Genomic DNA, 72089 nt, shown 5'->3' with positions numbered 1-72089 from the left:
AGGGCAGGGACACCAGGACTTTGCCAAATACCGTTCCTGGACACAAGAGCGACAGGATGTCTCAGCGGTCCGGCAACCAGCGTGTGGAGGGTCTCGTTTCGGGGACCGCCGACTTGATTGAGGAGCAGACGGAGAAGATGTGCCAATGAATCCAGGCGGCCCAGGCTCATTTCATCCTGACAAGGTGGACGACCGAGATGAAGGGCCTGGCTGCAGCTGTCCGGGCACGCAAGATGGAGATGGCCTCGGAGGAGCGGGTAAGCAGTGACCCACGCCCCTATGTTCCAGAGGAACCGGCCGCCCCGGCTCAGGGGTCCGGCCTTCCCCCGTCCGCCACATCGCCTCCCTCGCCACCCGTGTCCGCAGCCAGTGCCCCGATCAACCCGCCACCCCAAGCTGCAGCAGCGGAACCCGTCCCATCTAAAGAGGAGGACCCGGCAATGGGGACCTCGGGCCTCGCCTGCACCACTGATCCGGCACCCGTCTTGGCCCCAAGCCAGGCCGCAACCCTGATGACATTCCATCCGGCTCCAGCAGTCCGCCCGGCCACAACAGAGATGACAACAGCTCCGGCAGTCCGCTCGGCCGCAACGGAGATGATGACGGCTCCGGCAGTCTGCCCGGCCACAACAAAGGCGGAACCCGACCGACAGTCTACCCCAGATGCAGCGCCAGCCGCTCTCAAATACCTCGTCCCGGCTGTGGAGTGCACCTGCAGAAAGGCGGAGCAGGCCACTGATCGGTGGGGCCCACGGCAGTATGAGAGGCCGGTCGTAGCCGGCGCAGAGGGCATCCGAGTGGGCCTGGCTCCTGAGCAGGAGGCGGAGCACGGAACCCGGGCCCCGCACCGGGAGCGGCAGCGGCAGCAGTAGTAGCTGACCATGGACGGCTACCCGCAAGTTAAAAGTTTAAATGTTTAAAGAATGACTGTTGAAGGACTGCACCCTTGTTAGACGTCCTCATGTTCCGTGGAGGAGGCCATCTGAACCCCAGGTGGAGGGTGGCAGGACAGTTAAAAGTTAAACAGTTTGAGATGCCCCATTTTTGTTGAACTTCTTCTTCCCTGCCTGCTAAAGATGAAGAGGCCATCAGGGGTTGGAGCCCTTGGTGGAGGATGGAGCCGGACCAGGAAAAGTAAAAGCAGCTGCACCTGCACCGCAAGCAACTGGAGAAGGGGTCTCAGGACAGTGCAGCACTGTGAGTGAAGGTGGCACTGGGGATCCATGTTGTTTGGGTGGCGGGTTGTTGTGGAGAGAAGCTGCAGCAGGAGGCTGCCTCGGCAGCGGTGTTAAAACGTTTTTGTTTCTATATACCTTCTTGTTACCTCACCACCAGGACTGCAACGCTTCTGGAGAGGTTGGTTGGAGAAGGGCCTGCGGAGGAGTCGGCCGAGGCCCAGTCACTAACGAAACCGGTGGCTACCCTCCAGGCCAAGGGTTCCCGGACTATGGAACATTTGGGGTGGACTGGCGGGTGAGGGACTTTTACCCAAACATTGCGAACGTCCCCAGGAACCCGGGACGGTGTGCACTTGGGATTAGCGGTGGCACTGAGGGTGGGTTCAGGTGTTTTGGGTAGTGGGTGAAAATGGGAAAAGTAGATGCATGTTTTTGTTTATTGCAACGTTCAAGTAATGTGCCTCCCGTAAGGGATGAACGTTTTTATAATGTTTTATATATACACTTGTAATTCTTTTCCTATTTTCAGTTGCTGAAAAAATAAACGTCAGTGGTCGGACAGCCCGTGGACCGGCTGTATTCAACCAAAGGGGAGTGTCACGCCCTGGCAAAACCAGGTAGTCACAAAAGAGTACATCCTCCTTGTTACCACCAAAACCCCACACTTAAGCGGGCTTTACACACAGCGACATCGCTAACGATGTCGCTGGTGAAAGCACCCGTCCCCGTCGGTTGTGCGTCACGGGCAAATCGCTGCCCGTGGAGCACAACATCGCTAGGAACAGTCACACATACTTACCTGCCTAGCGACGTAGCTGTGGCCGGCGAACCGCCTCCTTTCTAAGGGGGTGGTTCATTCGGCGTCACAGCGACGTCACTAAGCGGCCGCCCAATAGAAGCGGAGGGGCGGAGATGAGCGGGCCGAACATCCCGCCCACCTCCTTCCCTCCTCATTGCGGGCGGCCGCAGATAAGGTGTTGTTCCTTGTTCCTGCGGTGTCACACATAGCGATGTGAACGACGAACAACCTGCATCCTGCAGCAGCAACGATAATCGGGATAGGAACGACTGTACAACGATCAACGATTTGGTAAGTAATTTTGATCGTTAACAGGTCGTTCCTGCGTTTCACACGCAACGACATCGCTAACGAGGCCGGATGTGCGTAACGAATTCCGTGACTCCCAACGACATCTCGTTAGCGATGTCGTTGCGTGTAAAGCCAGCTTTAGGCAAACACACAGCCATTAAACCCTAGCCACCCCCTCCTGACAATAAGGACACACCAGTGGGTGGGATCAGGTGGTTGAGAACGCCCACCTAGGGGGCCTGAGGTGTCAGAGGCGGGAACACAACAGTTCAAGTTGAAGTCTGAGTGAGACAAGAGTGGACAGTTGAAGCTGACAGTGGTAGTGGAGTGGAAGTCAAGTGCAGACTGTGCAGTGTAGTCAGGGGTAGGAGCCCTTGGACTACCCGGCTAGGTAGCAGACGGTGAACAGGGCCACAGGCGACGGAGATCCGGTCGCGGGAAACCTTAAGTGGATCGGGGCAGGGTTGTAGCCCGCCGGTGCCGACAGCGGGAATCCGGTCCGGAGGCCGTGCACAGTCGGGGTGCCTGAACCCTAGGGCGAGGAAGGTTCCAAGACCCTCTCCAATTAACCAGCCGGGGACAAGGTTCCAGACTTTGTCCCATTAACTGCCCAGATACAGCGAAACGGAAGCCCAACACGGGGGATAGGGTGTCCGCCAGAACCCACTGAGATCCCAAGGGTCAGCTTTCGCTGGCCACAGCTCCCAACACACACAAAACCGGAGTGGACTTTTCCATTACAAGTGAAGTCGTCCAATAGGAAAGACAAACACAAAGTGCAGGAAGAAGGGAAACCTTTTCACTAACCTGGGTGCGAGACCCGAATGCACCCTCCAAATGCAGCCGGCCACTGACAACTTGGTTTACTACTGGACTTGTGTGAAATTACTGAACTGCGAGTACACCATTGTCCCCCGGTCCAGCAGCCATCACTCCCGTGTTCCGACCGCGGGCCCCGGGACTACACCTCCCCTACCCGTGGAGGGGATCCCACCTTTCTGCCCCGCTCCATCAGCCCCGGGCGCCACATCACCAGGCAGCGGCGGTGCCACCATCCCTCACTGCAACCCACAGGTGGCGTCACAGACACAACACCTCCCTTGTAAATATCCCCCCTTTCCGATGCTTGTGAGGACAGGCGGCTGCTCGAGCCCGGGTCCGGTCACCACTCGAGCCGTAGCAGCGAACCCGGATCCAAGAAGGCCCCCGAGAAGGAGCGTCAGTGGCCCCCGCCTGCAACATTGTCGCCATCTTTAATTCTGAAAAACTGGCTGCGCCATCACTGTGCCCAAAAGAGAGCGAAACTGCAAAAGCGCGCAAATAGAAGCACCGCCCACGAGTCCTGAGAGTGTGGGCGGAAGTCGGCAGTAACCGGACCCGGAAGCTCCCAGTGTGCCCCAGTCCCCGCGAGAGTGGTGAGAAATGACCGAGTGGGAACAAAGGATGCAGGCACCGGACGACGGGAACGCTGCGGGGCCTTCCAAGGCTGTGCAAGGCAATGACAACGAGGTGGGACCTGCTCCGGTAGAACAAGAACAACAACAACAGAAAAGTGACTACAGCTCTGGAGGTGACTGGAGCATAAGAAAGGATGTAACAGCAGAATAGTGACTACAGCTCTGGAGGTAACTGGAGGATAAGATCTGATGTAGCAGCAGAAAAGTGATTGCAGCTCTGTAAGTGGCTCAGCAGAATAGTGACTGCAGCTTTGGAGGTAACAGAAGGCTAAGGCATGATGTAACATCAGAATAGTGACTGCAGCTCTAGAGGTGACTGGAGGATAACACCCAATGTAACAGTAGAATAGTAACTGCAACTTTAAAGGTGACTGGAGGATGAGACATGATGTAACGGTAGAATAGTGACTGCAGCTCTAGAGGTGACTGGAGGATAAGACATGATGGAACATAAGAATAGTGACTGCAGCTCTGGAGGTGACTAGAGGATAGGTCATAACATAAATGTAGAATAGTGTCTGCAGCTCTGGAAGTGATTAGAGGTTAAGACAAAATGTAAGCGTAGAATAGTAACTATAGCTCTTGAGGTGACTGGAGGTTTATACTTTATTTAACAGCAGAATAGTGACTAAAGCTCTGAAGGACACTGGAAGATAAGTCATGACATAACTGGAGAGTAGTGCCTGCAGCTCTGGAAGTGACTAAAGATAAGATATGATTCAACAGCAGAATAGTGACTACAGCTCTGGAGGTAACAGAAAGCTAACACATGATGTAACATCAGAACAGTGACTGCAGCTTTGGAGGTGACTGGAGGATAAGACACAATGTAACAGTAGAATAGTGACGGCAGCTTTAAAGGTGACTGGAGGATGAGACATGATATTACGGTAGAATAGTGACTGCAGCTCTGAAGGTGACAGGAGGATAAGACACAATGTAACAGCAGAATAATGACTGCAGCTATGGAAGTGACTGGAGGATAAAAGACGATTTAACAGCAGAATAGTGACTGCAGCTCTGGAGGTGACTGGAGGATAAGAAAAGATGTAACAGCACAACATTGACTGCAGCTTTGGAGGTGACAGAAGGCTAAGAAATGATGTAATACCAGAATAGTGACTGCAGCTCTGGAGGTGACTGGGGGATAAGTCATAAAATAGTGTCTGCAGCTCTAAAAGTGACTGGAGGATAAAACACGATGTCAAAGCAGAATAGTCAGTGCAGTTCTGGAAGTGACTGGAGGATAAGACACAATGTAACAGTAGAATAGTGACTGCAGCTGTGGAGGTGACTGGAGATTAATAATTTATGTAACAGTAGAAAAGTGTCTGCAGCTCTGGAAGTCACTGGAGGATAAGACACGAAGTAACAGCAGAATAGTGACTGCAGCTTTGGAGGTGACTGGAGGATAAGACACGATGTAACAGCTGAATAGTGACTGCAGCTCTGGAGGTGACTTGAGGGTAAGACAAGATGTAACAGCAGAAAAGTGACTGCAGCTCTGAAGGTGACTTCAGCATAAGACACAATGTAAGAGCACAATAGTAACTGAATCTCTGGAGAAGACTGGAGGATAATATAAGAAGTAACAGCAGACTAGTGAGTACAGCTCTGGAGGTGACTGGAGGATAAGTCATAACATAACTGTAGAATACTGTCTGCAGCTGTGGAGGTGACTGGAGAATAAGATATGAAGTAGCAGCAGAATAGTGATTGCAGCTCTGGAGGTGACTGTAGGATAAAGTATGATATAACAGCAAAATAGCGACTACATCTCTGGAGGTGACTGGAGGATAAGTCATAACATAAGTAAGTGTAGAATAGTGTCTGTACCTCTGGAGGATACGATGAGATGTAATAGCAGAATAGTATCTGCAACTCTGGAGGTGACTGGAGGATAAGATCTGATGTATTAGCAGAATAGTAACTGCAGCTCTGGAGGTAAATGGAGGATAAGACAAGATATTACAGAAGAATAGTGTCAGCAGCTTTAGAGGTGACTGAAGGATGAGACAGAATGTAACAGCAGAATAGTAAATGCAGCTCTGGAGGTTCAAGCTTTATGTAATAGTTGAATAGTGACTGCATTTCTGGAGGTGACTGGATGATAAGACACAATGTAACAGTAGAGTAGTGACTGCAGCTGTGGAGGTGACTGGAGATGAATATGTTATGCAACAGGAGAAAAGTGACTGCAGCTATGGAGGTCACTGGAGGATAAGAGATGAAGTAACAGCAGAATAGTGACTGCAGGTCTGGAGGTGACTGGAGGATAAGATGTGATATAACAGCAAAATAGTGACTACAGCTGTGGAGGTGACTGGAGGATAAGATCTGATGTATTAGCAGAATAGTAACTGCAGCTCTGGAGGTAAATGGAGGATAAGACAAGATATTACAGAAGAATAGTGTCAGCAGCTTTAGAGGTGACTGAAGGATGAGACAGAATGTAACAGCAGAATAGTAAATGCAGCTCTGGAGGTTCAAGCTTTATGTAATAGTTGAATAGTGACTGCATTTCTGGAGGTGACTGGATGATAAGACACAATGTAACAGTAGAGTAGTGACTGCAGCTGTGGAGGTGACTGGAGATGAATATGTTATGCAACAGGAGAAAAGTGACTGCAGCTATGGAGGTCACTGGAGGATAAGAGATGAAGTAACAGCAGAATAGTGACTGCAGGTCTGGAGGTGACTGGAGGATAAGATGTGATATAACAGCAAAATAGTGACTACAGCTGTGGAGGTGACTGGAGGATAAGTCATAAGTTAACTGTAGAATAGTGTCTGTGGCACTGGAGGATAAAATCTGACGTAATAACAGAATAGTGTCTGCAGCTCTGGAGATGACTGGAGGATAAAACACGATGTAACAGCAGAATAGGGACTGCAGCCCTGGAGGTAACAGAAGGCTAAAGGGTGCTTTACACGCTGCGATATCGGTAATGATATATCGTCGGGGTCACGTCGTTAGTGACGAACATCCTGCGCCGTTAGCGACATCGCAGCGTGTGACACCAAGGAGCAACGATCAACGAGCACAAAAACGTGAAAAATCGTTGCTCGTTGACACGTCGTTTCCTTAATATTGTTGCTGCTGCAGGTATGATGTTGTTCGTCGCTCCTGCGGCAGCACACATCGCTATGTGTGACACCGCAGGAACGACGAACATCTCCTTACCTGCCTCCACCGGCAATGAGGAAGGAAGGTAATGGGCGGCATTTTCCGGCCGCTCATCTCCGCCCTTCCTCTGCTATTGGGCGGCCGCTTAGTAACGACGCAGTAATGTCGCTATGACGCCGAACGCACCTCCCCCTTGAAGGAGGGATTGTTTGGCGGTCACAGCGACGTCGCTGACAAGGTATGTGCGTGTGACGCTGCCATAGCGATGATGTTCGCTATCATAGTATCATAGTATCATAGTTTTAAGGTTGAAGGGAGACTCTAAGTCCATCTAGTTCAACCCGTAGCCTAACATGTTGATCCAGAGGAAGGCAAAAAACCCCAATGTGGCAAACAAGTTCCAATGGGGAAAAAATTTCATTCCTGACTCCACATCCGGCAATCAGACTAGTTCCCTGGATCAATACCCTGTCATAAAATCTAATATACATAACTGGTTATATTAAATTTTTCAAGAAAGGCATCCAGGCTCTGCTTAAATGTTAGTAGTGAATCACTCATTACAACATCATGCGGCAGAGAATTCCATAGTCTCACTGCTCGTACAGTAAAGAATCCTCGTCTGTGATTATGATTAAACCTTCTTTCCTCAAGACGTAGCGGATGCCCCCGTGTTCCAGTCGCAGGCCTAGGTGTAAATAGATCTTTGGAAAGGTCTCTGTACTGTCCCCTCATATATTTATACATTGTGATTAGATCTCCCCTAAGCCTTCGTTTTTCCAGACTAAATAACCCCAAGTTTAATAACCTGTCTTCGTATTGCAGCCCCCCCATTCCTCTAATAATCTTGGTCGCTCTTCTTTGCACCCTCTCCAGTTCAGCTATGTCCTTCTTATATATCGGTGACCAGAATTGTACACAGTATTCTACGTGCGGTCGCACTAGTGACTTGTACAGAGGTAGAACTATATTTTTTTCATGAACACTTATACCTCTTTTAATACATCCCATTATTTTATTAGCCCTGGCAGCAGCTGCCTGACACTGTCCACTAAAGTGAAGTTTACCATCCACCCATACACCCAAGTCTTTTTCTGTGTCTGTTTTACCCAGTGTTCTACAATTAAGTACATAATCATAAATGTTATTTCCTCTACCCAAGTGCATGACCTTACATTTATCTACATTAAACTTCAATTGCCACTTCTCAGCCCAATCCTCCAATTTACATAAATCTCCCTGTAATATAAAATTATCCTCCTCTGTATTGATTACCCTGCAGAGTTTAGTATCATCTGCAAATATTGAAATTCTACTCCGCATGCCCCCAACAAGGTCATTTATAAATATGTTGAAAAGAAGCGGGCCCAATACTGACCCCTGTGGTACCCCACTATGAACTGAGACCCAGTCCGAGTACGTACCATTAATAACCACCCTTTGTTTCCTATCACTGAGCCAGTTTTTAACCCAGTTACACATATTTTCCCCTATCCCCATTATTCTCATTTTATGTACCAACCTTTTGTGTGGCACCGTATCAAAAGCTTTTGAAAAGTCCATATACACAACATCCACTGCATTTCCCTGGTCCAGGCTTGAACTTACCTCTTCATAGAAGCTGATCAAATTAGTTTGACAGGATCGATCCCTCATAAACCCATGTTGATACTCTGTCATAAGGTTATTTTTCTTGAGATACTCCAGTATAGCATCTCTCAAGAAACCCTCAAGGATTTTACCAACCGTAGAGGTTAAACTTACCGGCCTATAATTTCCCGGCTCAGTTTTTGTCCCCTTTTTGAATATTGGCACCACATTTGCTATGCGCCAGTCCTGCGGTACCGACCCTGTTATTAAGGAATCTGAGAAGATTAAAAATAATGGTCTATCTATCACAGAACTCAATTCCTGTAGTACTCTGGGGTGTATGCCATCCGGGCCCGGAGATTTGTCAACCTTAGTGATTTCGAGGCGGCGGCGTACTTCCTGCTGGGTTAAGCAGGTAATATTCAAGGGTGAATTTATGGCATCACTGGTCATGTCATCTGCCATGGCATTTTCTTGTATAAAAACCGTAGAAAAAAAGTCATTCAGCAGGTTGGCTTTACCCTCATCCCCTTCCACCATTTCACCAAGACTATTTTTAAGGGGGCCAACACTATCGCTTTTCAGTTTTTTACTGTTTATGTAGTTAAAGAATATTTTAGGATTATTTTTACTTTCTCTCGCAATGAGTCTCTCTGTCTCAAACTTAGCTAACTTAATTTGCTTTTTACATATTTTATTTAATTTTCTATAATTATATAATGCCTCATCACTACCTACCCTCTTTAATTCTTTTAAGGCTTTCTGTTTTTCTTTTATTGCTTCCCTTACAGCTCTATTTAGCCATAGGGGTTTCCTCCTATTTCTAGCATGTTTGTTCCCATAGGGTATATTTTCTGCACAAGCCCTATTCAGGATGCTCATAAAAGTCTCCCATTTGCTTTGTGTACTTTTATTACTTAGTACATCATCCCAGTTTATTGCACTAAGATCATCTCTCAACCGTTTAAAATTTGCTTTCCTGAAGTTTAGTGTCCTTGTAGCCCCTCTACTATACATCTTACTAAAGAATACATGAAAACTTATTATTTTGTGATCACTATTCCCCAAGTAACCCCCAACTTGTATATTTGATATGCGGTCTGGCCTATTGGTTAGTACAAGGTCTAGTAGTGCTCCCCCTCTTGTGGGGTCCTGTACCATTGCTATGGCAGCGAACACTAAATGTCGCACGTACAACGGGGGCGGGTGCTATCGCTAGCGATGTCGCAGCGTGTAAAGCACCCTTTAGACATGATGTAACATGAGAACAGTGACTGCAGCTCTGGAGGTGACTGGAGGATAAGACACAATGTAACAGTAGGATAGTGACCGCAGCTTTAAAGGTGACTGGCGGATGAGACAGGATGTAACGGTAGACGCAGCTCTGGAGGTGACTTGAACATAAGACAAGATGTAACAGCACAATGGTGACTGAAGCGCTGGAGATATTTAGCTATTGAATTAATCTATGCAACAGAGCCCCAACACCTCGTCACGGTATTTTCTTACGTTGGGGTCCCTAGCTAATGTGTGTCCTCACTTGCAGTTAAAAAACTTACCGTGTATGGGAAGTATCAGCAGAATAGAGAGTGCAGCTCTGGAAGTGACTGGAGGATAAGACACGATGTAACAGCAGAATAGTGACTGCTCCTCTGGAGGGGACTGGAAAAAAAGATATGATGTAGCAGCAGAAAAGTGATTGCAGCTCTGGAGGTGACTGGAGCATAACACAAGATGTAACAGCAGACTAGTGACTACAGCTCTGGAGGTGACTGGAGCATGAGACAGGATGTAACAGCAGAATAGTGACTACAGCTCTGGAGGTGACTGGAGCATAAGTCATAATATAATTGTAGAAGAGTGTCTGTAGCTCTGGAGGTGACTGGATGATAAGATCTGATGCAATAGCATAATTGTGACTGCAGCTCTGGAGGTGACTGGAGGATAAAATATATCATAACAGTAGAATAGTGACTACAGCAGCTGTGGAGGTGACTGGGGGTTAATACTTTATGTAACTGTAGAAACGTGACTGCAGCTCTGGAGATGACTAGAGGATTAGACATAATGGAACAGCAGAATTTAGAGGTGACTGAAGGATAAGACAGGATGTCACAGCAGAATAGTGACTACAGCTCTGGAGGTGACTAGAGGTTCATGTTTTACGTAATAGTAGAATAGTCACTGCAGCTCTGAAGCTGACTGGAGGATAAAATATAACATAACAGCAGAATAGTGGCTGCAGGTCTGGAGGTGACTGGAGGATAAGACGTAATGTAACAGCAGAATAGTGACTACAGCTCTGGAGTTGACTGGAGGATAAGTCATGTGTCTGCAGCTCTGAAAGTTACTGAAGGATAAGATCTGATTCAACAGCAGAATAGTGACTGAAGCTCTAGAGGTTAGTTGAGGGTAGGGTAATACAAGATGTAACAGCAGTGACTGAAACTCTGCAGATGACTGCAGGAAAAGACATTACAAAAAAGCAGAATAGTGTTTGCAGCTCTGGAGGTGACAGGAGGATTATAGACAATGTAACAGCAGAATAGTGAGTGCAACTCTGGAGGTGACTGAAGGAGAACATATGATTTAACAGCAGAATAGTGTCCGCAGCTTTAGAGGTGACTGGAGGATGAGACATGATGTAACAGCAAAATAGTGACCACAGCTCTGGAGGTAACAAAAGAATAATACACAATGTTACATCAGAATAGGGACTGCAGCTCTGCAGGTGACTGGAGGATAAAATTTAACATAACAGTAGAATAGTGACTGCAGGTCTGGAAGTGACTGGAGGATGAGGCTATGTCAGCACGCTGCGTTCCTGGTTTGACAAAAAAATGCACCCTCTGGCAGGCTTTGACAACTGTAAACACTGCGTTTCACAAAATTAACGCATGCGTTTTTGATGCGTTTTTGTCAGTGCGTTTTTTAAAGAAGTGAAATATGATAGGATAGGATAATTTATAGCTAGCTAGCATAGATAGATAGAAAAAATAGATAGATAGATAGAAAGAACATATAGAATAGATAGAAAGAACAGGTTGAATAGATAGCAAGAAATAACAGAAAAGCTTGATAGAGGGATAGCTAGCTTAGCCAGCTGTTTTTTTAATTTTTTGGGAAAATAAAATGACGTGGGGTTCCATCCATTTTTCTAAAACCAGCCAAGGTGCAGCAGACAACTGGGAGCTAATATTATTAGGGTGGGAAGGGCCATCGTTACGTGGCCCCTTCCAGTCTAAAAATAGGAGCCCACAGCCACCCCAGAAGTGGCGCTTCCATAAGGTGTGCCAATTCTGGCGCTGGACCTGACTCTTCCCGTTGCCCTGGTGCGGTGGCAATCGGGGCAAGAAGGAGTTAATGGCAGCCCACAGAGGCCACTAAGTCCTAGATTAGTGATAGCAGTCATCTATGAGACCCCGTCCCCATCACTAATCTGTAAGTGAAAGTAAAGTTAACAAGCATGGTGGAGGAGTTGGTTTGCTCCTGTCCGACCAATGCTACTTTGCACCAATTCCACTGCCACCCACTGTTACTCTCCCCTCTTTCGAGGTGCACTTTGTTCGCATCATCCCCCTCCAACCTTCAACTGGCTGTCATTTACCGCCCTCCAGGGCCAGCCACCGCCTTTTTGGACCATTTCACCACCTGGCTACTACATTTCCTTTCCACCAATATCCACACCATCATTATGGGTGACTTTAACATCCCCATTGACACTTCCCACTCATCTGTCTCTAAACTTCTAACACTTACTTCCTCCTTCGGCCTCACCCAACGTTCCTCTGCAGCTACTCACAAAGATGGCCACACACTCGACCTAATCTTCACTCGCCTCTGTTCCCTATCTAACCTCTCTAAGGGGTACTTTACACGCTGCGACATCGCTGCCGATATATCGTCGGGTCCCATCGTTAGTGACGCACATCCGGCGCCGGTAGCGATATCGCAGCATGTAAAACAAATGAGCGACGATCAACGAATGCAAAAAGTGCAAAATCGTTGCTCGTTGACACGTCGTTCATTTCCATAATATCAGTGCTGCTGCAGGTACGATGTTCTTTGTTGTTCTTGCGGCAGCACACATCGCTATGTGTGACGCCGCTGGAACGGCAAACATCTCCTTACCTCCGTCCACCGGAAAAGGAGGAAGGAAGGAGGTGGGCGGCATGTTCCGGCCGCTCATCTCCTCCCCTCCTTTTCTATTGGGCGGCGGTTCAGTGACGCTGCTGTGACGTCGCTGTGACGCTGAACGAACCGCCCCCTTAGAAAGGAGGCAGTTCGCCGGTCACAGTGACATCGTAGAGCAGGTATGTGCGTGTGACGCTGCTGTAGCGATAATGTCCTCTACGGCAGCTATCACCACATATTGGCCGTGCGACGGGGGCGGGTGCTAGCGCGCTGGACATCGCTAGCAAATGCTCCAAGTACGCAACCCCCCTCCACAAACTTTCACACCCTCGTAGAAATATCAAACACTTTGACGGTGGCTCAGTGGCTAGCACTGCAGTCTTGCAGCGCTGGGGTCCTGGGTTCAAATCCCACCAAGGGCACCAACTGCAAGGAGTTTGTATGTTCTCCCCGTGTTTGCGTGGGTTTCCTCCGGGTACTCCGGTTTCCTCCCACATTCTAAAGACATACAGATAGGGACTCTAGATTGTGAGCCCCAATGGGGACAGTGTTGCCAATGTATGTAAAGTGCTATGGAATTAATGGCGCTATATAAATGAATAAAATTATTATTATTATTTACACTCCCTTTCTCAGTCCCTTCTCCCTCTTGCAGACATTGCTTCTCTACAAGATGCAGATGCTGCTGCCACTTTATATAACACCACCATCTCTGCAGCTCTTGAATTGGCCGCCCCCTCACACACACCAAAACCTGTACAATCAACAGGCAACCGTGGCACACGAGTCAGACAAAAGAATTGAGACGGGCTTCCAGAATCGCTGAGCACAGATGGAAGAGGTCTCATTCCGCTGAGCACTTTGTCACATACAAACAGCCCTCACCACTTTCAAGTCTGCACTCACTACTGCAAAACAAACCTACTTCTCATCTCTCATATCCTCTCTATCTCACAACCCTTTTAACTCTCTCCTCCATCCCCCGCCACAACCTCCCTCTCCTCTCATCTCAGCTGAAAACTTTGCCTCTTTCTTCAAGCATATTGACAATTATCAGAGAAAGCTTTGGCCCACCACAGCCCCTCCTCACAACTACTCTGCCTTCTTCCTCCAAATCCAGCTTCTCCACCATGACAGAAGATCATCTTTCCACTAGACTCTGAAGATCACATCTCACCACCTGTCCGCTTGATCCACTCCCATCCCACCTCATCCCCAATCTCATCACAGTCTCCATCCCAACCCTAACCCATCTCTTCAACCTATCACTAACAACTGGTGTATTCCCTTCATGCTTTAAACATGCCTCCATTACACCCATCCTCAAAAAGCCCTCCCTTGACCCTTCCTCTGTGTCAAACTATAGCCCCATATCACTTCTCCCCTATGCCTCAAAACTACTGGAACAGCAGGTCCATCTTGAATTTACCTCATACCTCGCTTCCTGCTCCCTCTTTGATCAGCTACAATCTGGCTTCCGACCGCATCATTCCACTAAAACTGCCCTAACTAAAGTCACTAATGACCAAAGCCAAGTGACACTCCTCTGTCCTCCTCCTCCTGGACCTGTCCTCTACCTTTGACACAGTAGACTATTCCCTTCTACTACAAATTCTCTCATCTCTGGGCATCACAGACTTGGCCCTATCCTGGATCTCCTCATACTTAACCGACTGAACTTTCAGCATCTCCCACTCTCATACCACTTCCTCATCCCGCCCCCTATCTGTTGGGGTCCCCCAAGGTTCAGTTCTAGGACCCCTGCTGTTCTCCATCTACACCTTCAGCCTGGGACAACTCATAGAGTCCCATGGCTTTCAGTATCACCTCTACGCTGATGATACGCAGATCTACCTCTCTGGACCTGACATCACCTCCCTACTAACCAGAATCCCACAATGTCTGTCTGCTATTTCATCATTTTTCTCTGCTCGATTCCTAAAACTGAACATAGACAAAACGGAACTCATTATCTTTCCTCCTCCCCCCACCTGATGCATCCATCAATGTCAATGGCTGCTCACTTTCCCCAGTCCCACGTGCTCGCTGCTTAGGAGTAACTCTAGACTCTGCTCTCTCTTTCAAGCCACACATCCAAGCCCTCTCCATCTCCTGCCACCTCCAACTCAAAAACATTTCCGTGATCCGTGCATTCCTTACCCATGAAGCTGCAAAAACCCTAGTGCATGCCCTTATTTTCTCCCGCCTGGATTATTGCAACCTCCTGCTCTGTGGCCTCCCCTCTAACAGTCTTGCACCCCTAAAATCTATTCTAAACTATGACTCCCGACTAATCCACCTGTCCCCCCGCTACTCCCCGACCTACACGTAACCTTCGATCCTCACAAGATCTCCTTCTCTACTCCCCTCTCATCTCCTCTTCCCACCATCGCATCCAAGATTTCTCACGTGCATTCCCCATACTCTGGAATGCTCTGCCACAACATATCAGACTCTCGCCTACCTTGACAAGCTTCAAAAGAAACCTGAAGACCCACCTCTTCTGACAAGCCTACAACCTGCCGTAACCCTCAGTCTCATACAGCGCCACACGACCAGCTCTACCCTCACCTACTGTATCCTCACCCATCCCTTGTAGACTGTGAGCCCTTGCGGGCAGGGACCTCCATCCTCCTGTACCAGTCTGTGCCTTGTATTGTTTATGATTATTGTACTTGTCCCTATTTTGTATACCCCTTTCACATGTAAAGCGCCATGGAATAAATGGCGCTATAGTAATAAATAATAATAATAATAATAATAATAAATAAACACAAACACCCCAAAATCCTTTATTTGAAATAAAAGACCAAAAAGCGCCCTTTTTCACCACTTTATTAACCTCCCAAACACCCCTCCAGGCCGACGTAATCCACACGAGGTCCCACGATGTTTCCAGCACTGCTACATCCCTGTCCTGTTACAGCGAGCACCATAGCCTGCTAACAGCAAACAGTGGCGCGATGAGAATGAGCTCTGACATCAGTGCTGCGACACAGGGAGTAGTGCGGGGCCCGCAGCTGTGACGTCAGAGGTTCACCCGAGTTCATTCACATAGTGCGGCTGTCTCTGTGTTGTGACCTGATTTGCGGTCACAGGTGAAGAACTCCAGCTGTGATCGGAAATCACCAGAGTGACAGCACAGCAGATTGCGCTGCTCACTTCAGTCACTCGGTTGATTTGATGTCACAGGAGGACTCCAGCCGTGGCCGCGGGTAACCTGAGTGACGTCACCGCTGATAGAGCGACTCACTTCAGTTGCTGGATGGAGCCCGCAGTGAGCAGTTTTGTTCTATGGTGCTCGCTGTGAGTGACAGATGAAGCAGAAGTGGAAGTGTCGTGGGATCTTGTGTGGATTACATCGGACCTAGAGGGGTGTTTGGGAGGTTTAAAAGTGGTGAAAAAGGGTGGCTTTTTTGTCTTTTATTTCAAATAAAGGAATTTTTGGTGGTCGTATTTATTTACTTTCACTTACAGCTTAGTAATGAGGGGGTGTCTCATAGACGCCTGCCATAACTAAGCTAGGACTTAACGGCAGCTATGGGCTGCTATTAACTTCTTATTACCTCGATTGCCACCACACGAGCATTCGGGATGAGCCCGGTAAAGTCCAGGGACTGTCACATCTAATGGATGCGGCAATTCCGAGTGGCTGCTGGCTGATATTATTAGGCTGGGGGGCTTCCAATAACGTGGGTCTCTCCAGCCTGAGAATACCAGCCCCCAGCTGTGAGGCTTTATCTTGGCTGGGTATCAAAATTAAGGGGGAACGCAGGCCGTTTTTTTTAAATTATTTATTTTACTGTAGGATATAGACCCGCCAACCAGCGGTTGTGATTGGTTGCAGTCAGGCAGTCACTCAGCGTGGGGATGCTTCTGACTGCAACCAATCATAGGTGCTGGTGGGCAGGGAAGCAGTGAATATGAAATAAGCCTAATGAGCTGGTGCAGTGAATACGAAATGAGGCTAATGAGAAGCCGCCACATTCAGTAGCAGGAGAGGCCATGGGAGCAGTGTAAACGTTGTGCTGGTGATTGGTGAGTATGAGGCAAAGAGAGACAGAGAGAGAGAGAGTGAGAATGGAGAAAAGTTGGTGACCTACGTTTTGGTTGACAAAAATGCATCCAAAAATCAACCAAAACGTGGTGCAAACGCACAACTAACATTTTGGTTGCATTTTGACACACCTCATTCATTTAAATGGGTGACAAAATGTGACCAAAACGCAATAAAGAAGTGACATGCTGCTTTTTTTAGGCAAAGATTTTGACAAATATTTGACAAACAAAACAATGCCTAAAAAAAAGCAACATGCGCATGGAAATTCTGACTTTTCTGTGGAAGCAAAAGCATGCAGTTTGTCACTGACACAGTGCAGTTTAAAAAGCAACCAATACACAAGAAAAAAACGCAACTGTAGAATAGTGACTGCAGCTCTGGAAGTGACTGGAGGATAAGGCTATATTCACACGCTGCATCTTTTACTGCATTTTTCGTGCATTTTTGACGTCACAAAGATGCACCTAAATGCATGCATTTCCTTCTCCCAGCAAAGTCTATGAGATTTCTATTTTGCTGTCTGCACAGTGCATCTTTTTTTGACTGCATCTTAGCTACGTTTTTGAAGACGCAGCCAAGATGCAGCATGTCAATTCTTTTTGCATCTTGTCCCTGCGTTTCAGAGGACTGGCAGAATAATCCCCCACTGACTCGAGGTCGGTGGGGGATTGATCTCTGGTATGTGGCTAGATGTCAATTCCCATAAAGTCAATGGGGTCCAGAATTTGGGGCAAAGGGGTAGGAACAAGCAATTCACACTTACCAAATCACCGATGCGACTATCACACTGCTCCCATGGCTGGTCATTCACTTCCCGGGCAGCTCATTACCTTCATTGAATATGCACTGCTTCCCCCGCCCACTGGTGGCTGTGACTGGTTGCAGTGAGATGCACTTCCAAGCTGAGTGACAGTTGTCTGACTGCAACCAATCACAGACGCCAGTGGGCGGGTCTATATCACACAGTACAATAAATAAATAATTTAAAAAAATGGCATTTGGCCCCCCCCAAATTTGATATCAGCCAAGATAAAGCCTCATAGCTGAGGGCTGGTATTCTCAGGCTGGGGAGACCCACATTATTGGGAGCCCCCAGCCTAAAAATATCAGCCAGCAGCCGCCCGGAATTGCCGCATCCATTAGATGCGAGAGTCATGGGACTTTACCTGGCTCATCCCGATTTTCCTGATGCGGTGGCAATCAGAGTAATAAGGAGTTAATGCAGCCCATAGCTGCCACGAAGTCCTAGATTAGTCACGGAAGGCGCCTACCCAAGACACCCTGCATCACTAATCTGTAACTGAAATAAAATAAACATAAACAACGAAATAATGCTTTATTTGGAATAAAAGACAAAACACCACTCTCTTTCACCACTTTATTAACCCCAACACAACCCTCCAGGTCCGACGTAATCCACACAAGGTCCTATGACGATTTCAGCACTAGTACATATCTGAAGCTCACAGCGAGTGCCATACAACAGGACTGCCTGCTGTGAAGTTCAGTCTGCAACTGAAGTGAGCCATGCACTCAGCGGTGACGTCACTCATGTTAGCTGTGGCAACAGCATGGCCACAGCCTAAACCTGTGACAGCAAATCACTTGAGTGACGTCCCAGTGATTGCGCTGCTCACTTCAATAACTTGGGTGATTTGCTATCATAGGTGGAGGACTCCAGCTGCGGACGTGGGTAACCTGAGTGAAGTCACCGCTGATCATGCGGCTCACTTCACTTGCTGAGTGGAGCTCACAGCGGGCAGTCATGTTGCATGGCGCTCGCTGTGAGCATCAGATGTAGCAGCACTGGAAGCATTGTGAGACCTCTTGTGGATTACGTCAGACCTGGAGAGTTGTTTGGGGGGTTAATAAAGTGGTTAAAGAGGGCGCTTTTTTGTCTTTTCTTTCAAATAAAGGATTTTTTTGGGCTGTTTGTGTTTATTTACTTTCACTTACAGATTAGTGATGGGGCGGGGTCTCATAGCCGACTGCCATCACTAATCCAGTGGCTGCTGTGGGCTGCCATTAACTCCTGTATGTGCGGTGATGGTGCGTGCAGGAGTGCCGGTGTATGTGCGGAGATGGTGCGTGCGGGAGTGCCGGTGTATGTGCAGGGATGGTGCGTGCAGGAGTCCCGGTGTATGTGCGGGGATGGTGGGTGGGGGGAGTGCCGGTGTATGTGCGGGGATGGTGGGTGGGGGGAGTGCCGGTGTATGTGCAGTGATGGTGCGTGTCGGTGTATGTGTGGGGATGGTGGGTGGGGGGAGTGCCGGTGTATGTGCGGGGATGGTGGGTGGGGGGAGTGCCGGTGTATGTGGGGGGATGGTGGGTGGGGGGAGTGCCGGTGTATGTGCGGGGATGGTGGGTGGGGGGAGTGCCGGTGTATGTGCGGGGATGGTGGGTGGGGGGAGTGCCGGTGTATGTGCGGGGATGGTGGGTGGGGGGAGTGCCGGTGTATGTGCGGGGATGGTGGGGTCTCTCTCTCTCAGCCTAAAAACAAAGAAAAAAAAAATGGGATCCGTCACCTCAGTTTTTACACAATCAGAGACGTATCCGTCGCACCAGGCACAAAGTGGATTGTCTTAAACCTTATCTCATGATTGTTACAATCAAAAGATACTCCGAGTGTATCAATGCACAATAAAGAATTCCATAAGCTTTTTTAGGATAAAACCCAAAACTTTATTAGGCAATCAAACATATAAATATTAAAATAAACAGGGAGACACACCTCCAGGAGCGGTCGGCGCAGTAGTTCCCAACATACAATCGTCACTCAGCAAAGCTGCAGTGACCTAACCCCCAGCGTACAGCGCCACTGTCCCCGGCGCACTATAACGCTCAGCAAGCCCTGAGAGTGTCCGTGCCTGCCGGGGACACAGAGTACCTGAAGTTGCAGGGCCATGTCCCTGAACGGCACTCCCGCTCCCAATCCAGCAGGTTCTATGGGTCTGTGGATGGAGCCCGGCCCCAGGGCTTGGGGGCCGGCAGGATCCCACTTCCACAGAGCCCCTCAGGGGGATGTGGAAGGAAAACAGCATGTGGGCTCCAGCCTCCGTACCAGCAATAGGTACCTCAACCTTACAAGCACCATCACGGGTGAGAAGGGAGCATGCTGGGGGCCCTATATGGGCCCTCTTTTCTTCCATCCGATAGAGCCAGCAGCTACTGCTGACTACAAACAGTGGAGCTATGCGTGGATGTCTGACCTCCTTCGCACAAAGCAGAAAACTGGTGAGCCAGTGATCCCACTGGGGGTGTATAGCCAGAAGGGGAGGGGCCTTACACTTTTTAGTGTAATTGCTTTGTGTGGCCTCCGGAGGCAGTGCTATACACCCAATCGTCTGGGTCTCCCAATAGAGCGCCGAAGAAAAGGGAAATTCCACAATGGTGTGTGGTGTTTTTTTTTTCTCCTTCCACTTGTTAACTATATAGGAAATCTGATCTAGCAGTATTATTCCCTAGGTCAGTACACATTTGTAGATACCAAACATGTATAATATTAGTTTTTATCTAAATGGTTAAAAAAATTCAGAAGTTTGTTCAAAAAAAGAATTGCGCTTTTGTTGCAATTTTCTGAGACCCGTAGCGTTCTTATTTTTCAGGATCTGGGACCCAGTGATAGTTTATTTTTTGCGCCTTGAGCTTATGTTTTTAATTTATTCCATTTTCAGGCACATGTAATGTTTTCATTGCCTGTAATTGTACCGCCCCGCGAGCTCGGCCGGCCGCCGAGCCGCTCGGATCCGTGCTCGTACGGTGGGTGGCTCGAGCTCCTCACGGACCAGGGGGTCACGTCGCTCTGCAAGGGGGTTGGCGCTACACGTGGGGACTTCGGTGGGGAGTTCCACGGCTGGGGCCGCGGTGGTTGGTAGGGGATTTAAGTTTGTGACGCCGCTCACGGGTTGTGGTGAAGGGATGGACACCACCACTGCCATTGACTAGGCCTCCCGGGGACGGTGTTGCGCAGCTTGGTGTTGACCCCTCTGTGAGTAGGGGAGTGATGGTCCCGGGGGCCCGAGGGAAGGTGCTGAGGCGATGGAGATGGGCGCGTGCTGGGTGCTGGTGTGGTACGGCGCGGTGCGCGGCCCGAAGGCACTGGTGTACTCACTATGACACAGTACACTGGAGTCTCTGGTAAACCAAACGAGGTGATGAACAGTGCCTGCAGCCGGCTACAGCTTCTCCCTTAACAGGTTGGTGGTTTCCACCTTTCTCCTGCACCTTTATAAAAACGGCAAGACCAGAAGCAGAGCTCGTAGTGTAGCAGCAGGAAGACATCTTACCTATCGCAGCATAGTGTATCCTCCGCTGCCACCAATGGTTTACATCCGGCCAGTATATATAGTCCCTCTCTCTACCCTGTCCCTGGGCTCCCTCCACATATTCACCTCCACTATGCTGCGATAGGTAAGATGTCTTCCTGCTGCTACACTACAAGCTCTGCTTCTGGTCTTGCCGTTTTTATAACACAATGTCCTTATGTTATTGCAGGCATTTCTCTGGTGCTCTCACCATTAGGTATGTTCTTCTTTTTCCCTTTTCCCAACATTAGTCACACATCCTCTTACTTAGGCTATTTCTCTATTCCAGTACAACAAGTCCTCACGCATTGTGTGGTTTACCTAACATACCACGTATGATTGGTTATCATACTACATATACTCAGGTCGCCACTTATTGGTATTTATCCCTTATAACAGACCTATCTATGTTTCAATTTCTCCACCACATCATCACAGATTATCACCTTTGTTATTCATAAAGCAGCATCTATCCATCTCTTCATCTACCTATGTGAGCCCTATCTACACTATATGAGAGTATTCTACTGGTATGTATCCAATATTTATGCCCTGTTCTCTTTGCTATTATATCAGCTCTTTATTCCAATTACCTATTCCTCATGAACTATCACTTCTCCTCCTCCCTCTCCCCTTTTTTCACAGTAACATATATTCTTCCATTCCAAAGTGTTCTCCTTGACTACTCACATGTAAGTTATACCATGCTCTATCCTTATTGACATTTTTCCGCCCTTACCAGCTATAGTCCTCTGTATATTATATATCTCTTTCCTTTCTCAGACTTCACTTTAACTTTCTGGCCTCCAAGGTGCTACTAGGAACTTTTCCCTGAACTTCATAAATACGGGTATGTCTCTCAGATCCCTCCCCTTTCCCCTCTTGCTCATTTTTTCCCTTGAGCCTTCCTGTTCTCCCTTCCTTCTTTCTCTTCTTCCGTTTCTTCCCCCTCCTTTCCCCCCTTTTTTTCCTCTCTTCCTTTTCTTTCCCCATCTTTCCTCTCCCCTTCCTTTCTTAATTTACAATTCTCTTATTCTACTCACATCTTATACGGCTGTATATATCCTCACCACTTCTTAACATTCACATTGCGACACCTTCCCCTTCCTTTCACATCTCCCCAATAGGTAATATGTTGTTTTCTCATTTTTTGACACTTGATGCCTTGTCATGATGTAATTGTAAATCATTTCTTGTTTTTTCTTTTTTGTATCATGCATGTCCCAGTACTTATCTGTCCCTGATGAAGGCTCTTGTGCGAGCCGACACGTCGGGCAGTACCGTTTAATTGTGAAAATAAAAATCATCCAAGCATACCATACCTGGATTGTCCAATTTCTCTTGTACTGTGTGCCGGGGTCCTTCCTTACTTTAAACAATATGGGACAACCCATATGATGATGTCATGTCTTTGGAAGCGTCTGATTTATTATTTCTGGTTTATTGGCAACATCTGAGTTAATTAGAGACACATCTGTGGATGTATATTCATATACACCTGAAACACACTGCTTCTTTGTGTAGCATGATGGGAAAGTCAAAAGAAATCAACCAGGATCTCAGGAAGAGAATTATGGACTTGCAGAAGTCTGGTTCATCCTTGGGTGCAATTTCCACATACCTGAAGGTGCCTCGTTCATCTGCACATACAATTATACGCAAGTACAAACAAGATGGGAATGTCCAGCCATCATTCCGCTGAGGAAGGGAACAGGTTCTGTGTACCAAAGATGAACATGCTTTGGACAGACATGTGCATATCAACCCAAGAAGAAAAGCAAAAGACCTTGTGAACATGCTGGTAAGATTGTGTAATTATCCACAGTGAAACGAGTACCGTATTTTTCGGACTATAAAACACACTTTTTTCCCCCCAAATGTTGGTGGAAAGTGGGGGGTGCGTCTTATAGTCTAAATGTAGGGCTGCGGGGAATGAGGGTGCTGCTGTGGAACGGGTCATCGGGGGCACGAGCAGGCTGTAGCAGCCTGCCGTGACCACGTGGGCCCGCTCATTTAATATGCACACCCATCATCTCGCCCATCATCTCTCAGCGCTGAAGCCGGCGCTGACTGGTGGGCGGGGTGATGGGCGGGAAATGGGCGCATATTAAACAGTCTGCCCGCATGATAGGCCCTGGCAACTACAGCCTAGAGTGATCATATGCGGCTGTATTCACTGCTCCCCGCGCATCATCATCAGCGCGGGGTGTAGTGAATCAGTATACTCACCGGCCACGATCCCTGCAGCACCGCGATGTCTTCCTGTCTGTGCCGGCGGCAGCTGTGTGGAGGCTAGCGGTGCGCACAGCAATGATGTCATCGCTGTGCGCACGTGTCCACACGCAGCCACCGCCGGCACAGACAGGAGGACATCGCGGTGCTGCAGGGATCGTGGCCGGCTCCACACTCCAGCGGCGCTGCTACTGACACAGACGGAGGAGGAGCGATGCTGCAGGGAGTTAGGTAAGGTGAGTTTGAACGTTTATTTTTTCTTTTTATGTGCCACAGGATGCGGGCTGTATACCAGGATGGGGGTATATAGCAGGATGAGGGTATATAGCATGATGGGGGTATATTATGAGCAGGATGGGGGTATATTATGAGCAGGATGGGGGTATATTATGAGCAGGATGGGGGTATATTATGAGCAGGATGGGGTATATTATGAGCAGGATGGGGGTTATATGAGCAGGATGGGGGTTTATAAGCAGGATGGGGCTTTATAAGCAAGATGGGAGTATATGAGCAGGATTGGGGTATATGAGCAGGATGGGGGCAATATGAGCAGGATGGGGTATATAAGCAGGATGGCGGTATATAGCAGGATGGAGGTATGTAGCAGGATGGAGGTATATAGCAGGATGGGGCCACATGCCAGGATGGGGTATATAGCAGGATGCGGCCATATGCCAGTATATAGCAGGATGCGGCCATATGCCAGGATGACGGTATATAGCAGGATGTGGGCTATACCAGGGTTAGGGACATATACTGTATATACAAGGCAGTAGGATCATTACTAGAAATGAGCCACCCCCCTAGAGTTCGAGTTCGGTTCGTCGAACGGAGGACAAGTTCGTCGAACGTTCGACGAACCAATTTGAACCCCATTGAAAACAATGGCAGGCAAACACATAAAAACACATTATACATGTACAAATACAGTTAATAAACATTGTCATTAAAATTACAGGTCCCCGTGACGCGTCCTGCACTCTGTCTCCCGCCGCTTTTCCTTCTGATAATCGCTGCGTCCTCCCGGTAACCAGCACTGATGATAGGATCTTCCATGACGTCAAAATAGCATGTGACCAGTCACGTGTCTATTATCTCATTGGCTACAGACTGGTAACATGGCTAGACATCATGCTAGGTCCTGTCAGTGCATCTCTCCGGTACGCGGTGCTCGTTCCAGCATCTCCGTGTACCTGCAAAATGCTCTGGCACATGGTCGGCTTCCCCGTTCCTGCATGTGGGCGCTCTTTACAGAGTCGGCCTACATGCAAGGACTGGCTGCCACAGCCGGTAAATAGCGGCACCGGGAATCACGTGATCGGAGATTGTCGTTGCTATAGTAACGGTGGCAGCTGTGACGTCACCGCTTACAGCCCGCAGCCTCTGCTCACTCACTGAGTGATTAGACTGCAAGGAGCAGCAGCGTCTTCCTCCCATGCAGTGCTGTCTAATGTAGCAGAGCTGCATGGGTTGAAGGAGAAAGAAGACAGAAGAGCAGGATCGTGGAGGGCTGACAGGGAGTAATAAACATGGAGTCTCTAATGTGTCTGTGTATTTATTTCTATTAAAGTATTTTTTCTCTGTGTGGTGTCTTTTTTTTTTTAACCCTTTATTGGAGATTCTTAATGGCCGGGTCAAACTTGCCTGACATTAAGAATCTATGGCTTAATACTAGCTAGTAAAACAAAGCTAGTATTAACCCATTATTACCCAGCATGCCACCTGGCTTCAGGGCTGCTGGAAGAGTTGGATACAGCGCCAGATGATGGCGCTTCTATGAAAGCACCATTTTCTGGGGCGGCTGCTGACTGCAATTCGCAGCAGAGGGGCCTAGAAAGCTCGGGCCAACCTGTGCTACGGATTCCTATCCCCAGCTGCCTAGTTGTACCTGGCTGGACACAAAAATTGGGCGAAGCCCACTTCATATTTTTTTTTAATTATTTCATGAAATTCGTGAAATAATTAAAAAAAAAGGTCTTCCCTATATTTTTGGTTCTCAGCCGGGTACAAATAGGCAGCTGGGGGTTGGGGGCAGCCGTACCTGCCTGCTTTACCTGGCTAGCATACAAAAATATGGCGAAGCCCACGTCATTTTTCCTTTCTCGCCTTTTCATTGGGGGACACAGACAGTGGGTTATATGGTGTCTCCAGGGGAGGCTTGACACTAGGTTTAAAAAAGAGTTAGCTCCTCCTCCCACAGCATATATCCCCAGCTAAGCGGGAACTAGTTCAGTTTTTTTATAGTGTCAGCAGGGAGGCTGACATGTCTGGACTGAGCTCCACCAGAGGTGCCTCAGGCCAGCTTATTTTTACTTTTTATTTTGTTTTTCTTTTCTTATTCATTCTATTTTTGATAGGGGCAATACTAGGGTGCCTTGCCACCCGCGTTCCCCCCGTGTACGGGCAGAGGAAACCTGGCGTGCAAAAGCCGTCAGTCTTTCCTCGCGCCCAAGTGGTCGGGTCTGCGTACCCCTCCAGGCTCCCTGGAAGCACCTCACGGAGGTAGCTCCAGAGTGTTAGGCAGAGCCGAGCATCTGCTAGCCTTGAGCCAAAGATGCGTCCCCGAGATCTCCGCATCCCAGGACCAACGCGTCTTCAGACGGAGCAAGAGCAGGTAGGGAGACGACGTGTACCCGTCCCCTGCATCCAACTGCCGCCGGAGGAGGCGCCGGTGGGGCGATGCAGGCCGTGATCCCGGGGAAGCATCATTAATTTAGCTCCCGGCGTCGGCCTGCATTCTTAGCAACGCCCCCTCCACTGCTCTAGAAGCCGCTCCCTCTAGTGGGCCGTCTCTCCCCTCCATGCTGCCAGAGAACACTGGACGCCATTACACGTGGGGAGCAGACACGGGTGAGATCGCCTCCTTGGCTCTGCAACTCTGCAGCACTATATACCGCTCTGTTCAGCGGTATATCGCTGTCTTCTAGCGGTGTGTGCCTGCTGGCTGGCGGTGTATATCAGCTTTTAGTGGTATATACTGACTGTGCCTGCAGGTATATACTGACTGTTTGGCAGTGTATGCCGCTTTACTATTGGTATATACCAGCTCTGTATAGCAGTCCCTTTTTAATACTGCTACTAGCTCCTCACCCACAGTAGTGTAATACTGCTAGAGGCTCACAGTATAATTGTACGTTTGTTGCTGACATGCGTAAAAACCGCAAGGGTGATAAAGCTTCCCAGGCATCCTCTATGGACCGGTACTATGCTTGTACCACCTGTGGAAGCTTGTTTCCAAATGGTCGAAGCTATCCACTATGCCGGGGCTGCGATGCCCCTACTACAATATCACAACAGACGTTGCCGGACCAGGGGGTCGTGCAATCTGTGGGTTCGGCCCCGGCCGCCATTCAGGCAGCACCCCCGTCTGATGAGGCTATCCCTGCATGGGCTCTTCTGATGTCTAAAAGGTTAGATGACCTGACCGCTCAGATATCCCAGCCTTCCACAGGCTCCCACAGCCTCCCCCCGGCTCAGCTCCCCCAGAGAAGCCCGCCTTCGTCTGGGGTATCATCCCCAGTACGTAAAAAGGCTGTCTCCAAAAGGCGCCATTGCGACCGCTCCGCCTCGTCTGACTCACACGATGGTCAGTCTGACTCAGACTCCGTGACCTTTAGTAGTCACGATTCCTGAGACTCTGACTCTGATTCAGATGTCCCTTCTGAGTCTAGGCATATGGAAGACACTTTAATAGCGGCTGTCAATCACTCTCTGTCGATTTCTGATCAGCCCTCGGACCCGACTTCTCAGTCGGCAATCAAGCGAGCCAAGAAGCCTCCTAAGTCCTTTGCCCAGGATCCGATTTTTCATCAAATCATATCTAAACGGTGGGATCACCCTGATAGGAGGTTTAACAAAAAATCCTGCTCTTCATTCGCTTATCCCTTTCCTCCGGAAATGGTTAAGCCCTGGTTGGTACCCCCCGTTGTGGATCCGCCAGTATCCAGACTGGCTAAACACACGGTTATGTCTGTTTCAGACAACGCGTCTCTCAAGGACTCGTCCGACCGCGCAGTTGAGGCTGCGGTCAAATCTATTTTCCAGGCTTCGGGCTCCTCTCTGCGCCCCCTGTTTGCCATGACATGGGTGGCAAAAGCTATGAGCGTGTGGAGTAGGAACCTCCGCAAGTTGCTTCGCCCTTGCAATATTCCTCCGGAGGCTCTTGAGATTCTTGATTTGTTCTCTCTCGCCTCTAATTATTTGCTTCACGGCTCTCTAGATGCAGCTAGCTGGTCAGCCCTAACGGCAGCCAATGCTGTCTTCGCCCGCAGGGTTCTGTGGCTAAAAATATGGAATGCGGACAGTGCCTCCAAGAAGTTCCTGTCCACACTTCCCTTCCAGGGTCTTCGTCTATTTGGTGAATCCCTGGACAAGCTCATATCTGAGGCGACAGGTGGTAAAAGTACCATTCTACCACAAAAGCGACCTGTAGCCAGAAATTTCAAAAAGTCTTCTTGGCGCAGGCAGTCCTTTCGGTCTGCCCCACAAAAACCATCGGCCCACGGACCGTCACAACACTCAGATCGAGGATCCGGTCCCTCAAGGGGCTCTTCTTGGCGTTCCTACTCCAAGCAACCTAAACCCAAAGGACCTCGCACTGTACAGGCCCCCTCAGCATGACGCCAGGTATCCCGCAGATCCGACTCCTGTGGGAGGGCGGCTTCTGCTTTTCCGGGATATCTGGCTAGACCACACTCACGATGCTTGGATTCGAGAAATCGTCACCTCAGGTTACAAGATCGATTTCTTTTCCCTGCCGGACAACAGGTTTCTGCGTTCTCGTCTTCCAAAGTCTGAAACACAAAGCCAGGCCTTATTTCAGGCCATAGTCTCTTTACAGAAAGCAAACGTTATCATTCCAGTAACCCTGGAACAGCGCGGCAAAGGTTTCTATTCAAACCTTTTTGTCATTGCCAAAAAAGATGGCTCTGTCCGCCCTATCTTGGACCTCAAACGGCTAAACAAATTCGTACGGATTCAAACTTTCCGAATGGAATCATTGAGAGCAGTACTAGCCGCCATGGAACCTGGAGAATTCCTAGCTTCCATAGACGTTCAAGATGCTTATTTACACATCCCCATATGTGTCTCTCATCAACGGTTCCTTCGCTTTGCCGTAGGACACCGTCACTTCCAATTCAGGGCCCTCCCCTTTGGGCTGGCCACTGCGCCTCGGGTCTTCACAAAGGTCATGGCGGCCGTCATGTCCATTTTACACCCCAGAGGCATCCTGGTTGTTCCCTATTTGGAACTTCTTGTCAAAGGGAGCTCTCCTCACGTTTGCTCAGAAAGCGTGCAGATTTGCCTAGACACGCTGTCAAGGCTAGGGTGGCTTATCAACTTCAACAAGTCATCCCTAATTCCTCATCAGCGCATCACCTTTCTAGGTATGCTGATAGACACGGCCCAGTCCCGGGTTTTTCTTCTAGAAGACAATAAGTCTTCCCTGATCCGGGCCGCTCAATCCCTCCGCTCTCGCCGTCACACATCCCTTCGGAATGGAATGAGAGTGTTAGGCAAGATGGTGGCGGTCATAGAAGCCGTGTCCTTTGCCCAATTCCATCTGCGCCCTCTACAACTGCATCTTCTATCCTCCTGGGACAAGAATCCAGCTTCCCTGGACCGGTCAGTCCGCCTATCTCGGGTTGCGCTCAGCTCCCTCGTCTGGTGGACTCAAGCCTCATCCCTATCTCAAGGGAAGTCCTTCCGCCCGGTCCACTGGCAAGTAGTCACGACGGATGCCAGCCTGATAGGCTGGGGGGCGGTGTTTCTCCACCACACTGTTCACGGACGCTGGTCTCCTTCCGAGCGCTCCCTGCACATCAATGTTCTGGAGATCAGAGACATATTTTTGGCCCTTCAGAATTTTCAACCCCTACTATTGGGCCTCCCTGTTCAGATCCAGTCAGACAATGCCACGGCCGTGGATTACATCAACCGTCAGGGAGGAACTCGCAGCAAGGCAGCGATGGGGGAGGTATCCAGGATTCTTCTTTGGGCAGAGAAGCACATCCCCATTATTTCAGCCGTCCATATCCCAGGGGTAGACAACTGGGCCGCAGATTTTCTCAGCAGGCAAGGGCTAGCGGCAGGGGAATGGTCCCTCCACGAAGAAGTGTTCCATCAGATCACTCTTCGCTGGGGACTCCCGGATGTGGACCTCATGCCGTCTCGAATGAATGCCAAAATACGTCCCTTCATATCTCGGTCGAGAGACCCGCTAGCGCTCGGCTCCAACGCCCTAGTCTTTCCATGGTCACAGTTTCGCCTGCCCTACATCTTCCCTCCGTTTCCTCTCATTCCGAGAGTAATCAAGAAAATCAAAGCGGAGGGAATCCCGGTGATCCTCGTGGCCCCGGACTGGCCCAGGAGAGCCTGGTACCCAGAGCTCCTCCAACTTCTCAGCGACAGTCCCTGGCGTCTTCCCGACCGCCTGGATCTTCTGTCGCAAGGTCCAATATTCCACCAGAATACAGCACAGCTGCATTTGACGGCGTGGCGCTTGAGTCCCTGATTCTAGCCAAATCGGGTCTTTCTTCCAGGGTAGTTCATACCATGCTTAATGCTCGGAAGCCTTCCTCCACCAGCATTTACCACAGGACCTGGAAGACCTATCTTTCCTGGTGTGACCGTCATAATTGGTCGCCCCTGACCTTTTCAATCCCTACTGTTCTTGCTTTTCTGCAAGACGGTCTGGACTCGGGTCTTGCTCTCAGTACCCTTAAAGGACAAGTTTCTGCCTTTTCGTTTTTTTTCCAGAAGCAGCTGGCTTCTCGCCCTCAGGTCCGTACCTTTCTTCAAGGGGTAGCGCATTTGGTCCCTCCTTATCGCCACCCCTTAGATCCCTGGGATCTGAATCTGGTTCTGGGAGCTCTTCAGCTTCCTCCTTTCGAACCTCTGAGAGAAATCTCTCTTCAGCGACTATCTTGGAAAGTGGCCTTTTTAGTCGCTATTACCTCTATCAGGCGAGTGTCCGAACTGGCAGCTCTTTCCTGTCGCTCACCTTATCTGGTATTCCATCATGATAAGGTGGTCCTTCGGCCTTCCCTCGCCTTCCTTCCGAAGGTCGTATCCTCTTTCCACCTGAACAAGGACATTGTGTTGCCGTCATTCTGCCCAGCCCCGGTCCACTCCTTTGAAAAAGCCCTTCACACTCTCGATCTTGTCAGGGCTCTGCGGACCTACATTTCCAGAACAGCGCCGTTGCGCAAGTCCGATGCCCTTGTAACGCCCTGGCAAAGCCAGGTTGTCACAGAAAGAGTTAATTCTCCTTGGTAATCTGATCCCACACCGATGCAGCAGGACAAACCACAGCCCCCAGGGTAAGAGAAAAGCAGAGCAGAGGGGAGGGGCTGGAGCAGAGTGTTTGGAGAGACAGAGAGAAGAGAAGCCTGGAGTTGTAGCTCCCAGGCTGAAAAGTGAAGTGTGCTCCGAGAGGGCCGGGACAGGCTGTGAGTGAGGAAGGGGCCAGAGGTAGCCGGGCAGGGTAGTGGCCCCCCGGTACCTGGGTGACCCGGATCACTGCAGGGGAGTGTATTCCCCATTCCCGGCTGAGGAGAAGGAGGAAGAGAGTGGAGAGAAAGGCACCTGGCTGCAGGGAAAGAACAACAGGAGCTGCTGCACCGTGTGTGGGACACTAACACCCCGTACCGAAGGCTGCAGACACCGGCAATTCCTAGTTTACCAGTGACTCTGCGTGGAATACTTGTGAGTACGCCCGTGCCCTCGGGCACCGCACCGCAGCACTGCGCCCTGCTCCCTGCTTACCCCATCACCGGGCCCCGGGACAACCAACCCCCTACCCACGGAGGGGAGAAATAACAACTAAGCTGCTCCCTGTCACCGCTCCCGGGATCCCCATAAAGAGCAGCGGTGGTGTCCACAATCACCACAACCGTGGGTGGCGTCACGGACAATCTCCCTTACCAAATCCCCTTTTACTGTGGAGCCTGGGATCACAGACCGGGTCACGCCACCGTGATACCCACAGAAGTGACCCCGTGGCCCGGATCTGAGTACCCCCTGGTCCCCGGGTGACACATTTGGCGTCACGAACAGGATCGAACCCATCCAGTTTCCTGGAGGAAGTGCGCCTTATTCTGGACTGTCAGCGGTGATCCGCTGCAAAAATTTTGAAAGTCGCCATCTTTGCCGCCATTTTGGGCGCGAAAATTTCCCGCCCAGCGCCTTCTTCCCCAAGCGGTGGGCGCGAAAAAGAGGCTCCGCCCCCTCAGAACGCGGGCGGAAGTGAAGCTCCGGAGGACCGGAAGCGAAAGAGAAACTTTAAAAGTTGCTAGAAGGACTGCTCCCGAGTACCAAGGGGGAGCAGTAGGAAGGAACTGCAGTTCATGTGACCGGGACTGTAAAGGCAGGGACGCCAGGACTTTGCCTAATTCCGTTCCTGGACAAGCAGTAGCCGCGACCCCGATGACATCTTACCCGGCTCCGGCAGTCCGCTCAGCCGCCACGGTGATGACGTCGGCTCCGGCAGTCCGCCCGGCCGCAACGGAGGTGGCACCCGATTGGAAGTCTGCCCCATATGTGGCGCCAGCCGCGCCCAGGTACCCCGTCACGGCTGTGGAGCAGCCGGAGTGCACCTGCAGAGAGGAGGAGCAGGCCAGTGAGAGATGGAGCCCTCGGCAGTTAGCGAGGCCGGTTGTAGCCGGCGCCGAGGGCATCCAGGTGGGCCTGGCTTCTGAGCAGGAGGCAGAGCACGGAACCCGTGCCCCGTACTGGGAGTGGCGGCAGCAGCAGTGGTAGCGGAGCATGGACGGCTACCCACAAGTTAAAAAGTTGACTGTTTTATGGACTGTCACCCCTGTTGAACGCCCTCAGGTTCAGGAGGAGGCCATCTGCTCCGCAGGTGCGGGGTGGCAGAACAGGTTAAAGTTTTAGAAAACGTACCTCCCGATGTGGGAAGATGTATGATTGTAATGTGTTTATTTATCCTTTTTCCAGTTTTTATAAATGTTGGTGCCTAGACGGCCCGAGGACGGGCCGTGTTTTACCAAGGGGGTGTGTGACGCCCTGGCAAAGCCAGGTTGTCACAGAAAGAGTTAATCCTCCTTGGTAATCTGATCCCACACCGATGCAGCAGGACAAACCACAGCCCCCAGGGTAAGAGAAAAGCAGAGCAGAGGGGAGGGGCTGGAGCAGAGTGTTTGGAGAGACAGAGAGAAGAGAAGCATGGAGTTGTAGCTCCCAGGCTGAAAAGTGAAGCGTGCTCCGAGAGGGCCGGGACAGGCTGTGAGTGAGGAAGGGGCCAGAGGTAGCCGGGCAGGGTAGTGGCCCCCGGTACCTGGGTGACCCGGATCACTGCAGGGGAGTGTATTCCCCGTTCCCGGCTGAGGAGAAGGAGGAAGAGAGTGGAGAGAAAGGCACCTGGCTGCAGGGGTAGAACAACAGGAGCTGCTGCACCGTGTGTGGGACACTAACACCCCGTACCGAAGGCTGCGGACACCGGCAATTCCTATTTTACCAGTGACTCTGTGTGGAATACTTGTGAGTACGCCCGTGCCCTCGGGCACCACACCGCAGCACTGCGCCCTGCTCCCTGCTTACCCCATCACCGGGCCCCGGGACAACCAACCCCCTACCCACGGAGGGGAGAAATAACAACTAAGCTGCTCCCTGTCACCGCTCCCGGGATCCCCATAAAGAGCAGCGGTGGTGTCCACAATCACCTCAACCGTGGGTGGCGTCACGGACAATCTCCCTTACCAAATCCCCTTTTACTGTGGAGCCTGGGATCACAGACCGGGTCACGCCACCGTGATACCCACAGAAGTGACCCCGTGGCCCGGATCTGAGTACCCCCTGGTCCCCGGGCGACACATTCTCTTCGTCCTCCCAGTAGGACACAAAAAGGGCAACCCGGCGTCTAAATCCACGATTTCTCGATGGATCAGGACTGCCATCTGTGAGGCATACAAAGCACGAGGTGCCATTCCTTCTCAATCTGTGTGGGCCCACTCTACACGAGCAGTGGGTGCCTCCTGGGCTATCCGCCATCAGGCTTCGGCGGCCCAACTTTGCAAGGCCGCTACCTGGTCCAGTGTGCACACGTTCACAAAATTCTACAGAGTGCATACGCATGCCTCCGCGGATGCTGCTCTTGGAAGACAAGTCCTTCAGGCGGCAGTGGCCCATTTATAAGTGGCCACTGCTCAGTTCTTGACAGTGTTTTGATATGAGTTCACTGCAGTTGCAGTTGTTAGTCAGCTATTAGTCTGATGCTATACACTGTTAATAGTTCAGTTCCCACCCAGGGACTGCTTTTGGACGTCCCACTGTCTGTGTCCCCCAATGAAAAGGCGAGAAAGGAAAGGACATTTTTGTGTACTCACCGTAAAATGTCTTTCTTGGAGCCTTTCATTGGGGGACACAGCTCCCGCCCTTGTGGTTTTGGTTATCCTTTTCCTACTGCTTTTACACCAAACTGAGCTAGTTCCCGCCTAGCTGGGGTTATATGCTGTGGGAGGAGGAGCTAACTCTTTTTTAAACCTAGTGTCAAGCCTCCCCTGGAGACACCATATAACCCACTGTCTGTGTCCCCCAATGAAAGGCTCCAAGAAAGACATTGTCACAAACCACCGGGGGGGTCACTCAGAAATCCCCCGCGCTGGCTACCAGTACGTCACAATCGGGGGGTAACAAGTGGGGGTCACCCCTACTTTATACCTCCCGACCGACAGACAGAGCACGTGACGCGCTCTCTAGCGCCCCTCTTATAGTCAGGCCAATTATGGAATTGCCCGACAATAAGCAAGGAGGCCGCTATACTACTTATGCCGATTATTGAAGGGTCCCCGGTGAGAGTAAGGTATATATTCCCCCGACCTCCGCGGGCGGAATATATAATATCTTCCCGAGTCTCACTGGCCTCCCCACAATAATCCTTGGCACAACTCGCTGCCACCAACCGCTTCACGGTAACTATTAGCCGAACACACAGACGTGGGATTCTAGATCGAGATAACAGAACAGCCCAAGATTAATTATATAATTTAATCAGCCTAAAGCACACTAGAACTACAATATATACAATAGGGAATCTACAGAATATACAGTTATGTCAGAGTACAGTTACAGATAAAGCATGGGTTTACAAACAGGCATACACAGTTCAATCAGTTACCTTGTTGCGTCTGGCCACAGGGGGGCGCTGTAGACCAGGTTTCCAGGAACCCCCTCACAGGTCTTTCCCAACCAGGCCCCCGAGCAGAAGAACGCTGGAAAATGGCCGAAGTAGGGTTATCAACCTGGGCAGATCCAGGTCCCCTCCTACCTTAGTGACCTCACAGGGAAGCACTGCCACTCCCCCTGCATGGATCAGAATTATCCAGCCAAGGGGATATTGGCCATAACTTTGCCTGGGAGCGTCGTAGGCGGACGCCAATGCTCTCATTGTGACAGTTATGAATTTAGCTACAGAACGAGGGGACTCATGACCTGTCTACGAGTTCCCATATGGCTGATATCACGCCTGGGGCATTTCCCAATGTCCTGCTCCCATAAAAAGGGGGTGCCGGCATCGTCCACATGCGGAGACACCATTTTTATGGTTGCCATATTTATCGGAAATATGGCTTGCGAGATATGAACCATTTTTTACTGGAGTCGTTCTGTCTGGCTATTTCCATAGCCTTGCTAACTAGCTAGCAGCCCCCACTACAGAGTCACGGCAGGGAGTCATCCTGTGTCCATTGTCCTAAAGCCACCTAATTTCCATATCACAGGACATGGCCATGGATTTGTTGCTAAACCAGTTGTGTGAAGGGAAGGGGGTAGTGACACCAGGAGAGGGCTTCCTGACATACTTGAATATCATGATTTATCGTCATATCTCCGGATTTACCTCACACCTCCCCCCTTTTGAGGGCGCTAGGGGGCAGCACACTCCGGTGTTCCCCCGTGCGCCCGTCCGCGACCTCTCCTTGTCGGGACAGCCCGTCTGCGTTACCGTGGTCACGGCCCCTTTTGTGGCGAATGGTGAAGTTGTATTGCTGGAGCGCAAGGCTCCATCGCAACAATCGCCCATTCGTCCCAGAGACGGTGTGCAACCAGCTGAGGGGATTGTGGTCCGTCTCCACGATGAAGTGGCGCCCGTATAGATAGGGTTGCAGACGCTGCAGGGCCCACACTATGGCCAGGCACTCCTTCTCCATTGTAGAATAGGCCACTTCCCTTGGTAACAGCTTCCTGCTCAGGTACAAGACTGGGTGCTCTTGGCTCGCAGAGTCCACCTGGCTGAGCACCGCACCGAGGCCGAAGTCACTGGCGTCGGTCTGTACTACAAACGGCCGCGTGAAGTCGGCTGCCTGTAGCACGGGCGGGCTGGACAGGGCGTCCTTTAGGGCCCGGAAGGCTGTCTCGCAGTCCACTGTCCAATCGACTGCAGAGGGCAGCTTCTTCTTGGTGAGGTCCGTCAAGGGCTTTGCCAGGCTACTATAGCATGGAACAAACCTCCTATAGTACCCAGCGGTCCCCAAGAAGGACATCACCTGCTTCTTGGTCCTGGGGGTGGGCCAGGATGCGATGGCCTCCACTTTCTCAGGCTCGGGCTTCAGCGTTCCCCCACCTACCCGGTGACCGAGGTACTGGACCTCGCTCATGGCCAGCTGACACTTTCCCGGCTTGATGGTCAAACCTGCCCGGTGGATCCGCCTGAGCACCTGTGCTAGATGCTCTAGGTGGTCCTCCCAGGTGGGACTGAAGACGGCAATGTCATCCAGGTACGCGGCCGCGTACCCTTCAAGTCCCTTGAGCAGGGTGTTGACCATCCGCTGGAAAGTGGCAGGGGCATTCCTCATCCCGAATGGCATCACCGTGGACTCGTACAGTCCAAATGGGGTAATAAAGGCAGAGCGTTCCCTGGCCTTGCGAGTCAGGGGGATCTGCCAATATCCCCGGCTCAGATCCATGATGGTCAGGTACTGAGCCCCGGCCAACTGATCGAGCAGGTCATCGATGCGTGGCATTGGGTACGCATCGGCGACCGTGACAGCATTGAGCCCCCTGTAGTCCACGCAGAACCGAGTGGTTCGGTCCTTCTTAGGGACGAGGACTACAGGCGAGGCCCAAGCGCTGTTGGATGCCTGGATCACCCCCAGGTTCAGCATCTCGTCAATCTCCTGGCGCATGTGTTGCTGCACCTCCAGGGAGACCCGATATGCTGAACGCCGGATCGGGGGATGATCCCCAGTGTCCACGTGATGGACAGCCAAGTCAGTCCTTCCGGGCTGGTTGGTAAACAACCCCCGGAAGGGGTGTAGGGTGGCCCACAGCTGGGACCGTTGGTCCTCCAAGAGCTGGTGGCCAACCTCCACATCCTCAATGGATCCGCCTGCCCTAACCTGGGCTAGCATATCCAAGAGGGTTTCCGCTTCTCCCTCCTCGGGCAGGTTGCACACGGGGAGCGCACATGCCTCCCGCTCATGATGTGCCTTCATCATGTTCACATGGAAGGGCTTTCGCCTTCCACGGGCGGGGTCCAGGGTGACCAGGTACGTTACAGGGTTGAGCTGCTGGTACACGAGGTATGGGCCTTCCCAGGCTGCCTGAAGCTTGTCCTGTGGTACGGGGACCAGTACCCACACCTTTTGACCCACTTGGTAGGTCCTCTCACAAGCGTTCTGGTCGTACCAACGCTTCTGATCGGCCTGGGCTTGAGCCATATTGTCGTGTACCAGTTGCGTCAAGGCCTGCATTTTGTCCCGGAAGCGCATGACATACTCGATGACCGACACTCCAGGGGTGGCCAAATCCCCTTCCCAAGCCTCTTTCACCAGAGCCAGGGGGCCCCGCACACGTCGCCCGTACAGGAGCTCAAACGGTGAGAATCCTGTTGAGGCCTGTGGAACCTCCCGGTAAGCAAATAACAGGTGTGGGAGATACCGCTCCCAGTCACGCCCATGGGAGTCGACCAACATCTTAAGCATCTGCTTTAAGGTGCCATTGAACCGCTCGCACAGGCCATTAGTCTGTGGATGGTACGGGCTGGCCACCAGATGTCGCACCTGGACTTGCTTACAGAGGGTCTCCATCAGCTGGGACATGAATTGGGTCCCCCGGTCGGTGAGCATTTCCTGGGGAAAACCCACTCGGGAGAAAATCTCCAGCAATGCGGTGGCCACCTTGTCAGCCCGAATGGACGACAAGGCCACTGCTTCTGGGTACCGGGTGGCATAGTCAACTACCGTCAGTATGAAGCGTTTCCCGGAGCTGCTGGGGATGGCCAGCGGGCCGACCAGATCCACAGCCACCCTCCTGAAAGGCTCATCGATGATTGGCAGAGATACTAGTGGGGCTTTGGGGTGTGGCCCCGCCTTCCCCACTCTCTGACAGGTTTCACACGAACGGCAGTAGGCAGCCACATCGGCCCCCATTTTTGGCCAGTAGAAATGCTGGTTTAACCTGGCCTTGGTCTTAGCGATCCCTAGGTGTCCGGCCATCGGAATCTCATGTGCGATCCGCAACAACTCCGTCCGGAACGGATAGGGTACCACCAACTGTCGGTCCCTGGGCCACGCCTCCGGTGAACCCTGCTGGACCGTGGCCCGGTACAGCCGTCCTTGGTCCCAGACCACTCGCTCCGGGTCCGAGTCCGAGGGAGGCTGTGCCGCCTGCTCCTTAAGAGCTTTCAGGCTGTCGTCAGCTTCTAACGCTGCCTGAAACCCCTGACTAGATGTGGCCAGAATCGACGAGACTGTCACATCTTCGGTCAGTACCCCGGGACCTGTGTCCTGGCCTCCGCCTGACTCGGCTGCCACTTGGTCAGAAGGGGAAGAGCTATCGGACCTCCGGGAGGCCCCTTGGCTTCCAGCACTCCCACTGCGGGTGACAGCGGCCACAGCCGCTGCGACCGTGGGTCGTGCCTGCTCCTCCTCCGTTCCTGACCAAGTCGCCGGTTCAGGCAGACCTACCTGGCTTCCGGACACCCCGGTTGTGGGGGAACCCTGCACCGAGATCTTACCTGGGAGCACTTCCGCTCCTGGACCGGCCCCAATCTCACCTGCCTGTTCCCCCTCTGCAGCAACAGAACCCCGCTGTGAAATCTCTGGGGACCCCACATTTGCTGTGGTAGCCACCACCCCACACACTGGTCCTCCCCCTGCAGCACCCTGCTCTCTGCTTATCCCTGCAGAGGGCAACAGATCCCAGCTCACAGGCTGGTTACTTGTAGAGGCATGGTCACACCTTTCTCTGACCCCCTCCCCTGTCACAGCTGCAGCTGAGTGTGTGTCTATGCAAGCAGAAATATCAGAGTTCACTCCCTCCTCCCTTACATCATTCATAGATAACACATTAACATTGTCCGGAGGCACGTCAGCACTGGCTGAAGGTTCAGCCTTTGGGGCGGGGCCAAACTGGGAGGTTATTTGCCCCAAATCTGTCCCAAGTAGCACGTTTGCAGGGATCCGATCAGTTACCCCCACCTCCCTCACCCCTCGCCCTGCGCCCCAGTCCACATAAATGTCAGCAACAGGCAGCGCCGGGTCAATGCCTCCAATCCCGGAGACAGCGAGGGTTTTTCCAGGGATCAAGTCTTGGGGGGACACCATCTCAGGCCGCACCAGAGTCACCTCCGAGGCGCTGTCTCGCAGTCCTATGGTCACAGACTGGCCGACGGTGACAGGTTGGAAGCTGTCCAGGGACCTACCACCACCCCCACCCACACAATACACCTTGGGCGGCCCTTGGGACGGGGACGGAGCCGGGGCCTTGGGACGCTGAGGGCACATGGCCTTGAAGTGTCCAGGTAGGTTGCACTGGTGGCACCGTCTTGGTTCTGCCACGGGCCTGGAGAGGGGAGTTGAGGGGGACACCCCCTGCAGTCTAGGGGCAGGTGGGGCAGTCGCAGAGTTCATCTTACCCCCTCTCCAGGTGCTGCTGGTGGCTGCTCTCCTGGCTTCAGGAGCCCGATTGTTGGTGTAGTCATCTGCCAGGGCAGCTGTAGCCGTGGATCCCTTTGGCTTCTGGTCTCGGATGAACTGGCGGAGATCCTCAGGGCAGTTCCACAAGAGTTGCTCCGTGATGAACAAGTCCAGGATCTCCGGTCCGGTGGAAAGCTGCAGGCCTTGGGTCCAGTGGTCGGCAGCTCGGGCAAGTGCCCGCCGGTGGTCAGCCCAGGAGTCCTTTGGTCCCTTCTGCAGCGTCCGGAACTTCTTGCGGTAGGACTCCGGGGTGAGGTTGTACTGTTGGATCAGGGCCCGCTTGATGGTGTCGTAGCCCTGATCTGCCTCAGCAGGCAAGTCCCCAAGGATATCCAGGGCCTTACCCCTTAAACGGGGGGTCAGGTATTTGGCCCACTGGTCCTTGTTCAGATGGTGCTGCAAGCAAGTCCGCTCAAAAGCAGTCAAGAAAGAGTCCAAGTCTCCATCCTTCTCCAGCACTGGGAAGTCCTCAACACGGACCTTTGGAAGTTTGGTGTCTTGAAGGTCACGTGTGGCTGATGAGGGCCGGAGCTGAGCTAGCTGCAGCTGGTGGTCACGGTCTGCCTGTTGCCGTCGCTCCGCAGCCTCACGCTCTGCCTGGCGCTCTTCACGCGCTGCCTGCCGCTCTGCCCTGCGCTCTGCCAGGAGTTCCTTGTAGCCCTCCTGGTCTCCAGCCTGGAGAAGGGCCATAGCCATTTGAAGAAGGCTATCCGAGCCTCCCAGGCTCGGTGGAATGGCACGTGGTGATCTGCGGCCCGCTGCGGAGCCTGGTGCTTCACTGTCCATTGCAGAGCGGAGGGCTGGCATCTGGCTCGTTGAGGACCCTTGGGTGAGCTGCTCCTCATCTTGTCCAGCAGTGCCAGGTTGTGCAATGTCCTCTGCAGAGCTGTTTTCTGGCGTCGAGCTCCTGGAGGACTCGTGGGCAACCTCCTCATTACTGTCCACAGCACCGTCCTCCCTCTCTTCGGCTCCTGCTTTAGCATTGGCCAGTTGCCTAGCTCTGCTCCTGGTGCCATCAGCCATTCTTGCAGACTTTTGGTCACTGACACAGAACTGACACCTGATGCCTCCACACACCTTACAGTATCTGCACTCTGACACTCTAGTGTTGAGCTGGTCTGAAGACCCCAGCAGCCACAGCTGCTGCAGGCAGTCTTTAGTGTCTGGGAGTATGGGTCTCACACTCACACACACTATTATCTCGATCCCACCGCTTGCCACCAATATGTCACAAACCACCGGGGGGGTCACTCAGAAATCCCCCGCGCTGGCTACCAGTACGTCACAATCGGGGGGTAACAAGTGGGGGTCACCCCTACTTTATACCTCCCGACCGACAGACAGAGCACGTGACGCGCTCTCTAGCGCCCCTCTTATAGTCAGGCCAATTATGGAATTGCCCGACAATAAGCAAGGAGGCCGCTATACTACTTATGCCGATTATTGAAGGGTCCCCGGTGAGAGTAAGGTATATATTCCCCCGACCTCCGCGGGCGGAATATATAATATCTTCCCGAGTCTCACTGGCCTCCCCACAATAATCCTTGGCACAACTCGCTGCCACCAACCGCTTCACGGTAACTATTAGCCGAACACACAGACGTGGGATTCTAGATCGAGATAACAGAACAGCCCAAGATTAATTATATAATTTAATCAGCCTAAAGCACACTAGAACTACAATATATACAATAGGGAATCTACAGAATATACAGTTATGTCAGAGTACAGTTACAGATAAAGCATGGGTTTACAAACAGGCATACACAGTTCAATCAGTTACCTTGTTGCGTCTGGCCACAGGGGGGCGCTGTAGACCAGGTTTCCAGGAACCCCCTCACAGGTCTTTCCCAACCAGGCCCCCGAGCAGAAGAACGCTGGAAAATGGCCGAAGTAGGGTTATCAACCTGGGCAGATCCAGGTCCCCTCCTACCTTAGTGACCTCACAGGGAAGCACTGCCACTCCCCCTGCATGGATCAGAATTATCCAGCCAAGGGGATATTGGCCATAACTTTGCCTGGGAGCGTCGTAGGCGGACGCCAATGCTCTCATTGTGACAGTTATGAATTTAGCTACAGAACGAGGGGACTCATGACCTGTCTACGAGTTCCCATATGGCTGATATCACGCCTGGGGCATTTCCCAATGTCCTGCTCCCATAAAAAGGGGGTGCCGGCATCGTCCACATGCGGAGACACCATTTTTATGGTTGCCATATTTATCGGAAATATGGCTTGCGAGATATGAACCATTTTTTACTGGAGTCGTTCTGTCTGGCTATTTCCATAGCCTTGCTAACTAGCTAGCAGCCCCCACTACAGAGTCACGGCAGGGAGTCATCCTGTGTCCATTGTCCTAAAGCCACCTAATTTCCATATCACAGGACATGGCCATGGATTTGTTGCTAAACCAGTTGTGTGAAGGGAAGGGGGTAGTGACACCAGGAGAGGGCTTCCTGACATACTTGAATATCATGATTTATCGTCATATCTCCGGATTTACCTCACAGACATTTTATGGTGAGTACACAAAAATGTCCTTTTTGGGGGGGCAAGAAACTCCTGCATACAGTCCTGGATGGAATATGCTGAGCCTTGTCGTTCTGCAGCTGCTGTCTGCTCTCCTGAATACACTAGTGAATGGAGCATGCTGAGCCTTGTAGTTCTGCTCCCCCTGCCTCTCCCTCCAGCATACAGTACTGGATGGATGATGCTGAGCCTTGTAGTTCTGCAGCTGCTATTTGCTCTCCTCCATACAGACAGACAGCAGACAGCAGCTGCAGAACTACAAGGCTCAGCATACTCCATCCAGGACTGTATGCAGGATTGCACCAGGGCAATTCGGGATCAGCGGGGTAGAGTCCCGGAACTGTCACATCTAATGGATGCGGCAATTCCAGGCGGCTGCTTGGTGATATTGTAAGGGTGGTGGGCTCCCCATAACGTGGCGCTCTCCATCCTGACAATACCAGCCTCCAGCCGTGTGGCTTTATCCTGGCTGGTATCAAAATTGATGGGAACTGCCTTTTTTTTTTTTAATTAATTCTTTATTTTACTGCACGATATAGACCCGCCCACCAGCGGATGTGATTGGTTGTAGTGAGACAGCTGTCACTCATCGTGGGGGCGTGTCTGACTGCAACCAATCATGGGCGCCGGTGGGCGGGGAAGACACGGAATACCTGATTGAATAATGAAGCAGCAGCCATTTTCAAAAGAGGAAAAGCCGCCAGGGATTTGTGACAGCCGTGCAACAAGGCGCCCGTGATTGGTGAGTAGGAAAGATGGATTGTGCTGGGGACGCAGGACGCATGCAGATACGCAACGTGCGCACGTACTTAGTGTGAAAAGCCACGCTTTTGGTGATCAAACCGTTCTCGAATGTAAGGGGCACTTTGCACACTGCGACATCGCAGGCCGATGCTGCGATGCCGAGTGCGATAGTCCCCGCCCCCGTCGCAGCAGCGATATGTGGTGATAGCTGGCGTAGCGAAAATTAACGCTACGCCAGCTTCACACACACACTCACCTGCCGTGCGACGTCCCTGTGGCCGGCGACCCGCCTCCTTGTTAAGGGGGCGGGTCGTGCGGCGTCACTGCGACGTCACACGGCAGGCGGCCAATCGGAGCGGAGGGGCGGAGATGAGCAGGATGTAAACATCCTGCCCACCTCCTTCCTTCCGCATATCCTACGGAAGCCGCGGTGATGCCGGTAGGAGATGTTCCTCGCTCCTGCGGCTTCACACACAGCGATGTGTGCTGCCGCAGGAGCGAGGAACAACATCGGACCGTCGCATCAGCGTAATTATGAATTACGCCGACGCTGCACCGATGATACGATTACGACGCTTTTGCGCTCGTTAATCGTATCATCTAGGCTTTACACACTGCGATGTCGCATGCGATGCTGGATGTGCGTAACTTTCAATTTGACCCCACCGACATCGCACCTGCGATGTCGCAGTGTGCAAAGTGCCCCTAACTCGAACTGCCGAACTTTTAGCAAATCGTTCGAGTTCGTCGAACGACTCGAACACCCCCCCAAAATCACTCGAACATGAAATTGGAGAACCATTCGACTCGGACATCGCTCAACTCTAATCATTACCAGGTTGGGGTACCTTAGTAGAGAATTTGGGGACATTAACCCCGTAACAGTGTCAACAGCAGATCCTCGCCCCATAACAGTGTGTCATGACCACATTTCTTGCTTAAAATTTTATTTTCCTATTTTCCTCCTCTAAAACCAGGGTGCGTCTTATGGTCCGGTGCATCTTATAGTCCGAAAAATACGGTACTGTATCAACATGGGCTGAAAAGCCACTCTGCCAGGAAAAAGCCATTACTCAAAAAAAACATAAGAAAGACAGATTAATGTTTGCAAATGCACAAAGGAACAAAAACAGTACATTTTGGAGACATGCCCTGTGGTCAGATGAAACTAAAATTGAACTGTTTGGCCATAATAACCATCGCTACATTTGGAGGAAAAAGGGAAAAGCTTTGAAGCCTAAGAACACCATCCCAATTGTGAAACATGGGGGTGGCAGCATCATATTGGGGGTTGTTTTGCTGTAGGAGAGACTGGTGCACTTCACAAAATAGATGGCATCATGAGGAAAGATTATGTGGCAACACAGATGCAACTTCTGAAGACATCAGCCAGGAACTTAAAGCTTGGACGGAAATGGATCTTCCAAATGGACAATGACCCGAAGCTACTGCCAAACTGGTTACAAAGTGGCTTAAGGATAACAAAGGCAATGTTATGGAGCGGCCATCACAAAGGCCTGATTGCTGATGTATGTAAAGCACTATGGAATTAATTGCGCTATATAAGTGAATAAATATTCTATATTATCTCAATCCTATTGAAAATTTATGAGCAAAGCTGAAAAGGCCGGTGTAAGCAAGGTAACCAAACATGGCTCAGTTACACCAGTTCTCACAGGAGGAATGGGCCCACATTCCTACCAACTATTGTGAGAAGCTTGTGGTAGGAGATCTAAAACTTTTGACCCAAGTTATACAATTTAAGGGCAATTTTACCAAATACTAATGAAATGTCTGTAAACTTCTGAATTTTCAAAAAGTAATAAAAATGCCTTAAAACAGAGGTCTCAAACACGCGGGCCACATGAGGCCCCTTTGGCTGCTGGCCCGCAGATCCCGTGACAATCACGGCTCTATGCTGGGGGTCGGCACCAGCAGGACTTTACTGCATTTGAATCCATTTGCGGTGCTGCGCAGAGGAGCTGTCAGCTCTATTCCAGTTGCTGCTGCCTGGCAATTACATGCAAGGAGGTGACGTCATACAGCAATGTCACTTCCTTGCATCTGATTGGCAGGCCGCAGCCATTGGTATAGTCCAGACACAGCTCCTCTGCGCGGCACCACAAATTGATTCAAATGCAGTAAAGTCCTGCCAGCGCTGACCATCAGCATAGAGCCACGATCGTCACTGGGTCTGTGGGCCGCGATCATCACAGGCTGCAACAAGCAGGTAAGGTACGTGCTCAAGATCAGGACCCGCTGCGTCCTGGACGTGGCGGGTCCTGACCTGCAGGGCTGCAAGTCTCCTCCTTAGGAGACCACAGCTGCCTGTGCCCGCGATGAGGGTTTGGAGCGCTGCGGTCTCCTCGCTGTGTTTTGCCTAGGGAGGACACTTCTGACTCCGCAGCATAAATTTACATGCTGCGGCCTCTGCAAGCCGCACCGCAGGTCCATTTTCACTGCTGGCCGTACACGCACAGCAGGCATAGGGTTTTTAGAAATCCTATCCACTATGCTTGTACTGTACATAGCAGGGTTTTGGACGCAGCTGAAGCATGCTGCATCCAAAACTCTGCAAATACTGATCGTGGGCTCGGAGCCTGATAAGAGGGAACAGAGGAAAGGTGAGGAGATTTTATTTTTTTTGCGTATTATTAAACAATGGGCAGAATACTATAGGGATGGCCACAATACTACAGAGCACAATACTACAAGGATGGGCAGAATACTACAGGGATGGCCACAATACTACAGAGCAGAATACTACAAGGATGAGCAGAATACTACAGGGATGGCCACAATACTACAGGGATGGCCACAATACTACAGAACACAATACTACAAAGATAAGCTGAATATTACAGGGCACAATACTACAGGGATGGCCACAATACTACAGAGCACAATACTACAAAGATAAGCTGAATATTACAGGGCACAATACTACAGGGATGGCCACAATACTACAGAGCACAATACTACAAAGATAAGCTGAATATTACAGGGCACAATACTACAAGGATGGCTACAATACTACAGAGCACAATACTACAGGGATGGCCACAATACTACAAGGATGGGCACAATACTACAGGGTACAATTACAAGGATGGGCACAATACTACAGAGCACAATACTACAAGGATGGGCACAATACTACAGGGATGGCCACAATACTACAAGGATGGGCACAATACTACAAGGTACAAGGATGGGCACAATATTACTGGGCACAATACTACAGGGCACAAGGATGGGCACAATACTACAGGGTACTATACTACTGAGCACATACCAGAAGGATGGGCAGAATACTACTGGGCACAATACCACAAGCATGAGCACCTTACTACAGGGGACACGGATGGTGACATTACTGCAACCATGGGCACATTACTACAAGATGTTGGCTAAGATTACTATATGAACAAGGTGATAAAATGTAAAAAAAAAATTCAAATAAACGTAAGGCATATACTAGGTAAAAGATACAGTCGACTTGGAGTATCGGACACCAGAAGTGAGTGGGCGTGACCTGCCAGAATTAGTAGGCTGGAGCGGAGATAGTGGGCATGACCGACCGCCGGACTTAGCTAACATTTTTTAAGTCCATGTAGTCTTGGAGTTCTCAAAATAGAAGTGGGACTCTGGGGCCAAGCCACCTCCTGCTTAATGAAAGCTTGTCATGGGTTGCATGCCAGGCTATGCCCACCAAGACGAGCATCACACCGACCAACTAAGTCGCAAGTATTCCACTTTATGCAAGGGGGGCTTCGCGCCCCCCCCCAACCCTACCCCCCCGGCTGCATCACCCATACCACTGTTTCTATTGTATAGAACTCCATGACTATGTGGACTTAAAAATTGTTTATTAAGTCCGGCCGGTCATGCCCACTATCTCTGCTCCCGTCCACTGTTTCCGGTTGGTCACGTCCACTCACTTCCAGTCCCTGAGACTAGAGGTATGTAAAAAATACAGTGACTTTTCTGTGCAGATTTAATAAATGGAAAATTTGCTGCTTATTACCTCACAGTATATTTATAGTCATATTATACGGTTACTGTAGCATCTTTTATTGCATCATCATAATGGTCTGCTCTGCAGCACACATTCCTCTATGGTGGAGGAATTAATTTTATACTAAAGGCTCCCATACACATTAGAGTAAAATTTGCCGATATTGGTTGGAATAATCAATAGTTTAACTCCTTCACGACCATTGATGTAACTATACATCATGAGAGGGAAGTTGTTCTTGACCAAGAACATATAGGTATGTCATGGCGATTGCTGGGGGTGAACGAGCTGTGCCTGGCGCAATTGCCAGGGACTCTGCTTTTCCAACAGCCGAGCTCCGCCCCCCACAGCTAGAGATAGTGCCTGCACCGTCCTTGGCTGTTTAAACTCATAAATGCCGCAAACGATATAGTGGCATTTAGGGGTTTGGGGAGGGATTGTTTTCCCTCTCCCATCTGATGAGTGCCCCCGCAATGTAATTGTGAGGGCCTGATTGTCGCCATGGTGACCTGAGATCGTCATAACGACCTCCGGGTGACCAGACTATGGAAAACCTCAGTGATCATGCCTGCAGCATAATCCCTGAAGCTTCTCACAGTGCAGCGGTGATACCTGCAGTGTACAGCAATGATCTGTCATTGCAATACAGTGCATCTGCGATCAGAGCAGTGAAAGTAAAAAGTAAAAAAAAAAGTTAAAATATATATAATAAAACAAAAACAGAAATAAAAACAAATCAACATTTTTTTTTCTCCCAATATATAGTTTTTTGTATTTTTTCCTTCCCATGACAGCACCAAACATGAGAGAGTGTATCCAACCCCAGGAACAGGAAACCTTTCTAAAAATAAAAGGGGCGGCACCTCTCCAAATCCCCAGTGTGGTTTCCTGTTCCTGGAAGAGGATACCGGAGTTTATTTGGGAAAACTTCTCCTGAGGATTGGCTCTCGGCGGGCCAGGAGGTCCTGGGGATCCAGGTGTCACAGGGGCTGCACTGGTCACATGAGGCGGTTCCCTTCCCCCATGCCTGACATCGCATGAACTAGGAGGTTCCCTGGGCCCCAATTGGCCTGCCAGTTCCAGGGGTTGCTGAGAAGGTTTTGGGTCCTGGCCAGGGTCTGTCTCTATGTGCGGCATCTGGAGCAGTGACACTGCGGACACTTCACGATTCAGAAAGCAGAGCCGCATTCGCCATCACACCCCAGGGAGAGCTTACAGCAAACTTCTTGGCCGATGCCTCGTTAGATGAGGTAAGGTCCGATGCCTCGGTAGATGGGGTAAGGTTAGCCGCTTGTGCTTGTACCCTTTCCAACTCCAGTAGGCGTGTGTTATGGCTAAAGAACTGGAATGCTGATTTTCAGTCCAAAGTGAAAGTATGCGCAGTACCATGCCAAGGAGACTCTGTTTGGATCAGCCCAAGACGACATCCTAGAGAAGGCAGGAGACAAGAAACGTGTGTGTTCCCCCTCTGGATACAGGTTCAGAGATTCCTTTCAGACCTCAGGGAGGAAGGTAGGGCCAAAAGGAGAGCAATATTAGGGGGTGCCCTTGGGGAAGAGATAAGGTCCAAAACAAGGGTTTTTTGTTCAACAGACCCTCCTATAAGGGATTTCCCAAGGGGCAATGACACCAGGTCTCTGGTGGGAGGAAGACTGAAGCAAGTTTATCCCCAGTGGGCTGATGTTCCTGCCTCTGCTCTGTTTGGATGTTAAAAACCATATCCCTTGGTCTAAGGCTAACTTTTTCTTCCCTCCCGCCTCAATGAGTAATAACTTCCCGAGTAGCCCCAAAAATCAGAGGGTTCTAGAGTAGGAAGTCCTTTCATTATTAGGGAAAAAGGTATTGATCAGGGTGCCGGAGTTAGAAATGGGAACCGGGTTTTACTTCAACCTATTTCTAATAAAAAACACCCGATGAGTCCTTCATGACCATCTTCAATCTAAGATCTCTGAATTACTACATGGAAGTGGAAAGATTTATGATGGAGACCCTCAAGTCAGCAGTGGGACTACTTTTGTTAGATGGCATTAATAGACCTGACGGACGCATACTACTATGTCCTGATCCACAAAGACCTCCAAAAATATGAGGCTGGCAGTGAGAATCGAGGTGAAATTGACTCACTTCAATACCAGTGCTTCCCATTTAACATTTCAATAGCTCCAAGAGTATTCACCAAAATTGTGGTGGAGATGGCATCCTATTTAAAAAAAAAAAAAAAAAAAAAAAGAGACATTTTAATAGTCCCATACCTTGACAAATTTTTGGTTGTGGGTAGGTCAGAAAGGGATTGTTCAGCAGCCGTCAGTCCTCAGTCCTCTCAGAACTAGGATGGTTGATAAGTGAGGCAAAGTCAAGGAAAGACCCTGCTCAGATTCAGTTATTTTTGGGCATCAGTTTGGACTCAGTGGGGCAGTATTGCTTTCTCTCACTGGAAAAAATATTAAAAATAAAACAGAAAATGCTATCAGCTCAAAGGTGGTCAGAAATGTTACTAAGACTAGCAATGTCTTTATTAGGGTCCCTAACGTCTATGATACCCGCGATCTAGTGGCCTCAGTTCCACACAAGAAGCATTCAGGGACAGGTTTTCTCCATTCAGAGCTGGACTTAGAACACACGTTCCAGCTATCACAAAAAGTCCTAAGATCACTGGATTGGTGACGGGACAAACTGAATCTGGGGAAAAGGGTTCCTGGGAACGCTGAAGAGCCGGTAGTTATCACCGCAAACGTCAGTCCGGTGGGTAAAGGAGCCCGATAAAGGGCCACTACTTTGATATTCAGAAATGTTTCCTGTTGCGCATACACTCTCTCACATATGGTGCTGTCATGGTCTGGAAAATCCAGTTACTGGTAACTAATTATCATATATTTTTTTTTTTACACAAATATATTTGGTACTGCGGAATCCCTAACAACCTGCTCTATAAAACTGTCACACTAGTTAACTCCTTCAGTGAACCCCGTAAAAAAAAAATATTAAAAAGCATAGCAAAACTGTCTTTTCATTATACAGCTGACAAAAAAGTGGTATAAAACGTGATTGAAAAGTCACATACAGCTCCAGCCGCCAAAAAAAGCTATAGCTCTCAGAATACAGCAATGCAAAAACTGTTTTTCTTTTTCTATCAAATAGTTTTTATTTTTATGGTGTTAAAGCGACAAAACATAACAAAAAAAAAACTATATAAATGTGGTATCACTGTAATTGCACTCACTCGAAAAATAAAGTTGTCTTATCGCTTTAACTGCACTGTGAACAGCGTAAAAAAACCCAATTCCTTTATTGCTGTTTCTTCTTGATTCTGCCTCACAAAAAGTGGCATAGAAAGCGATCAAAAAATATTATGTAGCCCAAAATGGTAGCAATAAAAATTCCAACTCCTCTCGCAAAAAACAAGCCTTCACATGACTCTTGGCAGAAAACTAAAAAACTATAATTTTCACAATTCAGTAATGTGATAGTAGCCAAACCTAAAATAACTACTGTATTTTTCGGATTATAAGACGCACTTTTCCTCTCAAAAATTTGGGAGGAAAATGAGGGGTGCATCTTAAAATCCGAATGTAGCTGCCGGTCCTGGTCAGTACGGCTCTGTTGTGTGCATCAGGCGGCGCCACTCTGTTCGGCTCGGCGCGTGGCTGCTCTGTTCTGCTCGGCATGCGGCTGCTCTGGTCTGCTAGGCTCGGCGCGCGGCTGCTCTGGTCTGCTCGGCGCGTGGCTGCTCTGGTCTGCTCGGCGCGCGGCTGCTCTGCTCTGTACACAGCTGCTCTGTTCTGCACGGTGCGTGGCTGCTCTGGTCTGCTCGGCTCGGTGCGCGGCTGCTCTGGTCTGCTCGGCTCGGAGAGCGGATGCTCTGGTCTGCTCGGCGCGCGGCTGCTCTGGTCTGCTCGGCGCGCGGGTGCTCTGTGCAGCAGGCGGTCATTCTGTAGATGTTCGTGGTCAGGGATTCAAATAATTGCACCTAGAGTCAGCGCCTGCGCAGATGGAGCTCTCAGCTCAAGCTGTCATCTGCGCATGCGCCGACTCTCGCTGCCATTATTTGAAGCCCTCACCGTGGACTGCCGACATCTTCAGAATGCCCCCCTGCACAGAGCAGAGCGGTATCACCGGCCCCGCACAGAGCAGAGACCGCAGTGAGTTTCTGGGCCTCCCTCTGTACCATTGTCAGCATCACAGTACTCCAGTACCGCCCCTGCCTTCTGTGACTCCCGCTCCGCTGCTGCCCCCTCTCCCTGGTAAGACACCACCAGATTATATAATGGACCCCAATTTTTTTTTCACCTTTTTTTTTCTCCAAATTTGGGGTGCGCCTTATATTCTGGTGCGTCTTATAAAACGAAAAATACGGTATATAAATTTGAGATCGCTGTAATCCTTCTGAGCAGAGGAATAAAATAAATAAAACCAATTTCAACTGCTATTGGTTTGTTCATTCTTCCTCTCAAAGGCGCAGCTCATGTTTATCCTGATCTCTACGCTGAGCGCTTACACCAGGGATTACATGTAAATGTACGTGCCCATGATCAGGAATAGCTGCGTTTTGGAGGCATCGTATATTCGGTGCATCCAAAATGCTGCACTGTGCACTACAAACACAGTGGATGGAAATTATAGCAGTCCCATGCTCACTGTGCTTTTTTCCTCAGCGTAAAGTAACATGCAGCTCAGCTTCCATATATGACCTGCCTATAATAAGTCAAAGTCCTCCTAAATATTTCATAAATGATCAAATACAATTCACACCAATTTTAACCAAATAAATTGAAAAAACCTGAATGCTAAATATTAATGAATACTACCTATGCAAATATATAGCAAAAATTCAATATACCTTAGAATCTTCCACAATAAATGGTTAACAGACCCCAAATATAAAAAGTATGGAGATTGTCGCTGCTGGTGACTCCCAGGCTGTGGAGGAGAGAAGCCGCCAGACACTGCCGCGTACAGGCCGGAGCCGCGCACCGAGTGGCCGAGGAGGAGGAGCCAGGCGCTGGCTGGATGGAAGAGCCGCTCCGAAAAGGCGTCCCCTCCATACCATCCTACTGACTGCACCTGGAAGCCCCTTCATTAAAGAGGGTGCAGGACAGGGGGTATGATCCGTGAGAGGGCCCCCGGGAAGAGTCCGGACGAGATGTATGTTCAGCAGAAGGTGCGGGTCTTACTCATGCTGCGGAAGATGGGCTCTAACTTGACTCCCAGTGAAAAGGCGTATAGGGCTCTGCCAATGTGACATGGCACCTGCAAAACACTCAAACTAAATCTGAACTGAAATATGGCGCTCCTTTTTTTCTTCACTTTGCACCAGTGGTGTACCGCCAATGTAGGCAGACCATGCGGCCTATATGGGGCCTATGAGTCAGGGGAGCTGGTGCTAGAGGCAGCATCGGGCCCCCCTCGCTTGTGGGGGTCATTGCCCATTATCGCACAAAACCATGATGAGAGAGGGAGTGGAGCGGTCCTTTCCCTCCTTCATCATTTTCTCCCTGTGCCTATGATCAACATCTCAGTTCAGCAGAGCGCGGTAATATCACTACTGCGCGCCGCTGTGCTGAGACATGCAGAGCGCAGGACTCTGATCGGAGCAGTGGGGAATGAGGAGAGGTGAGTACTTGTTTATTTTTTTCTTTAATCAGTGAGTGCACGATTACCAGAGGTCTATGGGGGTGCATTAAACATTATGTGGGCTTCATAATACAATATGAAGGACTATGGTGGATACCTTATTCATGGACTGTGGGGTGCATTGAAAGGTAAGGTGGCTGTGTAATACAATATGAACGACTATGGGGGCTGCATTATAATATATAAAGGACTATGGGGAGTGTATTATACAGTAATGCATAGAGGACTATGTGGGAATTATAATACATGAAGGATTATGGGGGTGTATAATAATATATGGAGGACTATGGGGCGTGCATTATGTGACGCCCTGGCAAAACCAGGTAGTCACAAAAGAGTTAATCCACCTTGACACCAACACAGTCCCCACACAGATATACAGTACACCAGCCAATCAGACCCTACTCACCCCCTCCCCAGGAAAATGGGAGGGGGCGAGAGGAGCTTAGGAAGTGCAGAGAGGAGTTAAGTTTCAGTTTGTGCTGTAATCAGTGAAGAGCTGACAGGAAGGAGTTGCAGCTCCCTGGAGAAGGTGGTAGTTGGGGTTGGAGCCCTGGACTACCGGACTAGGTGGCAGTGAGGGCCACAGGCGACGGAGATCCAGTCGCAGGGAACCTGAGGCCGACCGGGACAGGGTTGTAGCCCGCCGGTGCCGAGAAAGGGGATCCGGTCCGGAGGCCGCTCAAGCGGACTAGTCCAGGCAAGAAAGAGACAGACAGAGAGTTTGGAAGGAAGGGCCCCTGGTTGTATATCTGGGTGTGGGACCCGAAGACACCCACCAAAGGTGACCGGCCATTGGCAATTTGGTTTACAATACAGACTGTGTGTGGTTACTGACTGTCCAAATCATCAGCAGCTCATGCAGCACCACGACAACCGAACTGTGAGTTTCCTGCTCCCTGAAAACCCTCACAATACTCTGGGCCCCGGGACTACACCTCCCCTACCCGTGGAGGGGATTCCACCTTGCTGCCCCGCTCCATCAGTCCCGGGCACTCACATACAAGGCAGCGGCGGTATCACCAACCTTCACCGCAACCCACGGGTGGCGTCACAGACAACTCCCCTGTAAATATTCCCTTTTCAATCGTGAGTGACAGACGGCTGCGCGAGCCCCGGATCCGGCTGCCACTCGAGCCACAGCCACCACCCGGATCCGAGTGCGGCCCGCCGGTTGTGATCTGTCTCTTGCCCGCGACACATTATACAGCAATACATGGAGGGTTATAGGGTGGGATTAAAGTATATGGCGGACTATGGGGGCTGCATTATAATATATGGAGGACTATGGGGGCTACCTTATACATGGACTATGGGGGTGCATTATAAAACATGGAAGACTGGGGGCTGCATTATAATACATGCTGGGCTATTTCGCTGCATTATAGAAAGAAAGAGAAAAAGCGATCAGGGAGCCCAATTATACAAAGAACAATCAATTTCATCAAAAATAGATTTTTATTGAGAATAAATATTGAATATTAATTATCTATCAAATACACAAGTGCTTGTTTGACAACTCTATATGCATCAACAATATACATGTAACGGAACCGTATCATGAAAAATATATATTCTAGAATGGATAAAATTATCATACATAAGTCAAAGATATATAATCCTTGAAGCTATAGAATATAAATTGAAACAAATATATATAGTAACAGAAATATCTGTAGATCAACAGGGATCACTTTTGCTGCACCAAGGTGTACTGCAACTCTAGTGCTTCAAGTAATATCAAACCCAGAATCGCTGGACATAGGAATGTAGCAGATATCGTTACAGACCACCAGGGGTCACTCTTGCTACACCACAGTCATATCTACCCTACTATTCACAATTACCCAATATTGGTTATTAAGTCAGTTAGGGATATGCCCATATAAACCCATAATGGTGAATTACCAATCAGAATTGTAAATACAGGATTGTTACTACATACATATACCCAAATAAACGGTTACTGTTAGAAAAGTGTGACACCCGACACGTGTTTCGGTTTCTTCGTCAGGGGGCGTGCCCAATCGACCGGAGAGGTTTAAATACAGCCCACCTCCAATCACCGCACATTACCATTAGTGACGCGCGCACCATCATTGCAACTCATCGACGCGAGGTCGTCCGCCGCGTCACAGATCATCTGACCCAGGGAAACATGTGACTCAAGTACAGAGGAGCCGTGGAGACACAGCGAGCTGAACAAGCGCCGATAACCTATGACAGCCGCGCGTTCAGGTGTGGGGCAAAATTAGAATTTATATCATGAATGCAAATTTAGGATTTAAATAGAGAGATTTTTGACCACATAATAAGTGTACTATTCATTACAGAATCTAAATATATTTTAGATTCACCATAATTCACCATTATGGGTTTATATGGGCATATCCCTAACTGACTTAACCAATATTGGGTAATTGTGAATAGTAGGGTAGATATGACTGTGGTGTAGCAAGAGTGACCCCTGGTGGTCTGTAACGATATCTGCTACATTCCTATGTCCAGCGATTCTGGGTTTGATATTACTTGAAGCACTAGAGTTTCAGTACACCTTGGTGCAGCAAAAGTGATCCCTGTTGATCTACAGATATTTCTGTTACTATATATATTTGTTTCAATTTATATTCTATAGCTTCAAGGATTATATATCTTTGACTTATGTATGATAATTTTATCCATTCTAGAATATATATTTATATATTTTTCATGATACGGTTCCATTACATGTATATTGTTGATGCATATAGAGTTGTCCAAACAAGCACTTGTGTATTTGATAGATAATTAATATTCAATATTTATTCTCAATAAAAATCTATTTTTGATGAAATTGATTGTTCTTTGTATAATTGGGCTCCCTGATCGCTTTTTCTCTTTCTTTCTTTCTAAATGTGGTTATGCGATTTTTGCCCATATATAGTCCTTGATATTACTAGATTGATTTAATAATGTACACTATCTAGTGATATATTATGTATCTGAAATCACTGTTTAAAATCCTCTTTGTTGGCTACATTATAATATCTGGAGGACTATGGGGAGTGCATTATACAATAATACATGAAGGACTATGGGGTGCAGCATAATATATAGAGGACTATGGGGTGATTATAATACATGGAGGACTGTGGGGTGAATTATAATATATTGAGGATTATGGGGTGAATTATACAAGAAGGACTATGGGATGAATTAAAATACATAGGGGACTATGGGAGGTGCATTATAATATATGGAGGTCTATGGGGAGTGTATTATAATACATGGAGGACTATGGGGTGCATTCTAATATATAAAGGGTTACGTGAGACCCATTATACTATATGGAAGGCTATGTGGGGGCCATTATAGTATTTGGGTAGCTATGAGGGAGCCTTTGTATTTCTTTATCGTTCCTTATGGGAGACCCAAACCATGGGTGTATAGCTTCTGCCTCCGGAGGACACACAAAGTACTACACTCAAACGTGTAGCTCCTCCCTCCGGGCTATATACACCCCCTGGATGACAATCTACCCAGTTCAATGCTTTGTGTTTCAGGAGGATCACACACTTGCATTCTCTGATATTTTTTTATTTTTATTTTTAAAGATTTGGAAGAAAAGCGGGTCCAGTCTGGACTCCCGGCATGTCCCTTCACACCCCACTCTGTCGGGTGCTGTTAAGGTTGACTTTATAAGGCTGGAGCCTTCACATGCCGCGCTCCTTCACACCCTCTGTCGAGGCTCTGTTTGAAGTGGGAGCCTCCACGGTCCTCTCTGCTCGCAGAAGGCCGGTCTCCATCCGCAGCCCTGTCTGGTCCCTGCTGGAAGGAGCGTTACCCCCATTCAGGGACATGGCCCTGCGTCTCAAGAGCTAAGTATTGAGACGTTTTTTCAGGGGTCCCGGGTTCTTTTATTTGGGGGACAGTATGTGCTTTAGCGTTACTGTTAATTCCGGACGGTTCTGGGGGTTTCCCCTGAGAACCGCGCCGAAGGTGCCTGCTCGTCGGCCGCTTTTTAAAATCTAGGCCCCGGCTTCTGTTTGGGCCTAGTTTCGTTTTCGGCTTCTCTGCATGTTTTGCATACAGCGCCGCCCACCGCCCGACCAGCAGAGGGGAGGGCACTCCTCTCTGGGGAGATGTTCCCTCCCCTGTATTTCTTCCTGTATCTCTCTGCCCTCCGTTTTTTCCCGCTCTTGGGGCTTATACACGCCCCCCCTCTTCTCCCAGCGCCATTTTCTCAGCGTTCCTACACTGGAAGGCGCTGGATGCTGCAGCTGCATACTGTTAGAAGGCTGACGCTTCACAGGGGAGCGGTGGAATCCGGAGGGCACACAGAGAGCACGGGCTGGTAAGCCACAACCTCTGGTTGTGGACTTTTATTACACTCTCAGGCTTTCTACAGGAGTGTATTCTGGCTGCAGAGCTTCCACCATCAGCAGCATGTCTGTCACTAGGAGCAAGGCTGCAAACATGTACGCTATATGCACTGCGTGTAAGCTCATTCTGCCAGAGCCAAGCACATACCCACATTGTGATGCCTGTGCTAACATGTTTGTGTCTCAGCCTGGAGCCGCCTCAGGGGTCCCTCTGGCTGCTCCGGCCCCGGTGGCTGAACCCCCGGCTTGGGTAGCTTCCTTTTCACAAGCTATTTCCCAGTCTTTTGCCGACTCCATGGGGCAGCTGTCCCGGACACTGCTGTCCATGCATCAGCCCCCTTCTCAGGGTGTCTCTGCGGCTCCGAGCTCTGCAGAGCCCTCAGAGCATGTCCTAGGACCCCGTCCCCCTAAACGGAGACGCAGGGAACCTTCTCCTTCCTCGTCCCACGGCTCTGATTCACAAGCCGAGGTGCAGGGCGAGGAGGATTCGTTTACTGTGGGCTCAGACGCTGCCTCTATGTACCCCATTGACTTGTCTGAGGGTGATGCGGATGTTAGTGACTTGATTGCGTCCATTAACTCCGTACTGAACCTCAACCCACAAGAGTCAGAGGAACAACCCTCTCTGATAGAGGTACACCAGTTTACCTCTCCTAAGAAACCTAGGAGTATGTTTTTTAACCACTCCAGCTTTCAGACCACTGTTAACAAGCCCAGGGCCTGTCCTGACAAACGTTTTCCGAAGCGTAGTTCAGATGACCGTTTTCCTTTTCCACCGGAGGTGGTTAAGGACTGGGCCCAGTCCCCAAAGGTAGACCCTCCGGTGTCCAGAATCTCAGCCCGCACAGTCGTAGCTGTGGCTGATGGCACTTCTCTTAAGGATCCCACTGACCGCCAGGTTGACCTTCTGGCCAAGTCTGTATATGAGGCGGCAGGAGCCTCGTTCTCCCCGTCTTTTGCGGCAGTGTGGGCTCTTAAGGCAGTCTCTGCCTCTCTGGCGGAGATTCATTCCCTCTCCAGGGACTCTGTTCCTGAGACGGATGCCTTAACTTCTCAAGCTTCGGCTTTTGCATCCTATGCCATGTCTGCCATCCTGGAGGCTTCTCACCGCACTGCGGTGGCCTCCGCTAACTCCCTCGCGATCCGCAGGATCTTGTGGCTTCGAGAGTGGAAAGCAGACGCTTCCTCTAAGAAGTACCTTGCGAGTCTCCCTTTTGCTGGGTCCCGGCTGTTTGGGGAACATCTGGATGATATAATTAAGGAAGCTACTGGCGGGAAGAGTACTTCCTTGCCACAAGCTAAAGCCAAGAAACCTGTCCAGGGCAGGAACCAATCGAGGTTTCGTTCCTTTCGTTCCTCTAACTGGTCGTCCTCTAAGCCCTCGGCCTCGTCCACTACCGCAGTCAAGGATCGTAAATCCAACTGGCGCGCAAAGCCGCGTCCTCAAAAGACCGGAGGAGCCGCTGCCACTAAGGCAGCCTCCTCGTGACTATCTGGCCGCGCCAGCAACGTCCTTAGTCGGTGGCAGGCTCTCCCACTTTGGCGACGTGTGGTTGCAACACGTCTCCGATCAGTGGGTGCGGGATATCATCTCCCACGGCTACAGGATAGAATTTTCTTCCAGCCCGCCAAACAGATTTTTTCTGTCCACCCCCCCCTGCTCCAAAGCCGCCGCCTTCTCTCAGGCCGTGGCATCCCTGCAGGCCAACGGTGTAATTGTTCCGGTTCCCGCCCGGGAACGGTTCAGCGGTTTCTACTCAAACCTCTTTCTAGTCCCCAAAAAGGACGGTTCCTTCCGGCCCATCCTGGATCTCAAGCTTCTCAACAAGCATGTTCAGGTGCGGCACTTTCGCATGGAATCTCTGAGATCGGTCATTGCCTCAATGACCCAAGGAGATTTTCTGGCATCCATCGACATCAGAGATGCCTATCTGCATGTGCCTATTGCGGTTTCACACCAGCGTTGGCTACGCTTTGCGATCGGAGAGGAACATTTCCAATTCGTGGCTCTCCCCTTCGGCTTAGCCACGGCCCCTCGAGTATTCACCAAGGTCATGGCAGCAGTGGTTGCGGTCCTGCACCTCCAGGGGTTGGCAGTGATTCCTTACCTGGACGACCTTCTAGTCAAGGCCTCATCCAGTGCAGACTGCCAGCGGAGTGTCTCTCTCACTCTCGCCACGCTAGTTCAGTTCGGGTGGCTTGTCAACCTGCCCAAGTCCACTCTGACCCCGACCCAGGTGCTTTTGTACCTAGGGATGCAATTCGAGACTCTGCCGGCACTTGTCAAGTTGCCCTTAGTCAAACAGCAGTCCCTTCGTCTGGCGGTGCGCTCTCTGCTGAGGCACCGCCGTCATTCCATCAGACACCTCATGCAGGTGCTGGGTCAGATGGTGGCGTCCATGGAAGCGGTTCCCTTTGCTCAGTTCCATCTGCGTCCCCTGCAGCTGGACATTCTCCGCTGTTGGGACAAGCGGATCTCTTCCTTGCACAGGCAGGTGGCTCTGTCGTCACAGACCAGGAGCTCCCTTCAGTGGTGGCTTCGGCCCCTCTCTCTGTCTCAGGGACGCTCCTTCCTGACTCCGTCCTGGGTGATCCTCACCACGGATGCCAGCCTCTCCGGTTGGGGAGCAGTATTTCTCCATCACCGAGCACAGGGCACTTGGACTCCGTCCGAATCAGCCCTCTCGATCAATGTGCTGGAGATCAGAGCTGTGTTTCTAGCTCTCCTAGCCTTTCACCACCTGTTGGCGGGCAAGCACATTCGAGTTCAGTCGGACAACGCGACAGCGGTTGCCTACATCAATCACCAGGGCGGGACTCACAGCCGTCTGGCGATGTTGGAGGTTCAACGAATCCTCCAGTGGACGGAGGACTCCAAGTCCACCATGTCTGCAGTCCACATCCCAGGCGTGGAAAACTGGGAGGCCGATTACCTCAGCCGTCAAACCGTGGACAGCGGCGAGTGGGCCCTGCATCCGTCAGTGTTCAGATCAATCTGCCGCAAGTGGGGCACTCCGTAAGTGGACCTAATGGCATCCCGGCACAACAACAAGGTTCCGGTTTACGTGGCTCGCTCCCACGATCCTCAGGCCTTCGCAGCAGACGCACTGGTTCAAGATTGGTCTCAGTTCCGTCTGGCCTATGTGTTTCCCCCTCTAGCGCTCTTGCCCAGGGTTCTGCGCAAGATCAGAATGGAGGGCCGGCGAGTCATACTCATTGCTCCGGACTGGCCCAGGTGAGCCTGGTACCCAGACCTGCTCCGTCTGTCCGTAGAGGTGCCGTGGCATCTCCCGGACCGCCCAGACCTTCTCTCTCAAGGTCCGTTCTTCCGCCAGAATTCTGCGGCTCTCAGATTGACGGCGTGGCTCTTGAGTCCTGGATCCTGACGGCGTCAGGCATTCCCTCTGAGGTCATCTCCACCATGACTCAGGCTCGGAAGTCTTCCTCGGCCAAGATTTACCACAGGACTTGGAGGATTTTCCTGTCCTGGTGTCGCTCTTCCGACCATGCTCCTTGGCCGTTCTCCTTGCCGACCATCCTGTCTTTTCTACAGTCCGGTCTACAGCTAGGACTGTCCCTCAATTCCCTCAAGGGACAGGTGTCGGCTCTGTCGGTATTGTTCCAGCGGCGTATCGCCCGACTGGCTCAGGTGCGCACCTTCATGCAGGGCGCATCTCACATCATTCCTCCTTACCGGCGGCCCTTGGATCCCTGGGACCTTAATCTGGTCCTCACGGCCTTACAGAAACCCCCCTTTGAGCCTCTCAGGGAGGTTCCCTTGTTTCGACTTTCACAGAAAGTTGTTTTTCTAGTAGCCATAACTTCTCTCAGGAGAGTTTCTGATTTGGCTGCGCTCTCTTCGGAATCCCCCTTTTTGGTGTTTCACCAAGACAAGGTGGTTCTTCGTCCGTCTCCGGACTTTCTCCCTAAGGTGGTGTCTCCTTTCTACCTTAACCAGGACATTTCATTGCCTTCTCTTTGTCTGGCCCCTGTGCATCGCTTTGAAAAGGCGTTGCATACCTTGGATTTGGTGCGGGCGCTCCGAATCTATGTGTCACGCACCGCCGTTTTTAGGCGGTGCACCTCACTTTTTGTGCTAACCACTGGTCAGCGCAAAGGTCTCGCTGCTTCTAAACCGACCCTAGCTCGTTGGATCAGGTCGGCTATCACCGATGCCTACCAGTGTTCTCAGGTGCCTCTCCCGCCAGGGATTAAGGCGCACTCGACCAGAGCTGGCGGTGCCTCCTGGGCTTTCAGGCACCAGGCTACGGCTCAGCAGGTTTGTCAGGCTGCCACGTGGTCCAGTCTGCACACTTTTTCGAAGCACTACCAGGTGCATGCTCATGCTTCGGCAGATGCGAGCTTGGGCAGACGCATTCTTCAGGCGGCTGTCGCCCATTTGTGAAGTTAGGTTTTGCCTACTTCTCAGTTTGGTTTATTCCCACCCATGGACTGCTTTGGAACGTCCCATGGTTTGGGTCTCCCATAAGGAACGATAAAGAAAAAGAGAATTTTGTTTACTTACCGTAAATTCTTTTTCTTATAGTTCCGACATGGGAGACCCAGCACCCTCCCTGTTGCCTGTTGGCAGTTTTTTTGTTCCGTGTGTTTCACCGGCTGTTGTTAGTAGTCAGAGTTACGGTTATTCCGAGTTTTACTCTATCTCTACTTATGGGTGGATGTCCTCCTTCAGCTTTTGCACTGAACTGGGTAGATTGTCATCCAGGGGGTGTATATAGCCCGGAGGGAGGAGCTACACGTTTGAGTGTAGTACTTTGTGTGTCCTCCGGAGGCAGAAGCTATACACCCATGGTTTGGGTCTCCCATGTCGGAACTATAAGAAAAAGAATTTACGGTAAGTAAACAAAATTCTCTTTTTTATGGAGGGCCATTGCACTTTATGCAAGCAAGTGTGAAAATTTGTGTTGTGTCCATCATACTGTGCGGAGGGCTGTGTGGGGGTCATTATACTATTTGGAGGCTTTAAAAATAACCAAAATTGCCAAAACACAAGGGAACATATACAAGTATATCAATTTATCTCAACCATGGAAAAGTAGAAGGGAAGATAGCCCAGGCTACCTGCACAAAAACAATTGAAATAACCAAAATACAAAGCAAATAGCCAATTAAAATAACAAATTTTATTAGAGTTAATTAAAAGGTTTAAAAAAAGGTAAATAACAAGTGACTGAAGAATACCAGCAAGGAACAGAAGGAGGAAAAAATCAATGAAAGATGTGGCTGTACACAATATGTATAGCTCTACTCCATACCACCAGAGATTAATTAGAAGTATTTAGATATACAGCACAAGTGTGCATAAGAAAGCTCTGATGGAATTAGAGCAGGGCAAAACAATAAAGTACAAATCACAAAGAAATAAAGTACTGTTTAAAGGTGTAGGAAACCAAATCTATTAATAGATTACCCAGTGGCATCTCCTCCTGCTGGTGCTGGCGTCCGTCCCTACACGTGTTTCAGCATGAAAGCCTTCGTCAGGAGGGTTAGAAGGGGCCATTATACTGTATGAAGGCCCATTATAATGCATGGACACCTGCGTGGGGATCACACTGTGTTGGGGGTATTCATTCATTGCCGTGGTAGTTGTAGGGGGGTACTTTGAGGAGGAATTCACTGTGGGGATCATACAGTGTTTGTGAGGCAATTTTGTTGGCATCATACTTTATGGCTGCAATGAAAAGGGAACCAGGAGGCTTCAATAGGACTGCAATTACTTTGAAAGGGCTAAAAGGTTGTAAGATATGTTCCTATGTGACCAAGCCAAATATTATTATAATTAATAATAACAATAATAATAATAATAATAATAATAATAGTGTTTTTTTTGGGGGGGAGTGGCAATTAGAAATTCTGCTATGGGGCCCCATGATTTCTATGTACGCCCCTGCTTTGCACTGTCCCTCACAGGCAGTTTTTGACCACATATGGAGTACTGTAGTTAGGAGAATTTGTTCAACAAATTGGTGCTTTATCTCCTCTTCCCTAGTGAAAGGGATTAAAGCAACATTTTTGAGCTTTAAAAATGTACATTTTTCATTTTCACAGCTCAACGTTATACAATTCTGTGAAGCACCTGGGGTTTCCAGGTGCTCACCACACATCTAGGTAAACTCTGTAAAGTCTAGTTTCCAAAATGGGATCACTTGTGGGGGATGTCCACTATTTGGCCACATCAGTGGTTCTCCAAACGTGAAAAAGTCAAATGGCGCTCCTTCCCTTCCAAGCCCTGCCATGTGCTCAAACAGTAGATTTCCACCACACATGGGGTATTAATGTACTGAGGAGAGATTGCACAATAAATTGTACAGTGGAATTTCTCCTGCTACCCTTGTGAAAATGCAAAATTTGGGGCTAAAGTAACATTTTTGTGCGGAAAAAGTAATATTTTCATTTTTTCCTTCCACATTTTTTCGTTTAGTTAGTGAAGGACCTAAAGCATTAATAAATGTCTTTGACTCCCAGCCCCTTGCTTGACTTTAGGCAAGATACATTTGTCTTTGTCCTCGTCACATGGTTGCTACCAGACACGGTTGAAGCCGTCTAAACCAAATAGGGTTATCTTGGTCTCATTAGAATATGGCTTCAATAATCCATGTCCTTAGTTAGATGCATTAATCTAACCTATTTTCTAATATGCAGTATATCACAAGAGTGAACATATCCCTTATATTTTGTCACAAGTGACAAACAACCCCTGTGGTGTTCGGCTGTAGAAGGTCGCTGCGTTTGGCTGCACAAACTGCTCCTTGATATTCCTTTCCTTCTTCTGTGGAGTGAATGAAGTTCTATGTATTTTCTCTGTTAGGGTTAACTTTTTCCCTTTTAGGACCCTGCGGATATCTTTACCTTTCAGCTGCTAATTATTATGCTCTCCCTGTTTCTTTATGTACCCACATTACCCCTTGGATTGTTACTGGTGATAAAGTTTATTTCTATATGGTCCAGATTGTAAGCAGTCTGCTTGTAATCTCCTGGAAACATTTTGCTTTTTATTGCTGTCGCTCTCCCAAAGTCATCTTGCAGATAAGTTGTTCATTTGAACTGCCCTTTTTGTTTTCCCTATGTCTTATTTAGGACTTAGTGGGGTTGACTAGTGCTCATCCTGTCCGATCATTACCTAGGGCCCAGTTCAGGGTCAGCGAGGGTCTAGGTTCCGCACCTATTCGCCGAGCAGGATACCTATCTAGTGATGTCAGGGGAGCCAGGGGCCAGCACAAGGTTTTATAAGGAGTCACCCTCTCTCCTAGACATGGGTCCCACCTTTCCTGCCCTCCTTATTTGCCATTTGCTCGGTATTTCCCCATACCCATCCCTAGCATGACACATTTTTGAAAATATTCTCTTTGCAAAACTACCCTCCGTTTCCAAAATTCAGTTTAAGTGTGGAGGAAACAAAACAAAAGAGCAAAAAAAGAAAAATTGCCTGGTCCTTAAGGGGTTGGGGAGAAAAGCAGTCAAAGTTTAAAAAATTATTTTTCTAAATTTTCAGAAAATAAAAGAAAAAAATATCAACCTAAAATTAAGCTAACATAAAGTATAATGTGTCATGAAAAAATAGTCTCAGAATCAGCAGGATATTTAGGAGCGTTCCAAAGTTATTACCACAAAGTGACACTGGTAACATTTGAATAAATGGGGCTTAATCATTAAGCTCAAAATTGGCTCTGTCATTAAAGGGTTAAACAAACAGGACAATTGGGCAATACACAAATTAACATGACATCTGAGTGCCGTCCCATTTTTATCCTCACACATCCAAAGACTTCTGTTTGGTAAGTTTAATTCCTGACTAGGATCATATATGAATTTGTCCCCATGTTTTGGGCAGACATGAACACCCCATAAAATATAATGGTTACGGCTTCTATCTGTGAAAAGCTCGGTTATAGAACTCATACCGGATACACATCTGAATGGGGCGGCATGTTCCATGTACAGGTTGGCTTTATCATTGCTTTAAAGAGCTCTGAACTTGAATCCTAAATACTCTGTATTGTTTTTCTTCAACAGAAACGCCCTGCTCCATATTTTCTTCAGAGCCAAGTGCAAAGGTAAGTCTCATTGAATTCTCTTAAAGATGTTGTGCATTTGTCACCCAGGGAAGGGGGTAGTCGCTCCCGGGCAGCATACACAGTTAGGGATGTCACTTTGGTGGCCGTTGCCCACTTCCGTGCGCTTCCGTGCCCTGGGTCCCTTTTGTAAGGGGAGTATTTACAGGGGAGATAAGAGTTAATGTTCATGTGACGCCACCTGCGGTGATGCGGGAAAAGGGAATGGATGCCGCCGCTGCTGTTTGTGAGGGACTGGGATTGGGGTTGGTGGAATTGGCAGCTAGTATGTTAATCCCTTCGCGGGTAGGGATAACCCCAGTGTCCCTTTTGGTGCTGGATGAGGCTGAATCGCGCTGGAAGAAAGGGATGGCACAGTACTGGTAAACCAACTTTCCTCTACTCACAAATACATCCGGGAGACGGCTGCTTTCGGTCCCCTATTTCCCAATGCTGGTGCAGTATCCAGGGCTCTCTCGCTCTTGTGGCACTGTGGTTTAAGGTTGGGACCCCGTGGCCTGAAGCGTCTGTGGGTCCCTGAACTGACCTTGGCAGTTTCTGGTCCAAATGGCGGCAGTGTGAACCCTCTCGGGATGGCGTGGAGCTACTTTCCCTGGCTCAGTCGTTGCTGCTGGTACCTCGGAGTTTTGTGTGTTAGCCAGGTCCTTGAAGGTTTCCTGCTCTGCAGCTTTTTAGCAGGTTGTTTGCAGCTGTCACCTACTCTAGGGCCCTGTGCCCTGTCTGTACCCTGGTTCCAGAGACATGCGTCCTGTGCCTTCCCTGGAACCTCCCTCTCTGTGCCCCAGGTCACTGGGTACCCGATCCAGCTAGAGGCACACCTGACCCTTCACATTTCCTGGGTCTGTCTACACTGTTCGAGCACTTGCTTATCTTGTACGTCAGACACTCACCGCCCCCCCCCCCCCCCCCCCACACTGGGCTTGACTGGGATCGCTCCACCCCTTTCAGGGCCATCCCCTAGGTCCCCCTCCCGGGGCAACCTACCCAGTGGGACGTAGGAAAGCTGGGATTTAAAGGTGTTGGTGTTTTCAGCATTGATACTCATGGGAACCAGGGGGGGTAGGCACTGCATCCTAGGAGAGGGTACTGTATTCTTCATTATAAAATAATATCAGCGACTGCTAATAGTCGCACCCCTTCAAGTAAGAGCACAGCAGATCAATGGTGGCCGCTGATTGATAATGTCCTGCGAGCCCCTGGAGATATGGTGCCGGGACGGAGGATGAGTATACAATGCGTATATTTTACAGGGGAATATAGTATTTTAAAAGGGATTGTGTAATTGATGGACAACCCCTTCAATGTTGTAATAACCGAGCTCTACAAATGCTGAGATATACGTAATGTTAAGTATTTATTTCATTACTGCTGCCTTTCTATATCCATTTGAGCTCTTCCAATGAGAGGGTGACCTTCTACACCAGAGGTGTCAAACCCAGCTAGGTGTATGGGGCACACATAGAAAAAAAAATTGAGAGGGGCCACGCTCCTTGCAGGACAAAGTGTCATTTTTAATAATTCCATAGTTGTTTCTATACACGTTTGGATCACTTTTTTGAACATTTTTTGCTTGTTCATTATAACAAACCTGCACTTTTTTGTTTAGTTATATATATATATATATATATATATATATATATATCTATATATATAATTGCCTTATTCTGTCTGTCTGTCTGTCTGTCTGTCTGTCATGCTCCAAAATTGTGTCCTTACGGTGACACAAAGCTGATTGGCCGCTGGGCTCGCCATGGCCCCGCCCCCCCCACACGGATTGGCCGCTCACCCAGGCTGCGCCCCCACACGGATTGGCCAGCCGCTCGCCCAGGCTCCGCCCCCCCCACAGATTGGCCTCTCGCCCCGGCACCCTGCAGGCATTGGCAATTCAGCCACGCCACGCCCCGCCCCCCTCACGCAATGCACGTTAGCTCTGGCCCCACCCCCTCCCTCCCCCCGCGCATTTCTCTAACTGACACGGCTGTCACGGAGGTGAGTACGGTACTCCCTATCCCCCCCCCAACCCCCCCCCCCCCCCGGCCCCCGCTCCCAAAGGGGTGGTGTGGATACTCGCATGGTTACAAGCGCTGTCACGGAGGTGAGTACTGTACTCCCTCCCCCTCCCCCGGCCCCCGCTCCCACGGCAGTGGTGGGAGTGGTGTGGATACGTTGGTAACCATGCTCGCATGGTTACAAGCCCATCAAGGTCCTGCTGCGCCGGAAGGTCCACACGCACACACACAAACATACACACACATCAGATCACACTCACACTCACTCTCATACACACCTCACACACACCTCACATCGCATCCACATACTCACGACATCCTGGGATATCGCTTGCTTCTCGGCGGCGAAAATGTGCTGTTGTGATCTTCCAGGACCTGACGGAGGATCACATGGCCAGAAGCATGTGATATCCCCGGATGTTGTGAGTATGAGCGCGTAAGTGCCATATCGTCAGTGTCTGTGTGTGTGAGTGGATGCGATCGGGTGTGTGTGAGTGGATGCGATCGGGTGTGTGTGAGTGGATGCGATCGGGTGTGTGTGTGAGTGGATGCGATCGGGTGTGTGTGTGAGTGGATGCGATCGGGTGTGTGTGTGAGTGGATGCGATCGGGTGTGTGTGTGAGTGGATGCGATCGGGTGTGTGTGTGAGTGGATGCGATCGGGTGTGTGTGTGAGTGGATGCGATCGGGTGTGTGTGTGAGTGGATGCGATCGGGTGTGTGTGTGAGTGGATGCGATCGGGTGTGTGTGTGAGTGCATGCGATCGGGTGTGTGAGTGTCGGCAGAGGAGCAGGGCGTGCTGGAGGAGGCTGGGAGCAGAGAGGCTGATCATGGGGAAGAGGGAAATGCTGATGCTGAAGGAGGCTGGGATGGGAAAGCTGGGAAGAAGGAGGCTGGGAGGAGAGAGGCTGATCCTAGGGAAGGCTGGGGACAGGAGGCTGATGCTGAGGAAGGCTGGAAGGAGAGAGGCTGATGCTGAGGGAGGCTGGGACGAGGGAGGCTGATGCTTACGGAAGCTGATGCTGGAGGAGGCTGGAAGAACAGAGGCTGATGCTGGTGGAGGCTGATGCTTGGGGAGGCTGATGCTGGGGGAGACTGGGACAGGAAGGCTGATGCTGAGGGAGGCTGGGAGAGGGAGGCTGGGAGGAAGGAGGCTGGGAGGAGAGAGGCTGATCCTTGGGAAGGCTGGGAAAGGGAGGCTGATGCTGAGGGAGGCTGGAAGGAGAGAGCCTGATGCTAGGGACAGAGACGCTGATGCTGGGAGGAGAGAAGCTGATGCTGCGGGCAGAGAGGCTGATGATGCGGGTACAGAGGCTGATGCTGGCGCAGCATGGCGGATGGAGCACGTTTGGTAATGCGCAGCATGGCGGATGGAGCACGTTTGGGAGTGCGCAGCATAGCGGATGCAGTACGTTTGGGAGTGCGCAGCATGGCGGATGGAGCACGTTTGGGAGTGCGCAGCATGGCGGATGGAGCACGTTTGGGAGTGCGCAGCATGGCGGATGCAGCACGATGGCGAGTGCGGAGTATGGCGGATGGAGCATGTTTGGGAGTGCGCAGCATGGCGGATGGACCACGTTTGGGAGTGCGCAGCATGGCGGATGGAGCACGTTTGAGAGTGCGCAGCATGGGAGATGGAGCACGATGGGGGGTGCGCAGCATAGGGGATGGAGCACAATAGGGAGTGCACTGCATGGGGGATGGAGCACGATGAGGAGTGCCCAGCATGGCGGATGAAGCACGTTTAGGAGTGCACAGCATGGCGGATGGAGCACGTTTGGGAGTGCGCGGCATGGCGGATGGAGCACGTTTGGGAGTGCGCAGCATAGATGATGGAGCACGATGGGGGGTGCGCAGCATAGGGGATAGAGCACGATGGGGAGTGCGCTGCATGGGGCATGGAGCACGATGGGGAGTGTGGAGTATGGCGGATGGAGCACGTTTGGGAGTGCGCAGCATGGTGGATGGAGCACATTTGGGAGTGCGCAGCATAGCGGATGGAGCACGTTTAGGAGTGCGCAGCATGGGAGATGGAGCACGATGGGGAGTGCGCAGCGTGGCGGATGGAGCACGATGAGGAGTGCGCAGCATAGGGAATGGAGCACGATGGGGAGTGCGCAGCATGGCGGATGGAGCACGTTTGGGAGTGCGCAGCATGGCGGATGGAGCACGTTTGGGAGTGCGCAGGATGGGAGATGTAGCACGATGGGGGGTGCGCAGCATAGGGGATGGAGCACGATGGAGAGTGCACACCTCCCCCCAACACACACACACGCGCGCGCGCACACTGCACAACACACCACACACACACACTGGAAACCACAAACAACTGCCCTACACAGACACCCACACACAGACAACGCTGCACACACAAATATACGCACATACCGCACATATATATAACAAAAATCATACATGAACTACACAATACGTAAATTCTAGAATACCCGATGCGTAGAATCGGGCCACCTTCTAGTATATATATATATATATAGAGAGAGAGAGAGAGAGAGAGAGAGAGAGAGGGAGAGAGAGATGTTGTTGTGTGTAGTTGCAAAGTGTTTGTGTAGGGCGCTGTAAATGTCCTGGGTGTTGTCTGGGTGTGGGGGGTGTGAGAGCAGTGTTGTTTGTGAGTGTTGCGTTGTTTGTGGAGCGCTGTGTGTCTGCAGAGTTGTGTGTGTGTGGTGCTGTGTGTGTTGCGCGGTTTGTGTGGGTGTGTGTGTTTTGGTGGGAAGTGTGTTTTGTGCAGTGTGTGTGTGTTAGAGGAATAGTCCTGGGGAGAGAGGAGTATAATAGGAGGAGTAGTCCTGGGTGGAGAGGAGTATAATAGGAGGAGTAGTCCTGGGTGGAGAGGAGTATAATAGGAGGAGTAGTTCTGGAGGTGAGGAATATAATATGAGGAGTAGTCCTGGGGGGAGAGGAGGATAATAGGAGGAGTAGTGCTGGGGAGAGAGGAGTATAATAGGAGGAGTAGTCTTGGGGGGAGAGGAGGATAATAGGAGGGGTAGTCCTGGGGAGAGAGGAGGATAATAGGAGGAGTAGTCCTGGGGGGAGAGGAGTATAATAGGAAGAGTAGTCCTGGGGAGAGAGGAGGATAATAGGAGAAGTAGTCCTGGGGGGAGAGGAGTCTAATAGGAGGAAGTGTCCTGGGGGAGGTGTCTAGTAGGTGAAGTAGTCCTGTGGGGGAGGTGTCTAATAGGTGGAGTAGTCCTTGGGGGGAGATGTCTAATAGGTGGAGCGGTCCTGGGGGGAGGTGCCTAATAGGTGCCCAATGTGTGCGGTGGGCGTGGCTGAGTGGGCATAGTGTGGGGGGCGTGGCCAAGCAGGCATGGTTTAGGGGGGCGTGGCTGAGCGGGCATAGTGTGGCAGGGACGTGGCCGAGCGGGCATAGTGGGGCGTGGCTGAGTGGGCATAGTGTGGGTGGCGTGGCCGAGTGGGCATAGTGGGGGGGGCGCGTGGCCGAGCGGGCATAGTGTGGGGGGCGTGGCCGAGCGGGCATAGTGGGGGGGCGTGACCGAGCGGGCATAGTGGGGGGCGTGGCTGAGCGGGCAGAGTGTGGGGGGAGTGGCTGAGCGGGCATAGTGTGGGGGGTGCGTGGCCGAGCGGGCACAGTGCGGGGGTCGTGGCCCGGGTAACTATGCAACACGGTTTCCATAGTTACCCAATGTGTACCATGGTTACCAGCGTACGCCGACTCCAGCACACGTGTGCCAGGAGCCGGGGTAAGCTAGTAACCATGGTACACATCAGGTAACCATTCAAAGCGACAGTGCTGGTTCATTTTTTGTTTGTTGGTCTCCTGCTGTGCAGCATGCATTAACGTGTTTGACAGCTGGAGACTAACGATCTGAATGGGCAGGGAGCCGGCATACGCTGGTAACCATGGTACACAATCGGGTAATTAAGCAAAGTGGTTTCCATGGTTACCCGATGTGTACCATGGTTACCAGCATACGCCGGCTCCGGCACGATCCCAGCAAAGCAAGGGTATGTCTCGGCTGGGTTACTGGTGTGGGCTCCCGGGGATGCAGCAGTCAACTGGGAGTCGGGGCTCCGTGCGGGTTCGGAGAATGCGTGCGGAGGGTGGGGCCAAGCCGAGCGTCCAATGCTTGAGGGGGGCGGGGCTTGACCGAGCGGCCAATGTGTGCGGGGGGGTCTGGTCGAGCGGCCAATCTGTGCGGGGGGCGGGGCCAGGCCGCTGTGTCCAGGATGAAATGGGTCCTGATCATGGGCACGTATCTTACGTGCTTGTTGCGGCCCGCAGACCCTGTGAAGATCGCGGCCCTATGACGGGGATCGGCGCCGGCAAGGCTTTTCTAGGGTTGAATCATTGACAGTGCTGCACAGCAGAGCTTTCTGCACTATACCAATGGCTGTTCTCCGCCAATCAGATGCAAGGAGATGACGTCATGCAGCGGCGTCACCTCCTTGCATCTGATTGGCGGGCAGAAAGCTCCTATGCGCGGCACTGAAAATGATTCAACTGTGCTCAGCTGGCGCCGACCTCCAGCATAAGGCCATGATCGTTAGTGGGTCTGCGGGCCGCAACAAGCAGCCTCAGGCCACATGCTGCTCTCGGGGGCCGCATGTTTGAGACCTCTGTTCTACACTAAACCCAGACTTACCCTCTTCTGGGCCTCGGCCTGTACAATGAGCCGAGAAGCAGGATCAAGCTGTGCTGTGTACTAATTTAAACAGTCCTCTCACAGGTTGGAGGGAAAGAAGGGGAGTGCACCCCGAAATGTACAGTGCAAACGGCACGATTATTCAGCACATCCAAACTAAGTGGAAAAAAGTACAGATGCAAACTGTTCTGGCTGCAACACAGAAACGCTGAATGCTGCCTCCCAGGAGCTCATTGTGTAGGCCAGGGGTCTCAAACTCGGCTGGGCATATGAGCCACACATAGAAGAAGAAGAATTTGAGGGGCCGCATTCTTTGCAGGACAAAGTGGCATTTTTTTGGTGCCATATTTTTTTCTCTCCACACCTTTGGATCACTGTGAATATTTTTTGCTCGTTTATTATAACAACATACACTTTTTTAGTTTACATATAAAAAAACAACATTTCTTTACATACTTTATTTTTTTTGTTTACATTTTATCTTTCTTGTAAGTAATATAGTTTTACAACTAGCACCATTTAGTGATTTTGGCCAAGATATTTTAGTAATATTCCCCATCCTGTTCCCCATGCTGTAGTAATGTACTCATCCTTGTACCTATCCTGTAGTAACGTGCCCATACTTGTCCCCATCAATTTTTGTGAAACTTGTCACCGAGGATCTCAAAGTCCAAACAAAATGGAAATTTGATAATCTCACAAAGACCCAGAGAGATGCCCTGAGAGAGCTTAGGGCCATGGATGATGAGGTATTTAAAGATGCAGACAAGGGGGGGTCACACATAGTAATCTGGCCTAAGGACCAATACGAGCGGGAAGTCTTGAGGCAGCTGAGGAATCCTGATCCTAAACTACACTCCAACCCCCTACCTCTCTTTTCTAGACAATTGCATGCCATCTTGTTTAGGGCATTTGATGATGGCCATATTACTAAAAAAGTTTTCGAGGGCCTTACCACCACCTATCCCAA

The sequence above is a fragment of the Anomaloglossus baeobatrachus genome, unplaced genomic scaffold (assembly GCF_048569485.1).
Source record: "Anomaloglossus baeobatrachus isolate aAnoBae1 unplaced genomic scaffold, aAnoBae1.hap1 Scaffold_405, whole genome shotgun sequence".
NCBI lineage: Eukaryota > Metazoa > Chordata > Amphibia > Anura > Aromobatidae > Anomaloglossus > Anomaloglossus baeobatrachus.
This window is presented reverse-complemented; position numbering follows the sequence as displayed.